Genomic DNA, 60,948 nt, shown 5'->3' with positions numbered 1-60,948 from the left:
ACTGCAGTGTAAATATGTCAGATGGCAAGATATGAGCAACAATCTATATACAGGTCACTTTTCAATCAAAGTGAGCTTTTCACTAACTCATTTATATAACAAAAACTTAAAAAATTAATTTTTCACAGTATCTAGTTTATTATAAAATTAATATAGAAGATAACAAATATTTAAAGTCATGTATTTATTGTCAGTTTTATTATCCTAACAAGCATATTATAAAAACAAAAAAAACACACCATCACTACATGACTTATGATAACCTAAAAGATAATTCATCAGTTTCTTTCTAACAAATCTAGTGATTTATTTCATAATCAGTTTTAAGGCTACCCTCAACTCTAACAACAAAGGTAATTAAATGTCTTCAAAATATTCTAGAATAAAACTTACTTTTGCAGCTAATTATCTGAAATATATAAACATTAACAAAACATTTGTTAGAACCGAAAGTTTTATACATTATTAGCAAAACTCTGAAATGGGGATTGTGGTTGTTTATTAATAGAAAATTAAGTTATGATTTTTCTCTGAAGACACGTGCTGTGGAAGGTGAGAATTTAACAAAATAATGGCTATTTTCCACTAAACCTGAGTACCTTCATGATGACTATATTCCCTTTAACAATTCACTCAGAATGATCAAAAGGTTAACAAGTCTCCAGGTTTGGCACTTGTACAAAGTTCTGTGCAGAATATGACCTAATCATAGGTGGTGGTTATGCTCTACAGAAACCTTGGAATATAAACCAGACACACAAGGCATTGTGTGTGGTCAAAGTAATGAGAAGAGTACTTGTCACTGAACAGTCATCTCGATAAATTGAGCTGGAAGGAAAGTCGACTGAGACAACAAGACTTAATTTCCAATGAACACTAAAATCTTTTTAACATCTGTCAGTTGAGTCAACCAAGTATTTTAATATGGATTAAAACAAAGCATTCCCAGGAAGGTTTATTTTAACATCAGTCAGTTGAGTCAACCAAGTATTTTAATATGGATTAAAACAAAGCATTCCAGAAAGGTTTATTTTAACATCTGTCAGTTGAGTCAACCAAGTATCTTAACATGGATCAAAACAAAGCATTCCAGAAAGGTTTATTTTAACATCTGCCAGTTGAGTCAACCAAGTATTTTAATATGGATTAAAACAAAGCATTCCAGGAAGGTTTATTTTAACATCTGCCAGTTGAGTCAACCAAGTATTTTAATATGGATTAAAACAAAGCATTCCAGGAAGGTTTATTTTAACATCTGTCAGTTGAGTCAACCAAGTATCTTAACATGGATCAAAACAAACCATTCCAGGAAGGTTTATTTTAACATCTGTCAGTTGAGTCAACCAAGTATTTTAATATGGATTAAAACAAACCATTCCAGAAAGGTTTATTTTAACATCTGCCAGTTGAGTCAACCAAGTATTTTAATATGGATTAAAACAAAGCATTCCAGAAAGGTTTATTTTAACATCTGTCAGTCGAGTCAACCAAGTATTTTAATATGGATTAAAACAAAGCATTCCAGAAAGGTTTATTTTAACATCTGTCAGTTGAGTCAACCAAGTATCTTAACATGGATCAAAACAAAGCATTCCAGAAAGGTTTATTTTAACATCTGCCAGTTGAGTCAACCAAGTATTTTAATATGGATTAAAACAAAGCATTCCAGGAAGGTTTATTTTAACATCTGCCAGTTGAGTCAACCAAGTATTTTAATATGGATTAAAACAAAGCATTCCAGGAAGGTTTATTTTAACATCTGTCAGTTGAGTCAACCAAGTATTTTAACATGGATTAAAACAAAGCATTCCAGGAAGGTTTATTTTAACATCTGTCAGTTGAGTCAACCAAGTATCTTAACATGGATCAAAACAAAGCATTCCAGGAAGGTTTATTTTAACATCTGTCAGTTGAGTCAACCAAGTATCTTAACATGGATCAAAACAAAGCATTCCAGGAAGGTTTATTTTAACATCTGCCAGTTGAGTCAACCAAGTATTTTAATATGGATTAAAACAAAGCATTCCAGAAAGGTTTATTTTAACATCTGCCAGTTGAGTTAACCAAGTATTTTAATATGGATTAAAACAAAGCATTCCAGGAAGGTTTATTTTAACATCTGTCAGTTGAGTCAACCAAGTATCTTAACATGGATCAAAACAAAGCATTCCAGGAAGGTTTATTTTAACATCTGCCAGTTGAGTCAACCAAGTATCTTAACATGGATCAAAACAAAGCATTCCAGGAAGGTTTATTTTGACATCTGCCAGTTGAGTCAACCAAGTATTTTAATATGGATTAAAACAAAGCATTCCAGGAAGGTTTATTTTGTTTTGGTTAAAAAACAAAAGTTTGGCACTATTATGAAGTTCTCGGTGGCTGAACCAAACCTGTTCCTTGCAAGACAGTGATGGTGATGTACCTAGACAGTTAGAATACAATGGTTTAAGTATCGTTATTACACTAACCTGTAGGTACAGAATGTATTCAAAGACATCCCAATCAATCCATACCAGTTGAACAAGAGACGATTCGCTTACTGCATTGACAGCGAAACATAGAACATGGGGCATGTAGTATCATTGTCTTCAAAAAGGGGATTTCAATCATTAGTTTGAATATTGTGTGAAAATAACAGCCAAAGATGTACTGTTGAAACAGATGCCTGATGCATTACAAGATGATTTACCTAACAATTCTCAAAATAAAAATACCATTTGTGAAATGAGATATAAATATACATTTATATCTTATAATGTTCAGTTAGGTACCACCATAGTATAATCCATATACATTTATATCTTATAATGTTCAGTTAGGTACCACCATAGTATAATCCATATACATTTATATCTTAATGTTCAGTTAGGTACCACCATAGTATAATCCATATACATTTATATCTTAATGTTCAGTTAGGTACCACCATAGTATAATCCATATACATTTATATCTTATAATGTTCAGTTAGGTACCACCATAGTATAATCATCTGGTCATATTCAACATTGTTTACATCACATCAATCTAGCTAGATAAAGTTCAGGTACTTGTCAAAGTCAGTTACAAACAGCTCTAATACAAAGTTACAAGAAATAGTACTTTCTTTATAACCCTTTAACTGTTAGTTAGCAAACATTCAAATAATTCTGAGCATGCAAAATGGCTAACAATCCTGTAAACACTAATTCTTCTCATAAAACTACAGAATGGAACTTAACAAAGAAAAAAAAACTCAACAATTACAAAAAAAAACAAGTTTTCTTCAAGTTGAGAAACCAGAAAATTTTTCAGTAGATGAAACACATTCTTTCATACAGAGACAATCTCACTGATGTCTTATGATAATTATGAGTGAAAAGATACAATTTAAAGTGCATCTCCAGTTCATGACCTTTAGCCTAAATGTGGGTATTATAACTTATGCAGCAGTGGCGCCACCTAGATCAACAACTGTTACAAATTGAGCAAAACAAAAACTTTGTGGAAGTATAAACAAACATCTGTTGTTATAATTCTCTCAACAAATACAGCATGTCATAATAAGACCATGTGGAAACTTTTAACATCTGATACAGTTAAAACATACTGTAAACGCGTGTCACACGTTTGACACATAGTTGCTCTGAATTTCTTATTAGAGATTAATTTCGATAGTTCACTTCACAAGTTTGATTTCCACAAAAATTATTCCAATCTAACTAAAGGTTGCATCTCCAAGTAATCCTAACCTGAAATCAGTACAAATTTGCTGGAAAATTCTTAATGTAAACTGAACTATGAAACATAATAATATCTGGAACATATCACTTTATAAAGTAATTACAAACATGAGCTTTTGTGCACCTTCAAATGGATTAGTTATGTCATCTAAACCAAAATCTCATGTGTTTAAAATTTAAAAAATACATACATCCAAGCTGTTGGTAAGACCATAGTACACATTTTCCCATGAGAAACCCAAGTTACACATCATTTTTTTAAATCTAAACTTCTGAAAGACTATATGACTCATATCATAACACCCTAGTTAACTCATGAATTTGTTCTGAAAGAGTTAACATGTTTTAATCCAACTGAAACCACTGCTTCACCAGGCTTGTCAACTGTAAGTTTCTAGCTAAACATATCATATATACGGGTCACTTGAATACAAAATTATTTTACATCTTAAGTTGTTTGAGAAAGGCTATGAAGAGTGTGTTTGGGGGGTGGAGGTTCTTTGGCCATGTAAACTCTAGCATTCACTTCTGTTAAACATTACACTTTCCATATTTGATACATACAAACTGATATAATTTCAATAAATAAACTATTAAGTTCTGCACAACTACCTTGAATTATTTTAAAAACTAAGCCGTGCCTTAAACTATGTTTATTCATGTCTAAGATCAAATGATACTAACAGACATTTCTCTTTCATCATTTTAATTCTGCTGTGAATATATTCATATTAATTACAGTGTGAAATTTACCAAACCATCTTACAATTTGATGAAGTTCATTAAACTTTGGATTCTTAACACGCTAATTAAGAATAGATATCTTACCGTTTTGTATTGAAGACAGAACTGGTTCATATTTATGTGCAACAGAGAAATTTCATGAGCAACATATTTGACACAAACTAGTTAAACAATAGGCCTAATACTTTAAAGACATGAAGACTTCTCTGACACGATTTACATTGTATACAAACCCAATAATATACACATTGCAAGCTCTGGATTACTGATCTATGTTAGAATTTTTTTTTTATTTTTCAAAATATAACTAAAACTTATCAGTTTTCAAATAATCAACAAGTTTTAATTTTAAAATTTGGTGCTGACAATAAACCATAACTTAATGAGGTAGAAAACTGCTACAATAGCAAAAACCACATCAGAAAAATAACATTTCCTAACACAGACTTTTATAAGTAACTGGTCCTTGAAACATACCAACAGACACAAATTGCTTTCAACAAAAAGAGGCCTCAACAAATTTATAAGTAACTGATCCTTGAAACATACTAACAGATACAAATTGCTTTCAACAAAAAGAGACCTCAACAACTTTATAAGTAACTGATCCTTGAAACATACTAACAGATACAAATTGCTTTCAACAAAAAGAGACCTCAACAACTTTATAAGTAACTGATCCTTGAAACATACTAACAGATACAAATTGCTTTCAACAAAAAGAGACCTCAACAACTTTATAAGTAACTGATCCTTGAAACATACTAACAGATACAAATTGCTTTCAACAAAAAGAGGCCTCAACAGAAATCTATCTGTGTTATTGTGCATAACTTGTAGTTTCTTTTAAATATTAGCTTGTGCACACCAAACAAGTTTTTCTTCACAACATTCTTTTATTTTGTACAAATGTTAAGAAAATTTAAATAACTCAGAAAACAAACAAAAATTAGTTGTCAGGTGTTTTTTCCTTCTAAACTTTAACAACTAAATCTTTATTTTGTTTTAGTCATCACATCTTAAATTTACAACTCAAACTTTTCCTTTCACCGATCAAAATAACATGAAAACTAGAAACCTCTTTCTCTTGTTTGGAATGTGAAACGTGTTGATAACAGTTCTCTATTACTGGAATGTGAAACGTGTTGATAACAGTTCTCTATTACTGGAATGTGAAATGTGTTGATAACAGTTCTCTACTACTAGCATAAACATTTTAAGAGGTTCTTTTTAAGTGTTTACAGAAGTTTTAAAAACAGGCTGTGAGAGATTTTGTCTAACAGCAAAGGGTAATTGTTTCATATTGCAATAAAACTTGTACTGAACATTGTTACAAATGTCCAGGCATTTGTTTTTTTCCATTTCTTTCAACTGTTTCTATATACAAATTGTTTTCAACAAAATGGAGGCTCACTTGAGTCAATCTACATTACACTGTACATTACTTCTTATTTCTCATGAATGCTATTCTGATGTGTTCCAAACATAATTCTCTCCAAAATTGTTTCTTTATTTTGTACAAAATACCTGTTCATATTTTCTGTAGAATGTTTCAAATGGATTGTAATATAATACTGTCTCTTTTAGTTGTTTATCAAAAACAACACATCATCTGAACAATTAATAACAGAGAAATAATGTAATGTATATTCACATCAGCTGAAAACTTCTGAATGTATACTGGCCTCAACTGGCCAGAAAATAGATAACTTTACGCATAAACATCTACAACACATAGCCATGGAGACACCTCATATGTACTCAGATTTTTCCCATTTTAATGCAATAGAGAGGAAAAGAACACAGCACCATAATGGTGATTCACATGATATACCACGCTGGGTTTGACTGTAAGTGATTCAGTTACATTAAAACACCAAAGTTACTGTACTGATGCAAAGTGTATCATAAACCTTGCCTACTGACCAAATGTAAATCGTAGCACATAACAAAGAGTCTGAAACAAGCACCAGAAAACCACAAAGTGTATTATCACAAGCAGTCTTTTGTAAGAATTCATCACTGACCATTTCTTTCAACCCTGCCAATCAAAATGTATAATTAGATTTCTAATTAACTGGAGCACAAGTTACATGATTAACTTTGGTATACATATAACAACAATGTGGAATATTATTAGAAATTCTCTACATAACAAAACTCACCATCATATCTGCCATTCTGGAATATAATTATATTGTGACATTATTTATAACCACATAAACATTATTTATTTTCTTTGCTTTCTCTGACCATGTGTACAAACAAGCAAGTCAAGGTTCTCTTGTCTCATCTTACTCTCTTCATAAAGTGTGGCACCAAAAGTCACTCTTCAGATGCGATCCAGATCATAGCCTGAAGTCAAAACTTAGTAGGAAACAAAACAGTAAAGTTTCCATACTTTTTCCATTACAAGAATAATAGAATTTTTTATTTACCTCACAATTTGTTTCACAGTCTACAAAACAAGAATAATGTCTAGTGGATATTTTTGGCCATTGAGTGAAGATGGAGCTCTTCTTCATTTCATTTGACATATTCATTGCCTTCACTTCAATTTTTGACCCTCGGACCCTTTTTCCTTCCTGCAAGTCGTTAATCTGTGAAAGAGGTGAATGTTTGGAGACAGAGGATCCACTACCTACATCACATATCATCTGATTTATTTTCATCCAAGAAGTTATCTATTTTACCTTCTACTAATTCTTTCATCTTAGAAATGGTCAATAAGAATTGGAACAATATCTTTATTTTCTTCTTGAGATTTGATTTCTTCAGATATCTTTGTGATTCTATCTAGTTCTTCAATGGCTGTTTCGTCAACAACTACAGACATGTTCTCACAGCTGGTACAAGAATTCTGTGGTGGAGTTTTTTCCTGGCTCATTTCCAACTGCTTTATATTATCCAAGTTTGATTCTATTCCAAACTTTGAGTAACCTAGAGGCTCCTTAAACATTTTGAGAGCACTGGGAAGGCTTACATATCCTCCAGACTTTGGCACTTTAGTTGGCAGGCCCAATATGGGTTCTCGGGAGGGAACTACAGTTGGAGATGAGCTCCGGATGGGTTTAGTACCGTCAGGTTTAGCTACAACATACCATTTACTTGGTGTTTTTCTTAAAGTATCTGGCTTCAGTTCTATATCTGAATTAGATGCAGGTAATGACATTCCAACTGTGTTTTTACTATCTTTTAAGGAGGAAGTTTGCTTTGTCGAATTTCCTAAAATATTAATCACTCCAAATTTGGAGTATCCAGTTTTTGAAGTCAAATTTTGAAATTGATCTTGTATTTGTGGCATATTAGAGCCAACTGTTGAATCAGAACGTTTTGCTAACCCTAGCCTAGAATATGGTGGAACAGCATAATTTTGATTGGTTACACAAACCACGTGATCATCGTAAATGTCGAACACAGAAGGCTCACTATTGGACAAGTTTCTAGTGAAAAGAGGCAAGCTATTCTGCTGGCCATCAAATGGTACACACTTATGTGTAGCTCTTCCCATAATATCTAAAGAACAGTATGGATGTCTGTCCTGTGGATCAGGCACCCTCCTATTGTCTTCTAAGTTGTTTTCATTATATAACTCTTCAGTGTCTTGAAGTTCATCCACTGTGGGGAGGGCTAATTTCCCTTGACAGGGGATTAAGAAGTGGTCACTTTCAAGATGGTAATCCATGAAGACAGCATCAGGAGTAACTGGACCATTAAATTCAGGATCAGTGTGGTATTCTGATGAAAGATGAGTGTGGTTTGTGAAAGAAGAAGAAAAACTATCACATCCACCTACTGAACTATAACCACTACTGTCTCCACTAGGGTTCCTCCTGTAAGTACTGCACAGAATCTTCCTCTGGACCAACTAAAACGTAAGTTAGTATATGTTAATATACTTTTTCTGTCACACCAAACAAGAAATACAACCTTCTTTCTTTCAACATTGGTTGAAAGTTTTCTTATATTTCACCCTGAGATTTGGTTAAAAACTAGAAGAATATAACGTAAGTTATGATGGAAATTGGAAAGTTTTATTTTAACTTATACATCTGACTGCTTCTTATTTTTGTACCTTGGAGAATTTTTTAAATGGTGGATTTTCCTCCAGCATTTTACACTTTTAAGATACACAACGTTTACAGAATCACATTAACAACAATAATATTACCAAGCACCTACATCTCGTGAGAACTTTAGAAACATCCATACCTCATCTGTGGGAGAGATGTTTGAACTTTGTCCTTCGATCAGATTATTGTTGTTGTTAGACGAGTACAAATCGAAGATGTTAACTGGAACCTTCAAGCCGATGTTGTGATCTCTTTCATCATCACGTTTAATGAACTTATCATATCCAAAGTTGGGTTCCTTTAATTAACGTAAATTAAACATTCTATATACAGCATTTTAAATTACCACAAAAACAAATTGTTAAGGCTTTCCACGTGACACTATTTAACAAAGAAAAACTGTACCAAAAAACCTTCCAAAATCTTGCACAAACACTACAGATTTCTAAACTCACTGTGTTTTGAGTCATTTCTAAATTTACTACACTTGGAATCATATGTAAACTCACTGTGTTTGGAGCATCCAATCCGTTCGGAAGCTGAACTCTGATTTGTTTCATGAGGTTGATCTTTTTCATCATCCTTGTTAAAATAAGTTATTTAATCATCAAAACTCATCAGTCAGACTATTGATCATCCTTGTTAAAATAAGTTATTTAATCATCACAACTCACCAGTCAGACATTCAGACTATTGATAGTTTAAAGACAAAAGTCACATGGTAATCAGATATAGCAGTAAGTTATAGAAGCAAAACACTACATTTATTATTTACCATACCATATAAATACCCTGTATTTACCATACATAAAAAATTAACCTTTTATTTCATAATTTCTATAAAACAAATTTTTTTTAGGTCAACAGCCCATCCCTATGAACATTATTACCAACATAGCTCCATCCATAGAGATATTGTTACCAACATAGACCCATCCATATAGATACTGTTACCAACAGAGCCCCATCTGTGTGGATACTGTTACCAACATAGCTCCATCCATATAGATTTTATTACCCACATCCTTGTGGATTTGCAAAATTTAGGTAAAACAAATGTACAAAACAACAATTCCATACCACTATCAATGTGTATTCAAGCATGAATGACACACAACAGGACATAGTGACACAATAAAATGATGTTTATCACTTTATTTTATTAATTGTTTTATACATTAACCTAATATTAAACCCAATTATTCATCAGTACATCAAAAACACATGTCTTTACCTACATGTGTCAGTATATAGTAGTTTCACTTGAGGGATATTAAGCTTGTCTTTACCTACATGTGTCAGAAAACAGTAGTTTCACTTGAAGGATATTAAGCTTGTCTTTACCTACATGTGTCAGTATACAGTAGTTTCACTTGAAAGATATTAAGCTTCTCTTTACCTACATGTGTCAGTATACAGTAGTTTCACTTGAAGGATATTAAGCTTGTCTTTACTTACATGTGTCAGTATATAGTAGTTTCACTTGAAGGATATTAAGCTTGTCTTTACTTACATGTGTCAGTATATAGTAGTTTCACTTGAAAGATATTAAGCTTCTCTTTACCTACATGTGTCAGTATACAGTAGTTTCACTTGAAGGATATTAAGCTTGTCTTTACTTACATGTGTCAGTATACAGTAGTTTCACTTGAAGGATATTAAGCTTGTCTTTACTTACATGTGTCAGTATATAGTAGTTTCACTTGAGGGATATTAAGCTTGTCTTTACTTACATGTGTCAGTATATAGTAGTTTCACTTGAAGGATATTAAGCTTGTCTTTACCTACATGTGTCAGTATACAGTAGTTTCACTTGAAGGATATTAGCTTGTCTTTACTTACATGTGTCAGTATACAGTAGTTTCACTTGAAGGATATTAGCTTGTCTTTACTTACATGTGTCAGTATATAGTAGTTTCACTTGAGGGATATTAAGCTTGTCTTTACTTACATGTGTCAGTATACAGTAGTTTCACTTGAAAGATATTAAGCTTGTCTTTACTTACATGTGTCAGTATACAGTAGTTTCACTTGAAGGATATTAAGCTTGTCTTTACTTACATGTGTCAGTATATAGTAGTTTCACTTGAGGGATATTAAGCTTGTCTTTACCAACATGTGTCAGTATACAGTAATTTCACTTGAAGGATATCAGCTTGTCTTTACTTACATGTGTCAGTATACAGTAATTTCACTTGAAGGATATCAGCTTGTCTTTACTTACATGTGTCAGTATACAGTAGTTTCACTTGAAGGATATTAAGCTTGTCTTTACCTACATGTGTCAGTATATAGTAGTTTCACTTGAAGGATATTAAGCTTGTCTTTACTAACATGTGTCAGTATATAGTAGTTTCACTTGAAAGATATTAAGCTTGTCTTTACTTACATGTGTCAGTATATAGTAGTTTCACTTGAAGGATATTAAGCTTGTCTTTACTAACATGTGTCAGTATACAGTAGTTTCACTTGAAGGATATTAAGCTTGTCTTTACCTACATGTGTCAGTATACAGTAGTTTCACTTGAAGGATATTAAGCTTCTCTTTACCAACATATGTCAGGAAACAGTAGTTTCACTTGAAGGATATTAAGCTTCTCTTTACTAACATGTGTCAGTATATAGTAGTTTCACTTGAAGAATATTAGCTTGTCTTTACTAACATGTGTCAGTATATAGTAGTTTCACTTGAAATATATTAAGCTTGTCTTTACTTACATGTGTCAGTATATAGTAGTTTCACTTGAAGGATATTAAGCTTGTCTTTACTAACATGTGTCAGTATATAGTAGTTTCACTTGAAAGATATTAAGCTTGTCTTTACTTACATGTGTCAGTATATAGTAGTTTCACTTGAAGGATATTAAGCTTGTCTTTACTAACATGTGTCAGTATATAGTAGTTTCACTTGAAAGATATTAAGCTTGTCTTTACTTACATGTGTCAGTATATAGTAGTTTCACTTGAAGGATATTAAGCTTGTCTTTACTTACATGTGTCAGTATATAGTAGTTTCACTTGAAGGATATTAAGCTTGTCTTTACTTACATGTGTCAGTATACAGTAGATTCACTTGAAGGATATTAAGCTTGTCTTTACCTACATGTGTCAGTATACAGTAGTTTCACTTGAAGGATATTAAGCTTGTCTTTACCTACATGTGTCAGAAAACAGTAGTTTCACTTGAAGGATATTAAGCTTGTCTTTACTAACATGTGTCAGTATATAGTAGTTTCACTTGAAATATATTAAGCTTGTCTTTACTTACATGTGTCAGTATATAGTAGTTTCACTTGAAGGATATTAAGCTTGTCTTTATCTACATGTGTCAGTATACAGTAGTTTCACTTGAAGGATATTAAGCTTCTCTTTATCTACATGTGTCAGTATACAGTAGTTTCACTTGAAGGATATTAAGCTTCTCTTTACTAACATGTGTCAGTATATAGTAGTTTCACTTGAAATATATTAAGCTTGTCTTTACTTACATGTGTCAGTATATAGTAGTTTCACTTGAAGGATATTAAGCTTGTCTTTACTAACATGTGTCAGTATATAGTAGTTTCACTTGAAGGATATTAAGCTTGTCTTTACTTACATGTGTCAGTATACAGTAGTAGTTTCACTTGAAGGATATCAGCTTGTCTTTACTTACATGTGTCAGTATATAGTAGTTTCACTTGAAGGATATTAAGCTTGTCTTTACTTACATGTGTCAGTATACAGTAGATTCACTTGAAGGATATTAAGCTTGTCTTTACCTACATGTGTCAGTATACAGTAGTTTCACTTGAAGGATATTAAGCTTGTCTTTACCTACATGTGTCAGAAAACAGTAGTTTCACTTGAAGGATATTAAGCTTGTCTTTACTTACATGTGTCAGTATATAGTAGTTTCACTTGAAGGATATTAAGCTTGTCTTTACCTACATGTGTCAGTATACAGTAGTTTCACTTGAAGGATATTAAGCTTGTCTTTACCTACATGTGTCAGTATACAGTAGTTTCACTTGAAGGATATTAAGCTTGTCTTTACCTACATGTGTCAGTATACAGTAGTTTCACTTGAAGGATATCAGCTTGTCTTTACTTACATGTGTCAGTATACAGTAATTTCACTTGAAGGATATCAGCTTGTCTTTACTTACATGTGTCAGTATATAGTAGTTTCACTTGAAGGATATTAAGCTTGTCTTTACCTACATGTGTCAGTATACAGTAGTTTCACTTGAAGGATATTAGCTTGTCTTTACTTACATGTGTCAGTATATAGTAGTTTCACTTGAAGGATATTAAGCTTCTCTTTACCAACATATGTCAGGAAACAGTAGTTTCACTTGAAGGATATTAAGCTTGTCTTTACCTACATGTGTCAGTATATAGTAGTTTCACTTGAAAGATATTAAGCTTGTCTTTACTTACATGTGTCAGTATACAGTAGTTTCACTTGAAGGATATTAAGCTTGTCTTTACTTACATGTGTCAGTATATAGTAGTAGTTTCACTTGAAGGATATCAGCTTGTCTTTACTTACATGTATCAGTATATAGTAGTTTCACTTGAAGGATATTAGCTTGTCTTTACTTACATGTGTCAGTATATAGTAGTTTCACTTGAAGGATATTAAGCTTCTCTTTACCAACATATGTCAGGAAACAGTAGTTTCACTTGAAGGATATTAAGCTTGTCTTTACCTACATGTGTCAGTATATAGTAGTTTCACTTGAAGGATATTAAGCTTGTCTTTACCAACATGTGTCAGTATATAGTAGTTTCACTTGAAGGATATTAAGCTTGTCTTTACCTACATGTGTCAGAAAACAGTAGTTTCACTTGAAGGATATTAAGCTTGTCTTTACCTACATGTGTCAGTATACAGTAGTTTCACTTGAAGGATATTAAGCTTGTCTTTACCTACATGTGTCAGTATACAGTAGTTTCACTTGAAGGATATTAAGCTTGTCTTTACCAACATGTGTCAGTATACAGTAGTTTCACTTGAAGGATATTAAGCTTGTCTTTACCTACATGTGTCAGTATATAGTAGTTTCATATGAAGGACATTAGAGGGCACATGATATTAAATAAATCCTAAAATATAACAATGTTCTAGATGATGTTAGGGAAATGTAGTAACTTTGACAAATATCTAGAAATGAGACTTCAGATATAAGCATGAATGGGTTAGTCAATTGGTGAGATACCCGGGATGTATATGGATCAGTGTTATTACCATCTCTTTTCAGTTGCATGTTTCAATCAGCCACAAAACTGTACAAATATCAGTATCTGCACATTAGTCCAGGTACCATTATCAAAGAATGTATGTCTGAATGTTATTTGTAAACTTAACTGCACAGAAGTGATAATGGTCGTTGTTAATATTAAAGGAGAGATAAACTAAATTTCTCGGTTGAAGAAGGTGGAAACGTTGTTTGCTCCTCTATTAGTGCTTTCTCTACCCATATGAACCATATTTAAATGTATAATTTTTTCTACAAGTGGGTTTTCTCATTATCATGGATCATCAGAGATAAACTAAGTTGTTGTGATTAATTAGACTGGACCTGACCTTATTCAGAAATACCAGTATATTGAAAGTACAGTTTGATGACAGCAGTACTTAACAACACATTCAGATGACCTTCTCTGATTATGTTAAACGAGTTATTGTTGTCCAGAAACTCTTTACACGAAACCCTGATAATCAGGCTACAAAACCAATGCACAGCAATTTATGTTTGTTCCTGGTCAATGTTATTTGTTTTCTTTAGGAGTATAACATTTCTAGGTAAGTCCACATTACATTAGTACACTATTTTGAAACAATGACATTTGACAAGATATATTAATCATTCAAGTTACAAAAGGTATTTTTTAGCTCTTCAGAGTTCTCCATTGAACAGGTTTCTTAAACTGGCAGTACTTTAACAAGATCAACCATTCTAGACTTAACAATCAAAACTTACCAACAAACTAGAGCATAGAACACAAGCACCACTACCACCAACCCCAGAGATCCACCAAGAGCAATGCCTAAAATTAGTGAAACCTGAAGACCTGGTAAAAGTAAAAGCGGCCGTTAAATATAATTGTAAACATTATACACACTTAAAACCAATAATTATTGTTTATGACACAGAACTGTACACAACTCCTCTGAAACCTTAAGAGTGGATACAAAAAATAAAACAAATGATACACACATCTCCAAACACTACAACTAAAACCTAAATAAACTGTAACACACTACCAAACACTAAACACACCATTAAATATTTCTAATTAGTCATGTGCTCACTTTAAAACTACATTTTAATATCACTAGTGAATTTGAACACTGTTTCATACATTTTTTGATACATACTATAGTAATAATACAACTGATTTTGTAGCTGAACCTTCTTTTCTACACTGCTGCTACTTATAGTCTTGGCCCGACATGGCCGCATGGTTAAGGCACTCGACTCGTAATCTGAGGATTGCAGGTTTGAATCCCTGTCACACCAAATATGTTCATACTTTCAGCTGTGGTGGCGTCATAATGTTACAGTCAATCCCACTATTCATTGGTAAAAGAGTAGCCCAAGAGTTGGCAGTGGGCAGTGATTACTAGCTACTTCCCTCTAGTGTTATGCTGCTAAATTAGGGATGGCTAGCACAGATAGCCCTCAGTAGCTTTGTGCAAAATTTAAAACAAACAAACTAACCTATACTTTTAACTCATAAATAGTTAAGAAGATAAAACATTAACATGGAGAGAGACCTTTTGATATTATAGATTTACCAACTGTCTCAAAATTATGTAAAAACAATTACTTTGTTCAAAACTATAGGACTGGAAGACAGTTCAAAATATACTGAGGCCATTTTGAACACTTAACACATTATAAAAATAAAGCACACATATAACCTAACAAAAACTAATGTTTTATACAAAACTTACAAGTTATCTTATGAATACTAATGAGTTATCTGGTAGAGATTTATAATGATTTCTTATTAATGAATGACAACAATTTGGATAAAACAGTTGTTTTAGGTTGTTATTTGTATAATAAGAATTACTTCTGAATATGTTACAGTTAGGTACTGATAACTATAATTTATATACAAATTATAAAAAAATCTTTTCATATATAGCAACTAACACCCTCATCACTTTTGGAAAAAGTAAAACAAAATCCTATGAAAATCCACATATGTATGAGCGAATATTTAGGCGTATTTTAACTTACAATACTAGCACATCGATACAAAAGTATATATCTGTGTATAAGTGCACAAACACACAAATACAGGGTTGAGTACAATCTATAAAAATGCTAGTCACTAAATCAGGGGACAACTTGCTAGAACAAGATGGGTCAGTTAATATTTTTTGTTTGTTAACTACAAGGCTATACAATGGGCTATCTATGCTCTGTCCACCATGGGTATCGAATCAGGTTTCTAGCATTGTAACTCTGCAGACATACCACTGTGCCACTGAGAGGGCCTTAACAGCCCATTCTGATGCAAAATATTCATACACATAGATTATAAAGACTTGTTTAAATAGAGAATTTAGAATTTCCAAGAAGGAGAAATCCCATTACCTAATGACATTGGAAAATAAAGAAATGTGTATCAACTTAAGGTTTCTGGACTATCCTGAAAGAGACCTGCAAAAAGTCATACTCCTACCACAGTAAGCAAAAAATATGGTGTCTTTTAACAGGAGAGAATTCACAAATATAAAGTTCAGTAATATGCCTCAATTAACCTTTAAATTGCAGGAGTGTTATAGGTAGTAGCATCAATTGATGATGGCTGCTATTTAAGGGTTAACAGTCAAGCAGTACAATACAAGGTTTCAAGAAGGATGGCCTACAGACACAACATAACTGGACAAACCGACATGGACTGAAACAGTGGTTTGAAGAAGCACATCTTATTCATATCATCAACAAATTTTATTAACTATATTTGTTGATGATATGAATAACATATATTTCTTCAAACAAAAAAAATCAGTGTTATTACTACAGTAAACCTACTGTTGTCTGTACTTACATAAAAGTAAAACTATGTAATAATTAAACATATAAAAACCTGAGTGTATTAAAACATTTATTTGCACTACTTTTTATTAACAGTCGTAACATTTAAACAGCTTGGTTTGGACTAAAAACTTCTTACCTTCATGAAAGCACAATTTTGTTTTTATTGAAGGACTACTTGGACAAGAAGGTTAACATAGCCCTTGATGTTGGCTGCCTGGATGCTGAAATATACATTCAAACCTTCCATCTTTACTGGACAATTCAGAAGAATTTCTATGAATGTTTGTGTTCCTGAGGTGTTAAAGAGGGCTGGAGAAGTTCCATTTTCTTCTTCCCATTTAACGCTCAGAAGGTAGAAGTTAATTGGACCATTAGGATGATCTGGTGGTGACCACCGAACGTGAACGGCACTTGAGTTTATAACTTCAACATAAGGTTCCATCATTACACCGGGAGCTGTTAAAGTTGGAAGATAGATTTAACTTTAAACATCAACCACAAAGTTTGGTAAGTGTCTTTAAACATTAGAAACTGGTTGAGAACCTTCTTATGTTTCTTAAAAAACTTGTAGTTTTAAAGTAGGACAATAGAAACAAATGAAAAGAATCTTCAGAAGGTAAAAATAAGTAAAATATGAAAATATGTTTTTGATCTAGCTTGTAACAATTATCAGAAAAACTGTTCACTCAAAAATGTTTATCAACCACCTAATTTATTGTGATTCACTCTTAATTAGACTCACATTTCCAATCTACTAAGGTATTTTGACTCATTCCATTATTAAATTTGTACCAAAATAACTTACATTTTCATTAGCTTAACAAACACCCACTGCTACCTAAATAAAAGTGCTGTACTTTACACCCATTAAACTACTGGACTGTTTTAACCCAATGAATCTATTAACAACTTGGGTCACCTGACCTATTACTTGAATTTTTAATTAATGTACATTTGAGCTCACATTTCAATTTAAAACAAGAGTATACTGATTTTATCATAAGCCTAGTTGCACTGATGTAAAGTAGACAGTTTGAAATTCAAATATTTATTTAGCCTAGTTAGACTGACATGTAGTTTGAAACTCCCATTCACACCATGGGAAAAGATGTCCAATACTATTTAATATGTTTTATATTATGGTAAAGTAGCTTGCTTAGAACATCATGTCAAGAGTTTTAAGAAATAACACTAACAGTTTCTATTATGAAAATGGTAAAGTTACAAATTCAAACTAGAAGAGGAATACTTCAAAATTAACTCACCATCTATAAGAGTCATCCCAAAGACAGTCTCTGATGGAGAAGAGCACAGTTTATCATTACATGCTTTTATAAAAATAGAGTAGTTTGTGTAGCTTCTAACATCTAAGCCACAAAACCGTCGAATAAGATTTTTAGCAGGAACAGAAATAACTTTCTCAGAGAAATTTCTGTAGTATCTGAAGTAGTGTGATATAACACCATTAGGTGTAGCAGGGACTTTCCATGTCAGCTGGATGGCAGAAGAGTTGATATCCACAACCTTGACTTCCCGAGGCACTGATGGTGCTGTTTTAACAACAAACAATTATTTTGAAGGATATAAAATGTCTTGAAATAACTCCAGATTATTTATTGAAAATCTTTATTTAACTAACCTCCTTTTCTTTCTTCAAAGATTTTAAAGTACAATTCTGAAGACTAATTTTTTTAATCTGTACACAACTCTAGACAGTTTAGCACAATTTGTATATTGAAAATCGTATAAAGATCAGTTTATTTCCACCCACAGCTATCTTTTATAAATTCAGAAAACACTGAAATAGAATATTTTAAGGCAATTTTAAAATTAAAATGATTTAGTAATACATACTAGAAGTTTCAAATTTATACTCAACAAGAACAATATTAATCAACTGAACAGTATCTTACTTCCTGCAAAGGTTTTCTCATACTTTGGGTCACTAAAGTCACTAATTCCTGCTGTGCTTATGACTTGTACAGTCACTCTGTACAAGGTGAAAGGTTTTAAATCTTTTATATCTATTCTGGAAGCACTTTGATTGTCAGTTGTCACACTGAAAGGATCTGTGTGAATAAAATTGTCAAAATTTAAAATAAAAACTAATAATATAATTATCAACACCCAAATAAAAGTAAATTTAAAGTAAAAATAAGATAGAATTATGAATATTTATTACAACATAAAATTATCACAGACATATTTACTACCTAACCCCCAGTATAACTGAAGTAACTATAACACAGAACTACAAGTTTTCTAGTAACACTGTCACATGAGGAGAGCAAGTGAGCATTAATGGTTCTACAAACATTCTTCTGAATGCTATGACCAAAAGTAACTCTTTCTCAGTACTTACTGGTTACATCATTTATACACATGATCAAAATTCTGGTAAAGATACAAAGCAGAGAATTAGCACTATACTGGTTACATATGATATACGACATCAGAAACTTCGTGGGTTAACATCCAGTTTGAAGAAACCACTAAGTCAGTAGTTAGAGCTAGAAAACATAGATAATTACTTTATATCTTTAGTTTGGTTACTTACCAGAATATTTATATTATGTTTTACTTGCTAACCTAATTGTAACAATGCTCAGTACAAAAACAAGCATTCCCACATCATCACACAAAGACATCCTGACAGTAACCATAATCAGTAACTGTCACACACAACAACTGTTACAGTGTTTGTTTGTCTGTTGAATTTTGCACAAAGCTACTCAAAGGGTACCTGCACTAGCCATCTATAGCTTTGAAGTAATAAGACTACAGAGAAGACAGCTAGTCAACACCACTCACTGCCAACTCTTGGGCTATTTTTTACCAATGGATAATGGATCTGACTACCACTTTACACAGTTGAAACAACAAACACACTCACTGAAATGTCTTGATCCTGTAGAGTACCCTAACCTACAAGCCAGCTGTACCATTACAGTGAGACTTATATGAAGTAGTGAAACTCACTAGTCTTCTACTCAAAACTTAAAGTAGGAAAATTCTGAAACGTAAAACATGGTCCTCGTTATCGCCACATTTACAGGTACTACAAGTATTCCAACATTTACAGGTACATTAATATTCTCCTGTTACTTACCACTACATGTCTGTTGTCTGTCCTTCACCTCACAGTATTCTACTTTGTACTGTGTTACAAGTTTCTTCTGAGCACTGCAGGCCAGCCTCCACCGCACTTGAAGACCCTGGAAAATCTTATAGAGATCTACACCTTGAACCTTGTCCAGTGCTAGAGAGAAAGAAACGACCTTTGATAACGTCCAGTTCAAGAAACACAGACAGGTCTGTTGATGTTCCTTAAGTTCAACACAAACAACCAAAACTTAATGTTTAATCCTGTAGATGAGATATTAGTCAGCTTCATCACTGAAAGATGATACACAACACTCATAAAAATTAATTACAAAAAAAAAATAATCCAGTACTTACAAGATAAAAAAATATCAAACTCAGTCACTGTTATAAAGCAAACAGTTCAAATGAAGTACATCTTAAAGAAAAACTCAAACTTAAGACGTATGTTTATTACACAAATATAATTATACAATTGCAGAAAACTGAATGCAATGACAAACAACAGTGAACAGACCAGCTTTCCTTGTGTCATTTTTGTGTATCAACAAAACAACAATTAAACTGTAAGTCTGCAAGTTATATCCCTTTCTTGAGAAATAAATAAAGTTATTAGTATTAATTCTGTACAACAACAGTGATCAAAACCACACCATGATCTACAGACATACACAACAACTAATATAACCACACCATGATCTACAAACATACACAACAAACAATATACTCACACCATGACAGCTGTACACAAGAAGTCTTTCATTTGTTAGGTGTGACCAAGTGAGAACATTCTAACATATTACCTTTTTCATACGGTACAACACACCATGACAGCTGTACACAAGAATAGCACCAAGTGAGAACATTCTAACATATTACCTTTTTTTCATACGATTACAACACACCATGACAGCTGTACACAGGAATAGCACCAAGTGAGAACATTCTAACATATTACCTTTTCATACTGATTTTACAACACACCATGACAGCTGTACCACAGGGAATAGCACCAAGTGAGAACATTCTAACATATTACCTTTTCATCGGTTACAACACACCATGACAGCTGTACACAGGAATAGCACCAAGTGAGAACATTCTAACATATTACCTTTTCATCTAATTTACAACACACCATGACAGCTGTACACAGGAATAGCACCAAGTGAGAACATTCTAACATATTACCTTTTTCATCTGGTTGCAACACACCATGACAGCTGTACACAGGAATAGCACCAAGTGAGAACATTCTAACATATTACCTTTTCATAATGGGTACAACACACCATGACAGCTGTACACAGGAATAGCGCAAGTGAGAACATTCTAACATATTACCTTTTTCATCACGGTTACAACACACCATGACAGCTGTACACAGGAATAGCACCAAGTGAGAACATTCTAACATATTACCTTTTCATCTGATTTTACAACACACCATGACAGCTGTACACAGGAATAGCACCAAGTGAGAACATTCTAACATATTACCTTTTCATCACGGTACAACACACCATGACAGCTGTACACAGGAATAGCACCAAGTGAGAACATTCTAACATATTACCTTTTCATCTGGGTACAACACACCATGACAGCTGTACCACAAGAATAGCACCAAGTGAGAACATTCTAACATATTACCTTTTTCATACGGTACAACACACCATGACAGCTGTACACAGGAATAGCACCAAGTGAGAACATTCTAACATATTACCTTTTTCATACGGTACAACACACCATGACAGCTGTACACAGGAATAGCACCAAGTGAGAACATTCTAACATATTACCTTTTTCATACGGTACAACACACCATGACAGCTGTACACAGGAATAGCACCAAGTGAGAACATTCTAACATATTACCTTTTTCATACGGTACAACACACGATGCTCTGTTCATTCCAGAACTTATATTTCTTGTTTCTGCTGATACTGCAAACTGATAGTTAGTGTCACCAGATAAGTTAATGTTTTCAGAAGTGTTGTGAGGAGGAACAAATGTCCATTCTATTGGATACCTGCACATAGAAGAGTGAGGTCGAAGGTTGTGACACCAATAAATTGTGAATCTATCAATAAGATTTTTTTTGTCTTTAGGATATTCCCAATTCACCTGGTAGGTTCCATTACCAAAAGACATGACAGTGACTTCTTCAGGTTCAGCAGGCACTTAAAAAACAAAGTGGCATTTTAATCTGAATACATATATCATAAAAAACAAACTTGTAATTTAGTTTTGTTTGTTGTTATCTAGTTTATGTTGTGAATTTTTTTTTTCTTATTTGATTAAAATGGAATTTAGTAGCATGTTCTAATTCAATCATAACATGAACAAGAGTACACAGAAAGCAACCAACACTTGGCTTGGCTATCGTTCTTCCAACTGAAGAACTTTTAGGTGATACTTGAGTATGCCTGAAACAGATTATTTGTATTATGTTCCTAAACAATTAAAATAACTGATTCTGGAGAGTAAGTCACACTTTTAGGTGTGGTTTTATGAAATTTTTATTACAATATCACTAAATAAGAAAAACAGTGTATTCCATTTTCAAATAGAGTAATAAATTTTTTGTCACACATTTTGAAACAATTCTTGTTTTCCATGAACAACACCAACAGGTAATAAGTCAAAACACTGGTTATTCCAACCAAGCCAAGCATTACCTTCTACAGTTACTGGAACTGGTTTATTAGCATTAACAAAACAAATCAATATGTAAACTCCTTCTCTTCGAGAAAGTTTTAGGCTACGCATTTTACACATTCAATAGTTTCTCGTCTACTTCTGCAGACAGCATTACAGCCCTGAACTGAGTTCTTTATCAGGAACTGACAATCAGTCCACATGTAACACTTTAACACATTCTCTTCTCCTAAGTAGAGTTAAAACAAATTTTGCAAAAATACGAAAAGTATAGATACAAATCACAAATCTATGTACTGAGTTTCTCTTTGATTAAATATATTTAATTCAGAAACTAACAAAATTATTTTTATTTTTACCATGATTTCTTTATCCTTACATTGCATTTGCTTTTTGACAAGTTCTTGTTTGAATTAACATGTTGTCTGTTAAACTTTACTCAGAAAAATATATAAAAAAAATTAATTACTGAAGGAAGTTAGAGATGGAAGTGTTCAGTTATGTAAAAAAATTTATTAAAATACTGAACACCAGATAACAAAGTTTCAAAACTTATATAATAACTTTAAGCCTTGTGCAGTCATGTTCAAACTACTGACAAAGATATTAATGTCATCTAAAACACTGACCACAGATTACTTAATTCTAGATAAAACTGAGCACTCTTACTGTTTTCTGTACTCTCTACAGTAAGATCTTCCATGCCTCTAGATACCCCTTCCTTATTGGCTGATCATTATCTTGAACTTGTAAGCAGTATTAATGTTCAAATTGGAAAAGGTATACTTAATGTCCATTACTTCCACGGTTTGTTCCGACACATCTCTTTTATAATACAGGCTGTAAGTTGGTTTGTAACTGATAACATAGTGGAAATCCTTCCCATTATAATGCTCTTCTGGAATAGGCTAGCAGAAGTTACAAAGAAATAAATTTTATGATTTGCAGATGCAAAACCTTGTAATAAAAATATTAAATAATAATACAATATCTGAAGATATAATATTCAAATATAAATATTTAGAGTTGTGTTTGATTAATAAGGAACTTACAAGTTTACAAATAGTCCATAACCGTATCTGTATTGACATTCAACAGACAAAACTACAGAGAACATCAAAACAGTTTTAATGTTGTGAAAGCCTCAGAGAATATTGTTAAGACCATACCTTCCAGTACAATGTGATGTTTCTACTACCACTCAGTTCCTTGACTTCAAATGATCCTTCTGTTATATTTGGTACATGGTAGGGAACTGAGTTAAGGGAAAGGAAATATTGAAATATCTAGAACTGATAACTGATTAACATAAAACAATTCACACAATGTTTAGAGAGCATATCGAGTTTCATAAACCATTGGCTATCTTCGGAAGGTAGCTAAAGCATATTATATCATCCAAGATAAATCACTTTTGCTACCTAACACAAACGATTTTATTCAAGGCTGTAAACTTGGAAAATTACAACCACTAGAAAAACACATAATATAAACTAATATGTTTCATAATTTTTGTTTTTACATTCTTTAACACTGTGCCTCAGGTGTTTGGATTCATGTCACTGACATCATGATAATATTCCTGCAGGACAACTGTAACAAATATTTGTTTGTTAGTTTACAAACATACACACCAGATAAAATACCTGTTCAAACAATAAAAAAAAAACCTCTCAGACTACAACTGAAGACTTTTCTTCACTTCAGTATATTAAAAATGGTTTAACGTAATAAAAGGTGAAGTATGTTGAACACTACATACAATACACACACCATCTACACACCACAAGCACCAAACACAACATCTATACACCTCTACAAGCACCAATGTTCCACATCTTGAAGAGTTGATTACTGGAAACAAGATGATTACATTAATCTTGTTGATAAAAAATTGGAAAGATTAAAGAGTGATAAGGTTTCTGGACCAGATAATATTTCCTCATAGGTTTTGAAGGAGGTTAAGGGTCAGATACGTGAGCCACTTACTGCTATTTTTTTGTCAATCCTTGAACAATGGTCAGGTACCAGAGGATTGGACGTTAGCTAATGAACTCCTCTTTTCAATGAAGGCAATAAAAATTGTCCCAGTAATTACAGATCTATTAGACTTACAAAAATTGTGGGAAAAGTTTTGAATAATGTGTTAAAAGATGCTTTGCACAGTTTTTTAACAAAATTTGGAATTTTACTGGACAGTCAACATGGTTTCACTAAGAAAAAATCCTGACTTACAAATCGTAAGAGGTTACTTTGAAAAGATTACTCTTTATGTAGATCAGAGTAAGGGTGTATATTTAGTGTATCGGGATTTTCAGAAATCATCTGACAAGGTGCCACATAAAAGGCTTGTAAAAGAATTGTCTCTATAGGGGTGAGGGATAAGTTAGCAAATTGGATAGGAGAGTGGCTGGATGGAAGAAAAGCTGAGGGTTGTTAGAAATGGAGTCAAACTGGATTAATGTTACAAATGGAGTACCTCAGGACTCAGTCTTCAGACCTTTGCCTTATTTTTTATTTACATTAATGACACAGATAAAACAATGATCAGTGAATTACTTATAGGTGATATTAACATCTTGAGTGTTGCTGGTTGTGAAGAGGATGCTGCTAATTTACAAAAGGATTTAGATCACTTAGTGAGTTGAACAAATAAATTACAGATGGATTTTAATTATGCAAGATGATGCATATGGGTTATCACAGTTTGAATTACAAGTACAATTTGGATGGGAATAACTTTAACAATGTTATGAAGGAAAGGGATCATTGTGTAATGGTTAATCAGTCTCTAAAGCTTTCGAAGCAGTGTGTTGTTACTAGTGGTAGCACGAATAGGACATCAGGTTATATCTTCAGAAATACTGAATACAAGTCTAAATAAGCTATAATTTTATTGTACAGGTCACTGGTTAGGCTACATTTGTAATACTGTGTTCAGTCTTGTACTCCTTACCTTGCGAAAAACATTGAATTACTGAAAAGGGTTCAGAATGGTAACTAGAACTTGGATGGAGATGTTGTTATATAAGGAGTAGCGAAATCTTTCAAATTGTTTTCTCTTGAATGAAAAGATTTGGGGGGAATCTGAAGGAGGTGTTTGAGACTGACAGTCTTCATGCATCATATTTTTAACAGAAGGACTAGGGGACTTAAATATCAGTTTTGGTATGGTAAGACCAGCTAAGACAGTTTTATTTTTCTAACAGGGTGGTTGATCTTGGGAATGGGTTGCCTTCAGTTGTTGTAAAGGTAGTGAAGTTAAGTGCATTAAAAAAAAGCATTATAAATATATAAATGATAATGGATGACTTTGTTTTGTTTTTTAAGTTAATTTACTTTAGAGTGTGGAACAGCCAAGGTAGACCAATAAGTTCCATGTTGTTCATAAATGTTATTTTTATACCACTACAAGCACCACACACGCACACTATCTTTATACCACTACAAGCACCACACACGCACACCATCTTTATACCACTACAAGCACCACACACGCAAACCATCTTTATACCACTACAAGCACCACACACGGACACCATTTTTATACCACTACAAGCACCACACACGGACACCATTTTTATACCACTACAAGCACCACACACGGACACCATTTTTATACCACTACAAGCACCACACACACACACCATTTTTATACCACAACAAGCACCACACACACACCATCTTTATACCACTACAAGCACCACACACACACCATCTTTATACCACTACAAGCACCACACACACACCATCTTTATACCACTACAAGCACCACACACACACACCATCTTTATACCACTACAAGCACCACACACACCACGCACCATCTTTATACCACTTCTTAAGCACCGGACACACCATCTTTATACCACTACTACAAGCACCACGCGCGCACATCATCTTTATACCACTACAAGCACCACACACGCACACCATCTTTATGCCACTCTGGGGCACCACACACGCACACCATCTCATCTTTATACCACTACAAGCACTACACACACACACGCCATCTTTTATACCACTACAAGCACCACACACACACACCATCATCTTTATACCACTACAAGCACCACACACGCGACACCATCTTTATACCACTACAAGCACCACACATGGACACCATTTTTATACCACTACAAGCACCACACACGCACACCATCTTTATACCACTACCTGGGCACTCACACACGCACACCATTTTATACCACTACAAGCACCACACACGCAACACCATCTTTATACCACTACAAGCACCTCACACGCGCACACCATCTTTATACCACTACAAGCACCACACACGCACACCATCTTTATACCACTACAAGCACCACACACGGACACCATTTTTATACCACTACAAGCACCACACACGGACACCATTTTTTATACCACTACAAGCCGCACACACACACACCATTTTATACCACAACAAGCACCACACACACGCATTCATCTTTTATACTACCACTACAAGCGCCACACACGCCATCTTTATACCACTACAAGCACCCACACGCGACACCATCTTTATACCACAAGCACCACACACACACCATCTTTATACCACTGGCAAGCACCACACACGCACACCATCTTTATACCACTACAAGCACCACCGCGCACACCATCTTTTTATACCACTACAAGCACGCACACGCGGCACCATCTTTATACCACTACAAGCACCACACACGCACACCATCTTTATACCACTACAAGGCACCACACGCGACACCATCTTTATACCACTACAAGCACCACACACGCGACACCATCTTTATACCACTGGGCAAGCAACCACACACGCACACCATCTTTTACACCACTACAAGCACCACACACGCACACCATCTTTATACCACTACAAGCACCACACATGCACACCATCTTTATACCACTACAAGCACCACACATGCACACCATCTTTATACCACTACAAGCACCACACACACACACCATCTTTACACCACTTAAAGAATCTATAATATTAAAATTACAATTTGTACTTCAAAGTTACTAGTAAAATAAAAATCAACAGATTTTTCCCATCAGACTGGTGTGGGATTTTCACTATAATTCTTATTGTCTGTATTTACATGAAACATAAGATGTGACCAAAATGATCAAATCTGTTATACACAAGACATGTATTTATACTAAAAATATATGTCAGTGTGACTTGAACTCTGAAGTATACACAAGACACGTATTTATACTAAAGATACAAGATGTCAGTGTGACTTGAACTCTGAAGTATACACAAGACAAGTATTTATACTAAAGATACAAGATGTCAGTGTGACTTGAACTCTGAAGTATACACAAGACACGTATTTATACTAAAAATACAAGATGTCACTGTGACTTGAACTCTGAAGTATACACAAGACGTATTTATACTAAAGATACAAGATGTCAGTGTGACTTGAACTCTGAAGTATACACAAGACACGTATTTATACTAAAGATACAAGATGTCAGTGTGACTTGAACTCTGAAGTACACACAAGACACGTATTTATACTACAGATACAAGATGTCAGTGTGACTTGAACTCTGAAGTATACACAAGACACGTATTTATACTAAAGATACAAGATGTCAGTGTGACTTGAACTCTGAAGTATACACAAGACACGAATTTATACTAAAGATACAAGATGTCAGTGTGACTTGAACTCTGAAGTATACACAAGACACGTATTTATACTAAAGATACAAGATTTCAGTGTGACTTGAACTCTGAAGTATACACAAGACACGTATTTATACTAAAGATACAAGATGTCAGTGTGACTTGAACTCTGAAGTATACACAAGACACGTATTTATACTAAAGATACAAGATGTCAGTGTGACTTGAACTCTGAAGTATACACAAGACACGTATTTACACTAAAGATACAAGATTTCAGTGTGACTTGAACTCTGAAGTATACACAAGACACGTATTTACACTAAAGATACAAGATGTCAGTGTGACTTGAACTCTGAAGTATACACAAGACACGTATTTACACTAAAGATACAAGATTTCAGTGTGACTTGAACTCTGAAGTATACACAAGACACGTGTTTATACTAAAGATACAAGATGTCAGTGTGACTTGAACTCTGAAGTATACACAAGACACGTATTTATACTAAAAAGATACAAGATGTCAGTGTGACTTGAACTCTGAAGTATACACAAGACGCAATTTATACTAAAGATACAAGATGTCAGTGTGACTTGAACTCTGAAGTATACACAAGACACGTATTTATACTAAAGATACAAGATTTCAGTGTGACTTGAACTCTGAAGTATACACAAGACACGTATTTATACTAAAGATACAAGATGTCAGTGTGACTTGAACTCTGAAGTATACACAAGACACGTTATTTATACTAAAGATACAAGATGTCAGTGTGACTTGAACTCTGAAGTATACACAAGACACGTATTTACACTAAAGATACAAGATTTCAGTGTGACTTGAACTCTGAAGTATACACAAGACACGTATTTATACTAAAGATACAAGATGTCAGTGTGACTTGAACTCTGAAGTATACACAAGACACGTATTTATACTAAAGATACAAGATGTCAGTGTGACTTGAACTCTGAAGTATACACAAGACACGTATTTATACTAAAAATACAAGATGTCACTGTGACTTGAACTCTGAAGTATACACAAGACGTATTTATACTAAAGATACAAGATGTCAGTGTGACTTGAACTCTGAAGTACACACAAGACACGTATTTATACTAAAGATACAAGATGTCAGTGTGACTTGAACTCTGAAGTATACACAAGACACGTATTTATACTACAGATACAAGATGTCAGTGTGACTTGAACTCTGAAGTATACACAAGACACGTATTTATACTACAGATACAAGATGTCAGTGTGACTTGAACTCTGAAGTATACACAAGACACGTAGTTATACTAAAGATATAAGATGTCAGTGTGACTTGAACTCTGAAGTATACACAAGACATGTATTTATACTAAAGATATATGATGTCACTGTGACTTGAACTCTGATGTATGAGTGTAGACTAATGTTTATGTAAAGAATAAAAATACGTTTGTCCATCTCAAGTCCTGTATATTGTGTTTACATACTTGCTAAAACCTTCAAAGTGCATATCTACTACTACTTTTATTATTACTATCCTAGTACATATCCACCCATGAACACAGAATTAATAGAGAGTTAAACCTACAAATCTCTTCATTAATAATGCCTGCCATCACACTTCTGTTTTTTAAGATGTTAATAAAGCAAGGCTTACATATACAAATATGAACCATTTAATATATAGGCCTAGCTTGTAAGCCTACTATTGAATGGGTTGATTTTTTCTATATCAGCAACATTAGTTTTTCTAAACCTTTAAACCACAGCTGTGTAATGGAAGTACTGGTACAAGAACAGATAGAAATACTTATTTAATGAAGAAATTTCTTAATACTAGCAATTTTATGTTTAACAATCAAACCTATTTTTATCAAAGGATCATTAAAACAATTAATTTTAGGAAAAACCCACATTCATTTTAAAACTAAAATAATAAGAGGTTCATTAAAAATTATACTAGGAACAGTTATAGTAAAAACTATAAAGTGCAGTATACTTTAATTTTTTCACTGTTGTGCTAGACTCACCATCTGGAGCAGTTCGAGCAAGCGTGCTCTTAAGGTTACTCCACATATCTTCCCCACTTGCTTCTGCTGAGCGACAGCGAACTGATAAGTCATAGACAGTGTTAGGCACTAATCCTGTCAAATTATGAGCTCCAATATTCTTCCCGATTTTGATGATCTGTTTTGTAAAGAGAGGAAATAGTTATTACCTTAACATCAATCTTTATGATGGAAAATCTACTGTCACATCTCATACATTTCAAAATAAAATGAAAAACTATGTTGTTAATAGAATAATGTATAATACATCCTCCAGAGCCACTAGGCAATGCACTTCTTTTTAAAAAGTTTGTTTTTGATTAACCCTTTTGCAAAAAGATACTTGTCAAAGGCCACAATATTGCATTTGTTAAGTTAATGTTAGCTAGGTGTGACTGGAAGATAAATATGATAAAAAATAATATATAAAGTTATGAGACTTAAGCTAGAATGACTACATATTGTAACACGAAAAAAGAATAATTTATATTTATTTTCTAACTTTTTTTATGATGGTTACGAGGTTGGTCAAATGACAGACTCCACTTAGTTATAGTATAGAAAATACCATAAAATATAATGTCTTATTGAAAACAAATGTTTGAAATGTATTTAGAAGGTTTTAGAGATTACATAAATGTTCAATGTTTTTCAGCCAAAGAATAGTTTTTTAAATCATAACATGAAATCACTTTGCACTCAGACTACTAATGAAACAGACTCTATTTTCACAAGCAAATCTTTAGTACGAATATTTCACTAAAAAATCTGATTTTCTGTGTACAAAATATTTGTAATTTTCACTAAAAGTGTGCCAAATTTTGTGAAGATAAACATGCTGTATCAAACATTATAGTGCAGATACTGAAAGTGTGCAAATGTATAGACGAACTTCAGCCTTTATTCCTGATGAAGCCATAAAATACAAGTTTGGTTGACATGAAAATAAATCTCTGCATTTGTTAAAAGCAAGCTTGGCATAAAACATTCATATGTTTTCAAATATTATTATTTATGTCTTAAAATTTCAAACTGTGTTTGTTTTTGAATTTTGCACTAAACTAATCAAGACTGTTCCTAGTTTGGCAGTGATACACTAGAGGGAGGGCAACTAGTCGACACCACTTCATATTACGCTTTGAAATGCTAGTAGGTGCATCAGAATAAAATTATGTTGAAATGTTCATGAGTAATACAATAAATGTTACCAGTTTTTCATAATGATACATCAAATACTGAACATTTAAATGTACATAATTCAGGAAAAATCTCTACGATATTTGAATACTAAATTTCTGCTCCACTTAGTTGATATAAAATATCATTTTATGATTTACTTTAGAAATAATAATGATGTGCTAAAAACTTGTAGGTCCAAAAAGTCTTGATAAAACTGAAATAGAAACCCTTATAACCCAAGAGCTTTTGAAAGGTCCACCTTTTAAAAGCACTCGGGTTATAAGGGTTTCTATTTTGGCTTTAGGAATAATAAAGTGGCTTCACTCATAAAATAGGCTTAAAATAAACAAGGGTTTCTATTTCAGTTTTAGGGATAATAAAGTGGCTTCACTCATAAAATAGGCTTAAAATAAACAAGGGTTTCTATTTCAGTTTTAGGGATAATAAAGTGGCTTCACTCATAGAATAGGCTAAAAATAAACAAAAGTTTCTATTTCAGTTTTAGGGATAATAAAGTGGCTTCACTCAAGGAATAGGCTTAAAATAAACAAAGGTTTCTATTTCAGTTTTAGGGATAATAAAGTGGCTTCACTCAAGGAATAGGCTTAAAATAAACAAAGGTTTCTATTTCAGTTTTAGGGATAATAAAGTGGCTTCACTCATAGAATAGCTCCATAAAACATGATAAATAAAAACAACAAAGAGTGCATTATACATGTTCAGAACAAGTACAAACCTTCCATGATTCATTTTTACTAGTGTTAGGTTTATATAAAAGCTCATACACGAGGCCAGGCGGAAAATCCCAGATAGCAAAGTTCTTAGGGGGCAACCAGTTCATTTTAATGCTAGTTGGTGTTTCTCCTGAAGCCTGCAGCTGAGAAGGTTCATCAGGTAAAACTGTTTAATAGAAAACATACAACAAATTAAGGACAGTTTTTGAAGTACAAAAACAACTACAGTACTCCCCAGTTATAATGCATGTTTTGAGGGTAATAGAGTGACCCACATTATAAGACCAATCAGAGTACAACCAAGGAACTGTTCATATTACCAAATACACTACTAACATGCTTAATGTTTTTAATTTCTTTAATTGCTAGAAACAGAATGATATAAAAATTTTGTACTGACACCAATATAAAGTCAGAATTTATTTAGTTGAACCATTTCTTTAAAAAATCCTGGAATTTCATCCAATTTGTCTAAGAACAAATGAGGTCTTCCTTCTTCTGATATCCATCTGAGTATCCGGGATTCCTAACTCCCTTCCACTTCTCCCATTTTTAATTCTTTCATCAATTGTTACTTTTTCCCTTATATACATTCTCCATTACCAATAATAAATACAGGACAATTCTACATCTATAAACATAAGACAATAATCAGATAATCACACAACCAAAGAATGAAATAGAGTCCCATGTTGGAAAGTTCCCAGCTGGGGGGAGAATACGTGGGGTACATTCAAATCTGCAATATAAACAACAGTATTGTAACTGGGAAGCATGAAACCAACTGAAGAATTTTAAATCATTAAAATATTAGTTTTACTTCCATTAATAACTGTCGTTTCTATGCATATTTAACTTCTTGAACCATTTCAGAACAGAGAAACTGCAAATACTTTCATAATTTTACAGATAAAATTCTAGTCTTCAGGCTTACACACTGTAAACAATGTTTAGTTCTTCTAGCATAGATATACTGCTTTCATAAACAATAACTTGAGCTGTATATTATATGAATGTGAGCATGAAAGAAACGATGAATGAAAAATATAAAGAAATTAACCTTTGCAGCTGGCATAGAAAAGAAAGAACAAATATTTGTACAACATCAAGGATGAGTATGACATGAAACAGGTGTATTGTGAGAACTGGCATAGAAAAGAAAGAACAAATATTTGTACAACATCAAGGATGAGTATGACATGAAACAGGTGTGTTGTGAGAACTGGCATAGAAAAGAAAGAACAAATATTTATACAACATCAAGGATGAGTATGACATGAAACAGGTGTACTGTGAGAACTGGCATAGAAAAGAAAGAACAAATATTTGTACAACATCAAGGATGAGTATGACATGAAACAGGTGTGTTGTGAGAACTGGCATAGAAAAGAAAGAACAAATATTTGTACAACATCAAGGATGAGTATGACATGAAACAGGTGTGTTGTGAGAACTGGCATAGAAAAGAAAGAACAAATATTTGTACAACATCAAGGATGAGTATGACATGAAACAGGTGTATTGTGAGAACTGGCATAGAAAAGAAAGAACAAATATTTATACAACATCAAGGATGAGTATGACATGAAACAGGTGTGTTGTGAGAACTGGCATAGAAAAGAAAGAACAAATATTTGTACAACATCAAGGATGAGTATGACATGAAACAGGTGTGTTGTGAGAACTGGCATAGAAAAGAAAGAACAAATATTTGTACAACATCAAGGATGAGTATGACATGAAACAGGTGTGTTGTGAGAACTGGCATAGAAAAGAAAGAACAAATATTTATACAACATGAAGGATGAGTATGACATGAAACAGGTGTACTGTGAGAACTGGCATAGAAAAGAAAGAACAAATATTTATACAACATGAAGGATGAGTATGACATGAAACAGGTGTGTTGTGAGAACTGGCATAGAAAAGAAAGAACAAATATTTGTACAACATCAAGGATGAGTATGACATGAAACAGGTGTACTGTGAGAACTGGCATAGAAAAGAAAGAACAAATATTTGTACAACATCAAGGATGAGTATGACATGAAACAGGTGTGTTGTGAGAACTGGCATAGAAAAGAAAGAACAAATATTTGTACAACATCAAGGATGAGTATGACATGAAACAGGTGTGTTGTGAGAACTGGCATAGAAAAGAAAGAACAAATATTTATACAACATCAAGGATGAGTATGACATTAAAACAGGTGTGTTGTGAGAACTGGCATAGAAAAGAAAGAACAAATATTTGTACAACATCAAGGATGAGTATTACATGAAACAGGTGTGTTGTGAGAACTGGCATAGAAAAGAAAGAACAAATATTTGTACAACATCAAGGATGAGTATGACATGAAACAGGTGTGTTGTGAGAACTGGCATAGAAAAGAAAGAACAAATATTTGTACAACATCAAGGATGAGTATGACATGAAACAGGTGTGTTGTGAGAACTGGCATAGAAAAGAAAGAACAAATATTTGTACAACATCAAGGATGAGTATGACATGAAACAGGTGTGTTGTGAGAACTGGCATAGAAAAGAAAGAACAAATATTTGTACAACATCAAGGATGAGTATGACATGAAAGAAGTGTGTTGTGAGAACTGGCATAGAAAAGAAAGAACAAATATTTGTACAACATCAAGGATGTGTATGACATGAAACAGGTGTACTGTGAGAACTGGCATAGAAAAGAAAGAACAAATATTTGTACAACATCAAGGATGAGTATGACATGAAACAGGTGTGTTGTGAGAACTGGCAAAGAAAAGAAAGAACAAATATTTGTACAACATCAAGGATGAGTATGACATGAAACAGGTGTGTTGTGAGAACTGGCATAGAAAAGAAAGAACAAATATTTGTACAACATCAAGGATGAGTATGACATGAAACAGGTGTGTTGTGAGAACTGGCATAGAAAAGAAAGAACAAATATTTGTACAACATCAAGGATGAGTATGACATGAAACAGGTGTGTTGTGAGAACTGGCATAGAAAAGAAAGAACAAATATTTGTACAACATCAAGGATGAGTATGACATGAAAGAAGTGTGTTGTGAGAACTGGCATAGAAAAGAAAGAACAAATATTTGTACAACATCAAGGATGAGTATGACATGAAACAGGTGTGTTGTGAGAACTGGCATAGAAAAGAAAGAACAAATATTTGTACAACATGAAGGATGAGTATGACATGAAACAGGTGTGTTGTGAGAACTGGCATAGAAAACAAAGAACAAATATTTGTACAACATCAAGGATGAGTATGACATGAAACAGGTGTATTGTGAGAACTGGCATAGAAAACAAAGAACAAATATTTGTACAACATCAAGGATGAGTATGACATGAAACAGGTGTGTTGTGAGAACTGGCATAGAAAAGAAAGAACAAATATTTGTACAACATCAAGGATGAGTATGACATGAAACAGGTGTGTTGTGAGAACTGGCATAGAAAAGAAAGAACAAATATTTGTACAACATCAAGGATGAGTATTACATGAAACAGGTGTACTGTGAGAACTGGCATAGAAAAGAAAGAACAAATATTTGTACAACATCAAGGATAAGTATGACATGAAACAGGTGTGTTGTGAGAACTGGCATAGAAAAGAAAGAACAAATATTTGTACAACATCAAGGATGAGTATGACATGAAACAGGTGTGTTGTGAGAACTGGCATAGAAAAGAAAGAACAAATATTTGTACAACATCAAGGATGAGTATGACATGAAACAGGTGTGTTGTGAGAACTGGCATAGAAAAGAAAGAACAAATATTTTTACAACATCAAGGATGAGTATGACATGAAACAGGTGTGTTGTGAGAACTGGCATAGAAAAGAAAGAACAAATATTTATACAACATCAAGGATGTGTATGACATGAAACAGGTGTACTGTGAGAACTGGCATAGAAAAGAAAGAACAAATATTTGTACATCAAGGATGAGTATGACATGAAACAGGTGTACTGTGAAAACTGGCATAGAAAAGAAAGAACAAATATTTGTACAACATCAAGGATGAGTATGACATGAAACAGGTGTACTGTGAGAACTGGCATAGAAAAGAAAGAACAAATATTTGTACAACATCAAGGATGAGTATGACATGAAACAGGTGTACTGTGAGAACTGGCATAGAAAAGAAAGAACAAATATTTATACAACATCAAGGATGAGTATGACATGAAAGAAGTGTGTTGTGAGAACTGGCATAGAAAAGAAAGAACAAATATTTGTACAACATGAAGGATGAGTGTGACATGAAACAGGTGTGTTGTGAGAACTGGCATAGAAAAGAAAGAACAAATATTTGTACAACATCAAGGATGAGTATGACATGAAACAGGTGTGTTGTGAGGACTGGCATAGAAAACAAAGAACAAATATTTGTACAACATCAAGGATGAGTATGACATGAAAGAGATGTGTTGTGAGAACTGGCATAGAAAAGAAAGAACAAATATTTGTACAACATCAAGGATAAGTATGACATGAAACAGGTGTGTTGTGAGAACTGGCATAGAAAACAAAGAACAAATATTTGTACAACATCAAGGATGAGTATGACATGAAACAGGTGTATTGTGAGAACTGGCATAGAAAACAAAGAACAAATATTTGTACAACATCAAGGATGAGTATGACATGAAACAGGTGTACTGTGAGAACTGGCATAGAAAAGAAAGAACAAATATTTGTACAACATCAAGGATGAGTATTACATGAAACAGGTGTACTGTGAGAACTGGCATAGAAAAGAAAGAACAAATATTTATACAACATCAAGGATGAGTATGACATGAAACAGGTGTGTTGTGAGAACTGGCATAGAAAAGAAAGAACAAATATTTGTACAACATCAAGGATGAGTATGACATGAAACAGGTGTATTGTGAGAACAGTATGAGGAATGTAAGAAAGAACAGAAATGACTATTTTCACTTTGATGAGAAACAAAAAGAGCAGCACAGCCAAATCAATGGTTGAAAAAATTAAGAGGTGGCATGTGTTCTAAAGAATAAAACATAGGTGAATACATTCAGTACAAGAGAGGTGATTGCACTCAGTAAAAGATAGGTGAATACACATATTTCCAGACACAAGGAATATCGTGTAAAGAACAGATATTTCATCAGCTGTTAAAACACATCCTCAAAAAACAACTTGTATTAACAATGATAAGAACAAGCAAGGAAACAGATATCACATCAAAGATATGAACAAACGAGGAACAGATATATTACCATAGATACATACAAATGAAGCACAGACAGGAACAAATGAGGAACAGACATACTGTCAAAGATAGGAACAAACGAGGAACACATACAATATCAAAGATAGGAAGAAGCGTGGAACACATACAATATCAATGATAGGAAGAAATGAGGAAGATATACTATCAAAGATAGGAACAAATGAGAAACAGATATACTATCAACAATATGAACAAATGAGAAACAGATATATTATCAACAATATGAACAAATTAGGAACAGATATACTATCAAAGACAAGTACAAATGAAGCACAGATATAATATCAAAGACAGGAACAGTTGAGAAACAGATGTTGTTTCAAAGATAGAAACAAATGAACAAATATTCTATCAAAGATAGGAGCAAACTGTAAAACATATGCATTATCAAGAGCAAAAACAAATTAGAAAAACACATGAACAGAAGTTTGTCCAATAAAACAATTAACAAATGTGTAACATACCAAATTTATAGTGGTCAACCATGATGTTCTGTGTGATATGTCCAAGATGATTGTGTCCAGTCAAAGTGAACCACAACTGCTTTTGATTCATGTAATATGGTGGAGAAGTGTCCACTCTCCACTGACAACACGTATTGTTAACTTTAGTCGTGTTTGGACAGTTTCCATAACCTAGCAAAGAATGGCTGAAACCAATACATAATATCACTTTTAAAACTGTTCATTTTTACATCATACAAGATGATGTAATTTAAGCTTCAATGATTTAGATCTTTGATAGGACTAATTTACATTAATTCATTAACAACGTCACCATCACTGCCTGTTCATATTTGATTGAAAACCATTATATTTTACACATAATCTATATAAAGAAAATAAAACATTTTATTAATGCATTATGTAGTGACATAATCATGTTTTGATATTTCAATTAAAAATATCCTTTATGCACACATGTGATATTTACTACGCTCCTATCACCCTACTGTGACCAGTTACGATAATTAAGTATTTATTAAGATAATACGAAACAAGTACAAGCTGTGTTTATGAAACATTTGTGCCCCACTGTGACCTCGTCCTTTGGCCCATGACCTAAAAAGGTTAATGGTGTTTAGAACTTTTTAGGTACTCTAAAATTGATAAGTTTGGTTAAAATCCATCCACACAATTTTGAGATATCTTGTAAAAAACATTATGATTAATGGATAGAAGGCAGACCAATATGTACTGCTATGTTTAATTGTAGGGACATAATGAACAGTACTGAGTAAGTTTAACACTGGTTAGAAAACAAATACAAACCTTCAACTGGAGATTTTCTAGGGGACAATTTTCCTGATACCTTGTCTGCAATGTATTTGATGAATATAATAGCATGATATGTTTGGAAGACTATTATTATTGCCTCTTCTAATTCTTAAAAATCTCTAACAGACAAGATAAGAATGTAGCATCTAAAAACATACTAAAGTTTTATGATAAGTGTAATAAATATAATACTAATGTCTTATGATAAATATCATACTATAATGGAAATCTTAATTATAATTATGCTTTGCCAGCTGGTAAAAGGAACACAATGTGTAATATACTTTATAAGTGTAAAAGCAATGTTTTCATGATTTTTTAAAATATAACTGAAACTTGTTTTAATCTAAAGTTACTTTGATTACAACTAAAAAATATCAGATACAACAAAAATCCAATGGAATGGACACATAAAATTTTGTTATAGAAAATCAAACTCACCCACTAATTACATGACTCTTAAGAGTGTAAGTTGTTGGGACAGGGTTCATAGTTGGCTGCCAACAGCAAGTTAGCCTCTCAAGGTTTGTACTAAGACAAGAAAAACTGCTAACTTCACGTGGTTTGTCTATCAAAGAGAAAACATAGGAAGTTTTCAGCACAAGTTCACCAAGTGTCAAAAATGATTTATACTGAGTTGTATCTTTCTTATTCCAAATATTTGTGTATTTTTTAATGTTTCTATACACAGCTGATTTAGAAATTCATTTCACACTTAATCAACTCATCAAGTTTGTGCTTTACCAAAAATACACAACAAAATAGAAGAGTACAACAATGTGCAAAAGTGTTAGAACAAACTCAAACATTAGATTTCAGGCTACTTTCAAAGAACAATGGTGAAACATCAACATGTTATTAATCTTCATATTTAGTACAACAGAAACTCAGTGGAAGTGTCTGAGTTGAATGAACAGTTAATATTTTGTGTCACCCTTTTGCTTTAATAGCTGTAAACAGTCTTTCAAGCATTGCTATAACATTTAACCCAAGTGTATTTTGAGATTTCACTCCAAATGTCTCTAATACACTCCCATAAAGTTTCTTTGAAGTATCTTTTAATTTGTCAAATTTTTGTTTATCAAATCCCAGAACTGCTCAACTGGGTTGTGTGTGTGAGGTAGGTGGGCATATTACATCACGTGGAGATAGGTGGACATATTACATCACGTGGAGGTAGGTGGACATATTACATCACGTGGAGGTAGGTGGGCATATTACATCACGTGGAGGTAGGTGGGCATATTACATCACGTGGAGGTAGGTGGACATATTACATCACATGGAGGTAGGTGGGCATATTACATCACGTGGAGGTAGGTGGACATATTACATCACGTGGAGATAGGTGGACATATTACATCACGTGGAGGTAGGTGGGCATATTACATCACGTGGAGGTAGGTGGACATATTAAATCACATGGAGGTAGGTGGGCATATTACATCACTTGAATGATCCCACCAGCTTCTTTCTTAGCTAAGTAATTTCTACACAAGCTGTATGATTGTTTGAGGTAATTATCTTCTTTTACCAATAATACACAAATCACTCAGTACACCTTGATGGATCAGTATCTTATGGTACTTGTGTTAGTCCATTATTCCATCTATTTTGTAAACATCTCCTGTTGCCTCAACAGGTAAACATCCCAAACCATACATAATTTTCCAATCATCAACAATCCAGTTTCTGTACTTTTGATCAAACTTCAGTCTCTTGACCACACTTGAAGATCAAAGTAAAGGTTTTTTTAAACTACTACGTTACCAAATATTCCATTCTTGTTGAGTCTTCTCAACACTTGTAATCTGGTACATGGTTGTTTATCTCATGCTTGAGATCAGTGACAGTTTTCCTTCTGTCCTCAAAACAGTATAAACTGAGATACTTAACATCAGTATCATTGAGTTTTGGTGTTCTGTCTCTTCCTTTCCTGTTTTCTAATTTATCTGTCTCGGTCTCATGATCTAGGGTGTACTTGACAGTGTTTGGGGTGCATTTCAAGTCTGCAGCAATTTGTAAGAAGTCCAACCAATATCAAGTAAAGCTTTATGTGAACTCTATTCTAAAGACAATTCTCTAGACTTTTTTGTCAGTAGCATATGTAGTGTCAAACACTGTTTTTATTATTTGTGGAGTGTTATTAAATTGATTTCTTCTAACACATACTGGTACCACATGCTAGCTTCTTACGAGATTCTTCCTATATAATTAAGACATTCCATGGGGCACTGTGATATTTATTTCAGACCCTAAATATGATGAGTATGTTTATTCAAGCAGAACCCTTATAACATGTCCTTGTACAAGTATGTGGGAATTATAAAGAATTATTAGTATTCTTGAATCATTCAGTTGTCAACAGAGATCAGTGAAACATTACCATAATGTTGAAATGTACATTCTATAATGGCATGAAAACATTAGACTGATACAACAAAAATAAAAATGACATATTTATTCGTTTGTCCTGAAACACTTGCACGGCACTGTATACAAGCATTACATTCATGAATATAGTTCTCTACAAAACATAAACGGTACTAGTTTTGTTTGAAATTATGAAAACCATTCCTGTGAAGAAATACATAATGTCGTTGTCTAAATCATATGAGATAAATAAATCATATTTATTTATCCTAAACATTGCAGATGTGACACACAATTCCTGAGGAAGAATGAATATTTTGGAAAAATACCTACTATTCAAGATCCAAAACCAACCAAAAGTTATGTTAAATTAAGGTCATTTCAGACAGGATTCAAAAACATGACACATAATATAATTATCTTACAAAACCAGAGTGACACATGGCATACTTTGTACAGAAGCACAATCCAGAAAGTGACAGACAACACAAACAGCTTACACACCATCATGAGAAATCCAGAAAGTGACACACAATACAAACAACTTACACACCATCATGAGAAATCCAGAAAGTGGCACACAACACAAACAACTTACACACCATCATGAGGAATCCAGAAAGTGGCACACAACACAAACAGCTTACACACCATCATGAGGAATCCAGAAAGTGGCACACAATACAAACAGCTTACACACCATCATCAGGAATCCAGAAAGTGGCACACAACAAAAACAGCTTACACACCATCATGAGGAATCCAGAAATTGGCACACAATACAAACAACTTACACACCATCATGATGAATCCAGAAAGTGACACACAATACAAACAACTTACACACCATCATGAGGAATCCAGAAAGTGACACACAATACAAACAACTTACACACCATAATGAGGAATCCAGAAAGTGGCACACAATACAAACAACTTACACACCATCATGATGAATCCAGAAAGTGACACACAATACAAACAACTTACACACTATCATGAGGAATCCAGAAAGTGACACACAATACAAACAACTTACACACCATCATGAGAAATCCAGAAAGTGGCACACAACACAAACAACTTACACACCATCATCAGGAATCCAGAAAGTGGCACACAACACAAACATCTTACACACCATTATGAGGAATCCAGAAAGTGGCACACAACAAAAACAGCTTACACACCATCATCAGGAGTCCAGAAAGTGAAACGCAATACAAACAGCTTACACACCACCATGATGAATCCAGAAAGTGGCACACAACACAAGCAGCTTACACATCATCATGAGGAATCCAGAAAGTGGCACACAACACAAACAGCTTACACACCATCATCAGGAATCCAGAAAGTGAAACACAATACAAACAGCTTACACACCATCATGATGAATCCAGAAAGTGGCACACGACACAAACATCTTACACACCATCATGAGGAATCCAGAAAGTGGCACACAACACAAACAGCTTACACACCATCATGAGGAATCCAGAAAGTGGCACACAATACAAACAGCTTACACACCATCATCAGGAATCCAGAAAGTGGCACACAACACAAACATCTTACACACCATTATGAGGAATCCAGAAAGTGGCACACAACACAAACATCTTACACACCATCATGAGGAATCCAGAAAGTGGCACACAATACAAACAGCTTACACACCATCATCAGGAATCCAGAAAGTGGCACACAACACAAACATCTTACACATCATCATGAGGAATCCAGAAAGTGGCACACAACACAAACAGCTTACACACCATCATCAGGAATCCAGAAAGTGAAACACAATACAAACAGCTTACACACCATCATGATGAATCCAGAAAGTGACACACAACACAAACAGCTTACACACCATCATCAGGAATCCAGAAAGTGAAACACAATACAAACAGCTTACACACCATCATGATGAATCCAGAAAGTGGCACACAACACAAACATCTTACACACCATCATGAGGAATCCAGAAAGTGGCACACAACACAAACATCTTACACACCATCATGAGGAATCCAGAAAGTGGCACACAACACAAACAGCTTACACACCATCATGAGGAATCCAGAAAGTGGCACACAACACAAACATCTTACACACCATTATGAGGAATCCAGAATGTGGCACACAACACAAACAGCTTACACACCATCATCAGGAATCCAGAAAGTGAAACACAATACAAACAGCTTACACACCATCATGAGGAATCCAGAAAGTGGCACACAACACAAACAGCTTCCACACCATCATGAAGAATCCAGAAAGTGACACACAATACAAACAACTTACACACCATCATGAGGAATCCAGAAAGTGACACACAATACAAACAACTTGCACTATCATGAGGAATTCAGAAAGTGACACACAATACAAACAACTTACACACCATCATGAAAATTCAAAAAGTGACACACCATCATGAGGAATCCATAAAATGAAACACAATTTCAATATAACATTAAATAATTTCATGATTGTGATGGTAATGTCAAAGTCAGAAATCATAACATCACAACAAAAAACATGTTTTTTTCATTTTACTTTATCTTTATTCTACAGTTTATTGTTTCTGCATCATATATAACTGTTTTTAACAACTATCAAAATTACTATGAACAGAATGTCAGAAACTTACACCCAACATAGATGTTACTTAAGCATACAGTAGTAGAATTCTCTGTGCCTGGTAACCTCAAGTTACAGAAATATTTTCCAGTTTGTTCTATGCTAGCGTTGGGAATTTGTAGTCGAGCAGTTAAGGGATCCACAATATGAACATTTTCCTGTTTTATGGTCTTGTTATTGAAACGAAAAAACAAGTATGTGGAATTAACAAAATATGTTTCACTTTTGTGATCCTTGTTCGTCAGGGAAATCTTATGCCGAAGTAACGTGCAGTTCAAGTCAACTGTAGATCCAACTACTAGAGAATAATCATTTGTTAGATCTGAAAAAAAAAGGAAAGAAAAACATTTTAAAAATTTGAGGAAACAATGGATTTTTTTAAACTAAAGTAAATAACTTTAGGTCGACATTAACTGCAACTAACACTCTTTTGAAACCAACAATCATTTTCAAAATTTAAACAAGTAAAGAGTGGGCTTTCCATTTCACATAGTTCGTTACAAATATCAAAAATATTTTATCAAAAATCTCAGCTTTGAATGAGAAAAAAAAAATAGTATACTGCCCAAATGGCCAAACTTTTGAGTGTCCAGTGCAAGTAATAAAAAGTCTGGAGTACATTTCACTTGTCAAATATTAAAAAAACTTACTTTTAGAAAATAAAATAAAAATTGGTAAAGAGTAATAAATTTTCCTGAAAACAGAGGGTGCTCTAAAACTCTTCACAGATTATTAGCCATGGAAAAAATTTTTTAGACTACTTGTGATGGGAATTATTTTTATGCTACAAATTATGCTTATGCAAAAATTCTTTGTAGTAACAGCATAACCTTTTTCTAAACTACAGGGTAAACATATTTAAACTATTAACTACAATAAAATCATTTTTTAAAATTACTAGCTACAACAAGACATTTGTTGGACTATGGGGAAAACATTTTTTAGATAATTATTATTAACAACTACATTGAAAATGTTGTGTGGACTGTTAGCTACAGGAAAATACTTCAAAGATTAATAACTATAGGAAACATTTCTACACTACTATCTACTGCATGATAGGAAAATCTCACTATACACTACTATCTGATAGCAAAATCTCACTATACACTACTGTATGATACGAAAATCTCACTATACACAACTGTATGATACGAAAATCTCACTATACACTACTATCTACTGCATGATAGGAAAATCTCACTATACACTACTATCTACTGCATGATAGGAAAATCTCACTATACACTACTACCTGATAGGAAAATCTCACTATACACAACTGTATGATAGGAAAATCTCACTATACACTACTATCTACTGCATGATAGAAAAACTTCACTATACACTACTGCACGATAGGAAAATTTCACTATACACTACTGCACGATAGGAAAATCTCACTATACACTACTACACGACAAGAAAATCTCACTATACACTACTGCACGATAGGAAAATCTCACTATACACTACTGTATGATAGGAAAATCTCACTATACACTACTATCTGATAGGAAAATCTCACTGTACACTACTATCTGATAGGAAAATCTCACTGTACACTACTATCTACTGCACGATAGGAAAATCTCACTATACACTACTATCTGATAGGAAAATCTCACTATACACTACTGCATGATACGAAAATCTCACTACACACTACTATCTGATAGGAAAATCTCACTGTACACTATTGTATGATAGGAAAATCTCACTGTACACTACTATCTACTGCATGATAGGAAAATCTCACAATACACTACTACCTGATAGGAAAATCTCACTGTACACTACTGTATGATAGGAAAATCTCACTGTACACTACTATCTACTGCATGATAGGAAAATCTCACTATACACTACTATCTGATAGGAAAATCTCACTGTACACTACTATGTGATAGCAAAATCTCACTGTACACTACTGTATGATAGGAAAATCTCACTATATGCTACTGTATGATAGGAAAATCTCACTATGTGCTACTGTATGATAGGAAAATCTCACTGTACACTACTGTATGATAGGAAAATCTCACTATATGCTACTGTATGATAGGAAAATCTCATTATACACTACTATCTACTGCATGATAGGAAAATCTCTCTATACACTACTGCATGATAGGAAAATCTCACTATACACTACTGCATGACAGGAAAATCTCACTATACACTACTATCTGATAGGAAAATCTCACAATACACTACTGCATGATAGGAAAATCTCACAATACACTACTGCATGATAGGAAAATCTCACTATACACTACTGCATGATAGGAAAATCTCACTATACACTACTGTATGATAGGAAAATCTCACTATACACTACTATCTGATAGGAAAATTTCACTGTACACTACTGTATGATAGCAAAATCTCACTGTACACTACTGTATGATAGGAAAATCTCACTGTACACTACTGTATGATAGGAAAATCTCACTATACACTACTATCTACTGCATGAAAGGAAAATCTCACTATACACTACTATCTACTGCATGATAGGAAAATCTCACTATACACTACTATCTGATAGGAAAATCTCACTGTACACTACTATGTGATAGGAAAATCTCACTGTACACTACTGTATGATAGGAAAATCTCACTATATGCTACTGTATGATAGGAAAATCTCACTATGTGCTACTGTATGATAGGAAAATCTCACTGTACACTACTGTATGATAGGAAAATCTCACTATATGCTACTGTATGATAGGAAAATCTCATTATACACTACTATCTACTGCATGATAGGAAAATCTCTCTATACACTACTGCATGATAGGAAAATCTCACTATACACTACTGCATGACAGGAAAATCTCACTATACACTACTATCTGATAGGAAAATCTCACAATACACTACTGCATGATAGGAAAATCTCACAATACACTACTGCATGATAGGAAAATCTCACTATACACTACTGCATGATAGGAAAATCTCACTATACACTACTGTATGATAGGAAAATCTCACTATACACTACTATCTGATAGGAAAATTTCACTGTACACTACTGTATGATAGGAAAATCTCACTGTACACTACTGTATGATAGGAAAATCTCACTGTACACTACTGTATGATAGGAAAATCTCACTATACACTACTATCTACTGCATGAAAGGAAAATCTCACTATACACTACTATCTACTGCATGATAAAAAAATCTCACTATTCACTACTATCTGATAGGAAAATCTCACTGTTCACTACTATCTGATAGGAAAATCTCACTATACACTACTATCTGATAGGAAAATCTCACTATACACTACTATCTACTGCATGATAGGAAAATCTCACTATACACTACTATCTACTGTATGATAGGAAAATCTCACTATACACTACTGCATGATAGGAAAATCTCACTATACACTACTATGTGATAGGAAAATCTCACTATACACTACTATGTGATAGGAAAATCTCACTATACACTACTGCATAATAGGAAAATCTCACTATACACTACTGTATGATATGAAAATCTCACTGTACACTACTGTATGATAGGAAAATCTCACTATACACTACTGTATGATAGGAAAATCTCACTGTACACTACTGTATGATAGGAAAATCTCACTATACACTACTGTATGATAGGAAAATCTCACTATACATTACTATCTACTACATGATAGGAAAATCTCACCATACATTCCTGCACGATAGGAAAATCTCACTATACACTACTATCTGATAGGAAAATCTCACTATACACTACTATCTACTGCATAATAGGAAAATCTCTCTATACACTACTGCATGATAAGAAAATCTCACTATACACTACAGCATGATAGGAAAATCTCACTATACACTACTGCATGACAGGAAAATCTCACTATACACTACTGCATGATAGGAAAATCTCACTATACACCACTGCATGATAGGAAAATCTCACTATACACTACTGCATGATAGGAAAATCTCACTATACACTACTGCATGATAGGAAAATATCACTATACACTACTGTATGATAGGAAAATCTCACTGTACACTACTGTATGATAGGAAAATCTCACTATATGCTACTGTATGATAGGAAAATCTCACTATACACTACTATCTACTGCATGATAGGAAAATCTCACTATACACTACTGTATGATAGGAAAATCTCACTATATGCTACTGTATGATAGGAAAATCTCACTATACACTACTATCTACTGCATGATAGGAAAATCTCACTATACATTACTGCATGATAGAAAAATCTCACTATACACTACTATGTGATAGGAAAATCTCACTCTACACTACTGTATGATAGCAAAATCTCACTATACACTACTATCTACTGCATAATAGGAAAATCTCACTATACACTACTGTATGATAGCAAAATCTCACTATACACTACTATCTACTGCATAATAGGAAAATCTCACTATACACTACTGTATGATAGGAAAATCTCACTCTATGCTACTGTATGATAGGAAAATCTCACTATACACTATTATCTGATAGGAAAATCTCACTGTACACTACTATCTGATAGCAAAATCTCACTATACACTACTATCTACTACATAATAGGAAAATCTCACTATACACTACTGCATGATAGGAAAATCTCACTATATGCTACTGTATGATAGGAAAATCTCACTATACACTATTATCTGATAGGAAAATCTCACTATACACTACTATCCACTACATGATAGGAAAATCTCACTATACGCTACTGCATGATAGGAAAATCTCACTATACACTACTGTATGATAGGAAAATCTCACTATACACTACTGTACAATAGCAAAATCTCACTATACACTACTGTATGATATGAAAATCTCACTGTACACTACTGCATGATAGGAAAATCTCACTATACACTACTGCATGATAAGAAAATCTCACTATACACTACTGCATGATAGGAAAATCTCACTATACACTACTATCTGATAGGAAAATCTCACTATACACTATTGTATACTAGGAACATTTCACTATACACTACTGCACGATAGGAAAATCTCGCTATACACTAGTGTAGGATAGGAAAATCTCACTATACACTACTGCATGATAGGAAAATCTCACTATACACTACTGCATGAGAGGAAAATCTCACTATACACTACTGCATGATAGGAAAATCACACTATACACTACTGCACTATAGGAAAATCTTACTATACACTACTGCAAGATAGGAAAATCTCACTATACACTACTGTAGGATAGGAAAATCTCACTATACACTACTGCACGATAGGAAAATCTCACTATACACTACTGTATGATAGGAAAATCTCACTATACACTACTGCATCATAGGAAAATCTCACTATACACTACTGCATCATAGGAAAATCTCACTATACACTACTATCTGATAGGAAAATCTCACTATACCCTACAGCATGATAGGAAAATCTCACTATACACTACTGCATGATAAGAAATTCTCACTATACACAACTGCATGATAGGAAAACCTCACTATACACTACTATCTGATAGCAAAATCTCACTATACACTATTGTATGATAGGAAAATTTCACTATACACTACTGCATGATTGGAAAATCTCACTATACACTACTGCATAATAAGAAAATCTCACCATACACTACTGCATAATAAGAAAATCTCACCATACACTACTGCATGATAGGAAAATCTCACTATACACTACTATCTGATAGGAAAATCTCACTATACACTATTGTACGATAGGAACATTTCACTATACACTACTGCACGATAGGAAAATCTCACTATACACTACTGTAGGATAGGAAAATCTCACTATACACTACTGCATGATAGGAAAATCTCACTATACACTACTGCATGAGAGGAAAATCTCACTATACACTACTGCATGAGAGGAAAATCTCACTATACACTACTATCTGATAGGAAAATCTCACTATACACTACTGCATGATAGGAAAATCTCACTATACACTACTGCACTATAGGAAAATCTTACTATACACTACTGCACTATAGGAAAATCTCACTATACACTACTGCACGATAGGAAAATCTCACTATACACTACTGTAGGATAGGAAAATCTCACTATATACTACTGCATGATAGGAAAATCTCACTATACACTACTATCTGATAGGAAAATCTCACTATACACTACTGCATGATAGGAAAATCTCACTATATACTACTGCATGATAGGAAAATCTCACTATACACTACTATCTACTGCATGATAGGAAAATCTCACTATACACTACTATCTACTCCATGATAGGAAAATCTCACTATACACTACTATCTACTCCATGATAGGAAAATCTCACTATACACTACTATCTACTGCATGATAGGAAAATCTCACTATACACTACTATCTACTGCATGATAGGAAAATCTCACTATACACTACTATCTACTGCATGATAGGAAAATCTCACTATACACTACTATCTGATAGGAAATCTCACTGTACACTACTACCTGATAGGAAAATCTCACTATACTCTACTATCTTCTGCATGATAGGAAAATCTCACTATACACTACTATCTACTGTATGATAGGAAAATCTCACTATACACTACTGCATGATAGGAAAATCTCACTATACACTACTATGTGATAGGAAAATCTCACTATACACTACTATCTACTGTATGATAGGATAATCTCATGATACACTACTATGTGATAGGAAAATCTCACTGTACACTACTGTATGATAGGAAAATCTCACTATATGCTACTGTATGATAGGAAAATCTCACTATACACTACTATCTACTGCATGATAGCAAAATCTCACTATACACTACTGCATGATAGGAAAATCTCACTATATGCTACTGTATGATAAAAAAATCTCACTATACACTATTATCTGATAGGAAAATCTCACTATACACTATTATCTGATAGGAAAATCTCACTATACACTACTATCTGATAGGAAAATCTCACTGTACACTACTGTATGATAGGAAAATCTCACTATATGCTACTGTATGATAGGAAAATCTCACTATACACTACTATCTACTGCATGATAGGAAAATCTCACTATACACTATTGTACGATAGGAACATATCACTATACACTACTGCACGATAGGAAAATCTCACTATACACTACTGTAGGATAGGAAAATCTCACTATACACTACTGCATGATAGGAAAATCTCACTATACACTACTGCATGATAGGAAAATCTCACTATACACTACTGCATGAGAGGAAAATCTCACTATACACTACTATCTGATAGGAAAATCTCACTATACACTACTGCATGATAGGAAAATCTCACTATACACTACTGCACTATAGGAAAATCTTACTATACACTACTGCACTATAGGAAAATCTCACTATACACTACTGCACGATAGGAAAATCTCACTATACACTACTGTAGGATAGGAAAATCTCACTATATACTACTGCATGATAGGAAAATCTCACTATACACTACTATCTGATAGGAAAATCTCACTATACACTACTGCATGATAGGAAAATCTCACTATACACTACTATCTACTGCATGATAGGAAAATCTCACTATACACTACTATCTACTGCATGATTGGAAAATCTCACTATACACTACTATCTACTGCATGATAGGAAAATCTCACTATACACTACTATCTACTGCATGATAGGAAAATCTCACTATACACTACTATCTACTGCATGATAGGAAAATCTCACTATACACTACTATCTGATAGGAAATCTCACTGTACACTACTATCTGATAGGAAAATCTCACTGTACACTACTATCTTCTGCATGATAGGAAAATCTCACTATACACTACTATCTACTGTATGATAGGAAAATCTCACTATACACTACTGCATGATAGGAAAATCTCACTATACACTACTATGTGATAGGAAAATCTCACTATACACTACTATCTGATAGGAAAATCTCACTATACACTACTATCTGATAGGAAAATCTCACTATACACTACTACCTCATAGGAAAATCTCACTATACACAACTGTATGATAGGAAAATCTCACTATACAATACTATCTACTGCATGATAGGAAAATTTCACTATACACTACTGCATGATAGGAAAATCTCACTATACACTACTACACGACAAGAAAATCTCACTATACACTACTGCACGATAGGAAAATCTCACTATACACTACTGTATGATAGGAAAATCTCACTATACACTACTATCTGATAGGAAAATCTCACTGTACACTATTGTATGATAGGAAAATCTCACTGTACACTACTATCTACTGCATGATAGGAAAATCTCACAATACACTACTACCTGATAGGAAAATCTCACTGTACACTACTGTATGATAGGAAAATCTCACTGTACACTACTATCTACTGCATGATAGGAAAATCTCACTATACACTACTATCTGATAGGAAAATCTCACTGTACACTACTATCTGATAGGAAAATCTCACTATACACTACTATCTACTGCATGATAGGAAAATCTCACTATACACTACTGCATGATAGGAAAATCTCACTATACACTACTATGTGATAGGAAAATCTCACTATACACTACTGTATGATAGGAAAATCTCACTATACACTACTGTATGATAGGAAAATCTCACTATACACTACTGTATGATAGGAAAATCTCACTGTACACTACTGTATGATAGGAAAATCTCACTATATGCTACTGTATGATAGGAAAATCTCACTATACACTACTATCTACTGCATGATAGGAAAATCTCTCTATACACTACTGCATGATAAGAAAATCTCACTATACACTACTGCATGATAGGAAAATCTCACTATACACTACTGCATGACAGGAAAATCTCACTATACACTACTATCTGATAGGAAAATCTCACAATACACTACTGCATGATAGAAAATCTCACTATACACTACTGCATGATAGGAAAATCTCACTATACACTACTGTATGATAGGAAAATCTCACTATACACTACTATCTGATAGGAAAATTTCACTTTACACTACTGTATGATAGCAAAATCTCACTGTACACTACTATATGATAGGAAAATCTCACTGTACACTACTGTATGATAGGAAAATCTCACTATATGCTACTGTATGATAGGAAAATCTCACTATACACTACTATCTACTGCATGAAAGGAAAATCTCACTATACACTACTGCATGATAAGAAAATCTCACTATACACTACTGCATGATAGGAAAATCTCACTATACACTACTGCATGACAGGAAAATCTCACTATACACTACTATCTGATAGGAAAATCTCACAATACACTACTGCATGATAGAAAATCTCACTATACACTACTGCATGATAGGAAAATCTCACTATACACTACTGTATGATAGGAAAATCTCACTATACACTACTATCTGATAGGAAAATTTCACTTTACACTACTGTATGATAGCAAAATCTCACTGTACACTACTATATGATAGGAAAATCTCACTGTACACTACTGTATGATAGGAAAATCTCACTATATGCTACTGTATGATAGGAAAATCTCACTATACACTACTATCTACTGCATGAAAGGAAAATCTCACTATACACTACTATCTACTGCATGATAAAAAAATCTCACTATTCACTACTATCTGATAGGAAAATCTCACTGTTCACTACTATCTGATAGGAAAATCTCACTGTTCACTACTATCTGATAGGAAAATCTCACTATACACTACTATCTGATAGGAAAATCTCACTATACACTACTATCTGATAGGAAAATCTCACTATACACTACTATCTACTGTATGATAGGAAAATCTCACTATACACTACTGCATGATAGGAAAATCTCACTATACACTACTATGTGATAGGAAAATCTCACTATACACTACTGCATAATAGGAAAATCTCACTATACACTACTGCATGATAGGAAAATCTCACTATACACTACTGTATGATAGGAAAATCTCACTATACACTACTATCTGATAGGAAAATTTCACTTTACACTACTGTATGATAGCAAAATCTCACTGTACACTACTATATGATAGGAAAATCTCACTGTACACTACTGTATGATAGGAAAATCTCACTATACACTACTGTATGATAGGAAAATCTCACTATACACTACTATCTACTGCATGATAGGAAAATCTCACTATACACTACTGCATGATAGGAAAATCTCACTATACACTACTGCATGATAGGAAAATCTCACTATACACTACTGCATGACAGGAAAATCTCACTATACACTACTATCTGATAGGAAAATCTCACAATACACTACTGCATGATAGGAAAATCTCACTATACACTACTGCATGATAGGAAAATCTCACTATACACTACTGTATGATAGGAAAATCTCACTATACACTACTATCTGATAGGAAAATTTCACTTTACACTACTGTATGATAGCAAAATCTCACTGTACACTACTATATGATAGGAAAATCTCACTGTACACTACTGTATGATAGGAAAATCTCACTATATGCTACTGTATGATAGGAAAATCTCACTATACACTACTATCTACTGCATGATAGGAAAATCTCACTATACACTACTATCTACTGCATGATAAAAAAATCTCACTATTCACTACTATCTGATAGGAAAATCTCACTGTTCACTACTATCTGATAGGAAAATCTCACTGTTCACTACTATCTGATAGGAAAATCTCACTATACACTACTATCTGATAGGAAAATCTCACTATACACTACTATCTGATAGGAAAGTCTCACTATACACTACTATCTACTGTATGATAGGAAAATCTCACTATACACTACTGCATGATAGGAAAATCTCACTATACACTACTATGTGATAGGAAAATCTCACTATATGCTACTGTATGATAGGAAAATCTCACTATACACTACTATCTACTGCATGATAGGAAAATCTCACTATACAGTACTATCTACTGTATGATAGGAAAATCTCACTATACACTACTATCTGATAGGAAATCTCACTGTACACTACTATCTGATAGCAAAATCTCACTATACACTACTATCTATGCATGATAGGAAAATCTCACTATACACTACTATCTACTGTATGATAGGAAAATCTCACTATACACTACTGCATGATAGGAAAATCTCACTATACACTACTATGTGATAGGAAAATATCACTATACACTACTATCTGATAGGAAAATCTCACTATACACTACTATCTGATAGGAAAATCTCACTATACACTACTACCTGATAGGAAAATCTCACTATACACAACTGTATGATAGGAAAATCTCACTATACACTACTATCTACTGCATAAAAGGAAAATCTCACTATACACTACTATCTACTGCATGATAAAAAAATCTCACTATTCACTACTATCTGATAGGAAAATCTCACTGTTCACTACTATCTGATAGGAAAATCTCACTATACACTACTATCTGATAGGAAAATCTCACTATACACTACTATCTACTGCATGATAGGAAAATCTCACTATACACTACTATCTACTGTATGATAGGAAAATCTCACTATACACTACTATGTGATAGGAAAATCTCACTATACACTATTGCATAATAGGAAAATCTCACTATACACTACTGTATGATATGAAAATCTCACTGTACACTACTGTATGATAGGAAAATCTCACTATACACTACTGTATGATAGGAAAATCTCACTGTACACTACTGTATGATAGGAAAATCTCACTATACATTACTATCTACTACATGATAGGAAAATCTCACCATACATTCCTGCACGATAGGAAAATCTCACTATACACTACTATCTACTGCATAATAGGAAAATCTCTCTATACACTACTGCATGATAAGAAAATCTCACTATACACTACAGCACGATAGGAAAATCTCACTATACACTACTGCATGACAGGAAAATCTCACTATACACTACTGCATGATAGGAAAATCTCACTGTACACTACTGTATGATAGGAAAATCTCACTATATGCTACTGTATGATAGGAAAATCTCACTATACACTACTATCTACTGCATGATAGGAAAATCTCACTATACAGTACTATCTACTGTATGATAAAAAAATCTCACTATACACTACTATCTGATAGGAAATCTCACTGTACACTACTATCTGATAGCAAAATCTCACTATACACTACTATCTTCTGCATGATAGGAAAATCTCACTATACACTACTATCTACTGTATGATAGGAAAATCTCACTATACACTACTGCATGATAGGAAAATCTCACTATACACTACTATGTGATAGGAAAATCTCACTATACACTACTATCTGATAGGAAAATCTCACTATACACTACTATCTGATAGGAAAATCTCACTATACACTACTACCTGATAGGAAAATCTCACTATACACTACTATCTACTGCATGATAGGAAAATTTCACTATACACTACTGCATGATAGGAAAATCTCACTATACACTACTACACGACAAGAAAATCTCACTATACACTACTGCACGATAGGAAAATCTCACTATACACTACTGTATGATAGGAAAATCTCACTATACACTACTATCTGATAGGAAAATCTCACTGTACACTACTATCTACTGCACGATAGGAAAATCTCACTACACACTACTGCATGATAGGAAAATCTCACTATACACTACTATCTGATAGGAAAATCTCACTGTACACTACTATCTACTGCACGATAGGAAAATCTCACTATACACTACTGCATGATAGGAAAATCTCACTATACACTACTATCTGATAGGAAAATCTCACTGTACACTACTATCTACTGCATGATAGGAAAATCTCACAATACACTACTACCTGATAGGAAAATCTCACTGTACACTACTGTATGATAGGAAAATCTCACTGTACACTACTATCTACTGCATGATAGGAAAATCTCACTATACACTACTATCTGATAGGAAAATCTCACTGTACACTACTATCTGATAGGAAAATCTCACTATACACTACTATCTACTGCATGATAGGAAAATCTCACTATACACTACTGCATGATAGGAAAATCTCACTATACACTACTATGTGATAGGAAAATCTCACTGTACACTACTGTATGATAGGAAAATCTCACTATATGCTACTGTATGATAGGAAAATCTCACTATGTGCTACTGTATGATAGGAAAATCTCACTGTACACTACTGTATGATAGGAAAATCTCACTATATGCTACTGTATGATAGGAAAATCTCACTATACACTACTATCTACTGCATGATAGGAAAATCTCTCTATACACTACTGCATGATAAGAAAATCTCACTATACACTACTGCATGATAGGAAAATCTCACTATACACTACTGCATGATAGGAAAATCTCACTATACACTACTATCTGATAGGAAAATCTCACAATACACTACTGCATGATAGAAAATCTCACTATACACTACTGCATGATAGGAAAATCTCACTATACACTACTGTATGATAGGAAAATCTCACTATACACTACTATCTGATAGGAAAATCTCACTTTACACTACTGTATGATAGCAAAATCTCACTGTACACTACTATATGATAGGAAAATCTCACTGTACACTACTGTATGATAGGAAAATCTCACTATATGCTACTGTATGATAGGAAAATCTCACTATACACTACTATCTACTGCATGAAAGGAAAATCTCACTATACACTACTATCTACTGCATGAAAGGAAAATCTCACTATACACACTACTATCTGATAGGAAAATCTCACTGTTCACTACTATCTGATAGGAAAATCTCACTATACACTACTATCTGATAGGAAAATCTCACTATACACTACTATCTGATAGGAAAATCTCACTATACACTACTATCTACTGTATGATAGGAAAATCTCACTATACACTACTGCATGATAGGAAAATCTCACTATACACTACTATGTGATAGGAAAATCTCACTATACACTACTGCATAATAGGAAAATCTCACTATACACTACTGCATAATAGGAAAATCTCACTATACACTACTGTATGATAGGAAAATCTCACTATATGCTACTGTATGATAGGAAAATCTCACTATACACTACTATCTACTGCATGATAGGAAAATCTCACTATACAGTACTATCTACTGTATGATAGGAAAATCTCACTATACACTACTATCTGATAGGAAATCTCACTATACACTACTATCTGATAGCAAAATCTCACTATACACTACTATCTTCTGCATGATAGGAAAATCTCACTATACACTACTATCTACTGTATGATAGGAAAATCTCACTATACACTACTGCATGATAGGAAAATATCACTATACACTACTATCTGATAGGAAAATCTCACTATACACTACTATCTGATAGGAAAATCTCACTATACACTACTACCTGATAGGAAAATCTCACTATACACAACTGTATGATAGGAAAATCTCACTATACACTACTATCTACTGCATGATAGGAAAATTTCACTATACACTACTGCATGATAGGAAAATCTCACTATACACTACTACACGACAAGAAAATCTCACTATACACTACTGCACGATAGGAAAATCTCACTATACACTACTGTATGATAAGGAAATCTCACTATACACTAATATCTGATAGGAAAATCTCACTGTACACTATTGTATGATAGGAAAATCTCACTGTACACTACTATCTACTGCACGATAGGAAAATCTCACTGTACACTACTATCTACTGCACGATAGGAAAATCTCACTACACACTACTGCATGATAGGAAAATCTCACTATACACTACTATCTGATAGGAAAATCTCACTGTACACTACTATCTACTGCACGATAGGAAAATCTCACTATACACTACTATCTGATAGGAAAATCTCACTGTACACTACTATCTACTGCACGATAGGAAAATCTCACTGTACACTATTGTATGATAGGAAAATCTCACTGTACACTACTATCTACTGCATGATAGGAAAATCTCACAATACACTACTACCTGATAGGAAAATCTCACTGTACACTACTGTATGATAGGAAAATCTCACTGTACACTACTATCTACTGCATGATAGGAAAATCTCACTATACACTACTATCTACTGCATGATAGGAAAATCTCACTGTACACTACTATCTGATAGGAAAATCTCACTATACACTACTATCTACTGCATGATAGGAAAATCTCACTATACACTACTGCATGATAGGAAAATCTCACTATACACTACTATGTGATAGGAAAATCTCACTGTACACTACTGTATAATAGGAAAATCTCACTATACACTACTGTATGATAGGAAAATCTCACTATACACTACTATCTACTGCATGATAGGAAAATCTCTCTATACACTACTGCATGATAAGAAAATCTCACTATACACTACTGCATGATAGGAAAATCTCACTATACACTACTGCATGACAGGAAAATCTCACTATACACTACTATCTGATAGGAAAATCTCACTATACACTACTGCATGATAGAAAATCTCACTATACACTACTGCATGATAGGAAAATCTCACTATACACTACTGTATGATAGGAAAATCTCACTATACACTACTATCTGATAGGAAAATTTCACTTTACACTACTGTATGATAGCAAAATCTCACTGTACACTACTGTATGATAGGAAAATCTCACTGTACACTACTGTATGATAGGAAAATCTCACTATATGCTACTGTATGATAGGAAAATCTCACTATACACTACTATCTACTGCATGATAGGAAAATCTCACTATACACTACTATCTACTGCATGATAGGAAAATCTCACTATTCACTACTATCTGATAGGAAAATCTCACTATACACTACTATCTGATAGGAAAATCTCACTATACACTACTATCTGATAGGAAAATCTCACTATACACTACTATCTGATAGGAAAATCTCACTATACACTAATATCTACTGTATGATAGGAAAATCTCACTATACACTACTGCATGATAGGAAAATCTCACTATACACTACTATGTGATAGGAAAATCTCACTATACACTGCTGCATAATAGGAAAATCTCACTATACACTACTGTATGATATGAAAATCTCACTGTACACTACTGTATGATAGGAAAATCTCACTATACACTACTGTATGATAGGAAAATCTCACTGTACACTACTGTATGATAGGAAAATCTCACTATACATTACTATCTACTACATGATAGGAAAATCTCACCATACATTCCTGCACGATAGGAAAATCTCACTATACACTACTATCTGATAGGAAAATCTCACTATACACTACTATCTACTGCATAATAGGAAAATCTCTCTATACACTACTGCATGATAAGAAAATCTCACTATACACTACAGCATGATAGGAAAATCTCACTATACACTACTGCATGACAGGAAAATCTCACTATACACTACTGCATGATAGGAAAATCTCACTATACACCACTGCATGATAGGAAAATCTCACTATACACTACTGCATGATAGGAAAATCTCACTATACACTACTGCATGATAGTAAAATCTCACTATACACTACTGTATGATAGGAAAATCTCACTGTACACTACTGTATGATAGGAAAATCTCACTATATGCTACTGTATGATAGGAAAATCTCACTATACACTACTATCTACTGCATGATAGGAAAATCTCACTATACAGTACTATCTACTGTATGATAGGAAAATCTCACTATACATTACTGCATGATAGAAAAATCTCACTATACACTACTATGTGATAGGAAAATCTCACTATACACTACTATCTACTGCATGATAGGAAAATCTCACTATACACTACTATCTGATAGGAAAATCTCACTATACACTACTACCTGATAGGAAAATCTCACTATACACAACTCTATGATAGGAAAATCTCACTACACACTATTGCATGATAGGAAAATCTCACTATACACTACTATCTGATAGGAAAATCTCACTGTACACTACTATCTACTGCACGATAGGAAAATCTCACTATACACTTCTATCTGATAGGAAAATCTCACTATACACTTCTATCTGATAGGAAAATCTCACTGTACACTATTGTATGATGGGAAAATATCACTGTACACTACTATCTACTGCATGATAGGAAAATCTCACAATACACTACCACCTGATAGGAAAATCTCACTGTACACTACTATCTACTGCATGATAGGAAAATCTCACTATACACTACTATCTGATAGGAAAATCTCACTATACACTACTATCTGATAGGAAAATCTCACTGTACACTACTATCTGATAGGAAAATCTCACTATACACTACTGCATGATAGGAAAATCTCACTATACACTACTATGTGATAGGAATATCTCACTATACACTACTGTATGATAGGAAAATCTCACTATACACTACTGTATGATAGGAAAATCTCACTGTACACT

General features: G+C 33.6%; 2 protein-coding genes across 3 annotated transcripts; both read right to left on the bottom strand.

Moving 5' to 3' along the window:
* Positions 1-6,810: 6,810 nt before the first annotated feature.
* LOC143231849 (uncharacterized) lies at positions 6,811-17,953 on the bottom strand. Of its 2 annotated transcripts, XM_076466573.1 has the most exons (6): positions 17,850-17,953; positions 16,721-17,040; positions 14,509-14,599; positions 9,049-9,121; positions 8,679-8,837; positions 6,811-8,334 (listed from the first exon to the last, which is right to left on the bottom strand). In XM_076466573.1, exons 4-6 carry the CDS (start codon positions 9,118-9,120, stop codon positions 7,180-7,182), a joined length of 1,386 nt encoding a protein of 461 aa, XP_076322688.1. In that variant the 5' UTR covers position 9,121; positions 14,509-14,599; positions 16,721-17,040; positions 17,850-17,953; the 3' UTR covers positions 6,811-7,179. The 2 variants fall into 2 exon arrangements, with proteins under 2 accessions (XP_076322688.1, XP_076322698.1); XM_076466583.1 differs by lacking the exon at positions 8,679-8,837.
* A 3,254-nt stretch (positions 17,954-21,207) lies between these two features.
* On the bottom strand, positions 21,208-43,880 carry LOC143231842 (cytokine receptor-like). The gene is made up of 8 exons (XM_076466560.1): positions 43,548-43,880; positions 38,954-39,080; positions 37,700-37,884; positions 31,963-32,126; positions 30,030-30,186; positions 23,521-23,606; positions 23,021-23,259; positions 21,208-21,873 (listed from the first exon to the last, which is right to left on the bottom strand). Exons 2-7 carry the CDS (start codon positions 39,001-39,003, stop codon positions 23,074-23,076), a joined length of 828 nt encoding a protein of 275 aa, XP_076322675.1. The 5' UTR covers positions 39,004-39,080; positions 43,548-43,880; the 3' UTR covers positions 21,208-21,873; positions 23,021-23,073.
* Positions 43,881-60,948: the final 17,068 nt, after the last annotated feature.

Source organism: Tachypleus tridentatus, chromosome 1 (assembly GCF_004210375.1).
Source record: "Tachypleus tridentatus isolate NWPU-2018 chromosome 1, ASM421037v1, whole genome shotgun sequence".
NCBI classification, from domain to species: domain Eukaryota; kingdom Metazoa; phylum Arthropoda; class Merostomata; order Xiphosura; family Limulidae; genus Tachypleus; species Tachypleus tridentatus.
Note: the sequence above shows the minus strand (reverse complement) of the source record. Positions and strands in the feature narration are given on the sequence as shown.

Bases quoted from the DNA above. Each gene is read 5' to 3' on its own strand.
- LOC143231849 (XM_076466573.1), bottom strand. From the start codon at position 9,120: ATGATGAAAAAGATCAACCTCATGAAACAAATCAGAGTTCAGCTTCCG. The intron at 8,838-9,048 runs GTGAGTTTACAT...CGTTAATTAAAG, and splicing joins GATTGGATGCTCCAAACACA to GAACCCAACTTTGGATATGA. The intron at 8,335-8,678 runs GTATGGATGTTT...CTTACGTTTTAG, and splicing joins ACATCTCTCCCACAGATGAG to TTGGTCCAGAGGAAGATTCT.
- LOC143231842 (XM_076466560.1), bottom strand. From the start codon at position 39,003: ATGAACCCTGTCCCAACAACTTACACTCTTAAGAGTCATGTAATTAGT. The intron at 32,127-37,699 runs GTATGTTACACA...TCTATTAAACAG, and splicing joins GGTTGACCACTATAAATTTG to TTTTACCTGATGAACCTTCT. The intron at 30,187-31,962 runs GTTTGTACTTGT...TTTACAAAACAG, and splicing joins GTAAAAATGAATCATGGAAG to ATCATCAAAATCGGGAAGAA.